General features: G+C 37.7%; 2 protein-coding genes and 2 long non-coding RNA genes across 4 annotated transcripts; 3 read left to right on the forward strand and 1 right to left on the reverse strand.

The window, feature by feature from the left end:
• Positions 1-14,567: 14,567 nt before the first annotated feature.
• Positions 14,568-17,087, reverse strand: LOC141608890 (uncharacterized). Its single transcript, XR_012527042.1, has 3 exons — positions 16,750-17,087; positions 15,441-15,529; positions 14,568-14,888 (listed from the first exon to the last, which is right to left on the reverse strand). It is a non-coding gene; the product is annotated as an uncharacterized LOC141608890 (long non-coding RNA).
• A 21,330-nt stretch (positions 17,088-38,417) lies between these two features.
• On the forward strand, positions 38,418-39,310 carry LOC141608891 (uncharacterized). The gene is made up of 2 exons (XR_012527043.1): positions 38,418-38,720; positions 38,805-39,310. It is a non-coding gene; the product is annotated as an uncharacterized LOC141608891 (long non-coding RNA).
• Positions 39,311-45,712: 6,402 nt separating this feature from the next.
• On the forward strand, positions 45,713-46,387 carry LOC141607307 (uncharacterized). The gene has a single exon (XM_074426661.1). The coding sequence runs from the start codon at positions 45,713-45,715 to the stop codon at positions 46,385-46,387; it is 675 nt and encodes a 224-aa protein (XP_074282762.1).
• A 3,114-nt stretch (positions 46,388-49,501) lies between these two features.
• Positions 49,502-53,725, forward strand: LOC141605380 (gibberellin 20 oxidase 2-like). Its single transcript, XM_074424105.1, has 3 exons — positions 49,502-50,095; positions 52,132-52,453; positions 53,301-53,725. The coding sequence occupies exons 1-3, from the start codon at positions 49,569-49,571 to the stop codon at positions 53,589-53,591; spliced, it is 1,140 nt and encodes a 379-aa protein (XP_074280206.1). The 5' UTR covers positions 49,502-49,568; the 3' UTR covers positions 53,592-53,725.
• The last annotated feature ends 18,364 nt before the right edge of the window (positions 53,726-72,089 follow it).

The following is a 72,089-nucleotide window of genomic DNA, read 5'->3' on the forward strand; positions in this document are numbered from 1 at the left end:
AGATGAGGAACTCATTGAGGAGGAACTTGAGGCTAAAATGTGTCTTGCAAATCATGGTAAAGAAAAAGTCTCAAAAACCTCAAAACTTGAACACTTAAGATGCCTCATGGCTAACCCCGACGATTCCGACTCCGATTCCGACAACGAGGTAAACAATCTAAAGGCCAAGGCTAGAACTTACTCCAAAGAGAAAGTATGTAAGCTTCTTGATCAACTTCTTGATAAGTGTCGGTCTCAAACTAATAAGCTTGATATAATGCAAAATGAGATTGAGGAAATTGCTCAAGAGAATTTTAATCTGAAAAATGAACTAAAAGCAACAGACTGCGTTACTGTCACTTCTGAGGCATATAATGAAGTCAAAAGAGTCAACAAGTTAAACAAGCATTTGACTAAAGAACTAGAGCGTCTTAGGTCGACACCCACGGACGTCTCTGACCTTGAAAATGTCAACACTACCTTGGTGATGCAAGTTTCCTCACTAACCAAGGAACGTGATGATCTTTTGAAGGACAAAGACGATCTTGAAAATGAGATCTATGACCTTGTTGTTGAAGTTGTAGACTTAAGAGAAACAGTCTCTAAGACTGTTGCTTCTGACCACGATTTAGACAAGTTTAAAAGAAAAGGTGAATGGTTGGAAAATGAAAATGAGTGTCTTAAGAGTGAGGTTGTTTGTCTCAAAAATGAAATAGAAGATCTCCATGATAGGCTTACCTTCTTTCAAAAAGGTATGCCCGAATGTAGCACTTCTAGCTCTTCTCCTCACCTTAGATCCGATGAAATCGTTGATCTAAACAAAAGACTTGACAAGATGACATGTAAATATGAAGAGTCCAAAGAAAAAATCATATATCTTGTGTCTAAGCTCAACAACCACACCCATGACTTCATTGTTGAGAAAAGATTGTCCATAGAAAGTGACAACGATGATGAACTTAAAAGAGAAAAAGAAAAGAATTTGCATCTTCTCTCACGTGTCCATGACTTGACCAATGAACTTGTTAATGCTAAGAACATCACTGAAAAATGGAAAGGAAGTCAAACCGTGTTAAACTTCCTCACGAATCAAACCGAGAAATGTGACAAAGTTGCGGGTTTGGGCTTCAAATGGAACAGTCAGACTGACTGTTGCATCCAGAAGCCTAAAAACGATTTTAGAGGAAGGAAGTATGTAGGTCTTCCCGAATACATCATTTGCAATTATTGTGGTGACAATGGTCATGTTTTTAATGGATGTTCAAAACGATTTGATGACATTGACAAGAACACCAAAGCATTAAATGAAATAAACATTAAGAAAGACACCACAAGTTATGTTGATCACAAAAAGGGACCCAAATTCATTTGGGTTCCTAAACTCAAAAACTAATCTTGTGTAGGGCTTGGTGAGAGGCGGCCGCAATTGGTACTTGGATAGTGGATGCTCTCGTCACATGACGGGTGATAGAAGCCAATTCCTCTCACTTAAAGCGTATGATGGTGGCACGGTAAGGTTTGGTGACAACAAGAAAGGTGAAGTAATTGGTATTGGAAAAGTTGGTAAGTCATCCTTACTTTGTGTCGACAATGTGCGGCTTGTCAAAGGTTTGAAACATAATCTCCTTAGTATATCTCAACTTTGTGATAAGGGTAATGTTGTTGAATTTCATGCTAATATGTGTCGAATTTTTGATGCCACTACTAATGAACTAATACTCGAAGGAAGACGTGTCAAAGATGTTTACTTAACTAATTTGAACTCTCTATCCGGTCACACCATGTCTTGCATGAGTGTAATGAACAATGATCCTTGGTTATGGCATAAAAGGTTTGGTCATGTTAGTACAAAAACTCTTAATACCCTTAAAAGACTTGATTTGGTTGAAGGCATTCCTAATATAAAATTTGAAATTGATAAAGTATGTGATGAATGTGCTAGAGGTAAACATGTTAAAAGTTCCTTCAAATCCAAAAGAATTATGAGTACATCTCAACCTTTGCAACTTTTACATATCGACTTGTGTGGACCAATGAGAACTAGAAGTAGAGGTGGTAGTCGTTATGTGTGTGTCATTGTTGATGATTACTCTAGGTTTGTTTGGGCACTCTTCCTAAGCTCTAAGGATGAGACATTTGATGAGTTTCTAATTTGGTTAAAGAAGATTCAAAATAAACTTGGTTTAAAACTTGTTTCAATGAGAACCGATCATGGAACCGAATTCGAAAACTCATCATTTGGTGCTTATTGTGATGACAATGGTGTAGACCATAACTTCTCGGCTCCTAGAACCCCACAACAAAATGGTGTGGTTGAAAGGATGAATAGAACCCTTGAAGGAATGGCTAGAACAATGTTATTAACTAGTAAGTTGCCTAAGAACTTTTGGGCCGAAGCGGTAAATACCGCTTGCTACATTTATAATCGTGTCATGATAAGGAGTACTTTAAATAAAACCCCTTATGAATCATTGCGTGGAAGAAAACCCAACATTTCATATTTTAGATGTTTTGGAAGCAAATGTTTTGTTCACAACAATGGTAAAAACAATTTGGGTAAGTTCGATCCACGTAGTGATGAAGGAGTATTTATTGGGTACTCCGATCATAGCAAGGCCTATAAAGTTTACAATAAACGAACCTTGTTAATTGAAGAAAGCATCCATGTCATTTTTGATGAATCTAGTGTGCTTGGACAGGTACAAAACATGGATAATGATGATGAGGACGATGACGATGAGTTTGAGATTGGTCTTGTTCGAAAAGACTTCGTGTTCACGGATGAAGAAGCTCCCAGCACTGAATTGCAACAGACACAGAGACTGTCACCTTCAAAGGAGAGCAAAGAACTCAGGGGGAACACGGAATACTTCGATTCCTCTCTGGAAGCAACAGACCCAACGATCGTTGCTTCTACCTCCTCAATCAAGAAAACCAAAACAAGTGAGGATGAAGAACCTTCCGGCCAATAGCAACAATCCATTTGATCGATGATGTTGAGGGGGAACAAGAAACTATTGTTCCAAAGAAGTGGAAACATCAAAGCTCTCATCCACTCACTAATCTCACAAGTGATCTCAACTCGGGAATTCGAACAAGATCATCCGTCAACCATCTCGCTCACCTCAATGAGTATTGTGCCCACAATGCGTTCCTTTCTCAAATTGAACCTTCAAATGTAACAAACGCCTTGATGGATGCGGATTGGGTGCTTGCCATGCAAGATGAGCTCAATCAATTCAAAAGAAATGAGGTATGGCACTTAGTCCCTAGACCGCCTAATCGTACCGTCATTGGTACTAGGTGGGTCTTTCGCAACAAGCTTGATGACTCGGGTGAAATCGTAAGGAACAAGGCTAGACTAGTGGTGCAAGGTTATAACCAACAAGAGGGTATTGATTACGATGAAACCTATGCACCGGTAGCTAGACTTGAGGCCATACGATTGCTATAGCTTTTGCGGCTCACAAAGGCATTAAACTCTTCCAAATGGATGTCAAAACCGCTTTCTTAAATGGATATTTGGAAGAAGATGTCTTTGTAGAGCAACCACCGGGTTTTGAGAACAATGATTTGCCTAACCATGTTTTCAAATTAGACAAAGCTCTTTATGGTTTAAAACAAGCACCAAGATGTTGGTATGATAGATTGTCTAAATTCCTTATTGAAAATGGTTTTAAAAGAGGCTCCGTTGACAAAACATTGTTCTTGAAGCAACATCAGATTTAACTGTTGGTTGTACAAGTATATGTTGATGACATTATATTTGGTGCAACAAATGAACTCCTTTACTTATATTTTTCGTAACTAATGAAATCGGAGTTTGAAATGAGCATGATGGGTGAGCTAGGATTTTTCCTTGGGCTCCAAATTAAGCAATCAAAGGATGGAATCATGATCCATCAACAAAAGTACATCAAAGAAATGCTTAAGAAATTTGGGATGACTAATGGTAAGCCTCATGATACACCTATGGTAGCCGGGTCCAAATTGGACAAGGATGAACTCGGTAAGAATGTTAGTGATAAGGTGTATAGAGGTATGATAGGCTCACTTCTCTACTTGACCGCAAGTCGTCCCGACATTCTATTTAGTGTATGCTTATGTGCTAGATTCCAAGCAAATCCGAAAGAATCACATTTCAAAGCCGTTAAACGAATTCTTCGGTATTTGATTGGAACCCAAAATCTTTACCTATGGTACCCCTTATATTGTCCTTTTGATCTTATAGGCTTTTCGGATGCGGACTATGCGGGGTGCACGGTGGATAGAAAGAGTACCTCCGGAATTGCAACGTTCTTGGGTCCTTGCTTGACCTCTTGGGCCTCAAAGAAACAAAACACGGTAGCTCTTTCTACGGCCGAAAGTGAGTACGTTAGCGCGGCACATTGTTGTTCTCAACTCCTTTGGGTAAAACAACAACTCTTGGATTTTGGTATTATTTTTGACTCCATTCCTTTAATGTGTGATAATACGAGTGCAATAAATATTTCCAAAAATCCTATTCAACACTCTAAAACCAAGCATATTGATATTCGTCACCATTTTATTCGTGATCATGTGGAAAAAGGACATATTAAACTAATCTTTTGCAAGACCGAAAATCAAATTGCCGATATTTTTACTAAACCACTTGCAAGAGAACATTTTGAGAAATTTAGACTAGAAATTGGGTTAATTAATAGCTTGTGATTTTTAGTATGAGTTTTACACAATTTCCTAATTGATTAAGTTAAATTTGGATATATGCTATTAAGTGTTCTAAGTGCATTGACATCATGTTTGGACCAAAAATTGACACCGTATTTGTGAGTCGGTAATCACTCAACCTCATATCTAAATTTACCTTTATTATATGCTACCTTGCGTTTTTATTTCGAGTAATTGAATTTGTTTAAGTCGGGCCAACCACCTCTCCTACATCATTTAATGGGCCATTAAACATCATTTAACAACCCATCACCTACAACTACCCGTCCAAACTACCTAAACCCACTAACCCTCCATCTCCCAAATCCAACTCCCTCATATCTCACCTATCCTAACCCACCATGGTAAAAACATCATTTAACACTCCTATCAAACCCACAAAAATTACCTCCCCTGTCACATCCAACCCACCGACATCACCAACTCCAACCATGCCTCCTGTCAAAACTTCTTACGCCTTTCCTCCACAAACCTCAAACCCGACTTCAACAAACCCAGATCCACCTAGCCCTCAACCATCACCAAAACCCACTGATCCACCATCATCCGACAACACTCCCATCGCTTCAATGGTAGGAAGACGCACTCGTGGTGGTCGGAAGAAAAGCTCCACTACTCCGAGCTCCTCCTCTGAACCGTTCTTCGTTATGGTTGAAGATGTTGAAGATGAAACCGAATTTGACTTGAATGATAATCCATCGAAATCCGGCGAGCCTGATTCGACTCCGGCGAAAAAGAACAACAAGAGAAAAGAAAAAGCCTCCTCCTCTCAATTACCCCCAATCTCAGAAAATGTTGAACAAAGTAACATTGACAATCCCATTGATGATATCCCAATTGAAAATCCGAATGAACCTACCCAGAAAAAATCGAAACCTTCAAAGAAAAAGCTTGTTTACCTTGCTCCTTCGGATCCGGTCTCCCTAACCTCGAAGTGGGATCTAGCCATGGTTTGGGCTCACCTTGAGAGTCTCGACCTCCCTACTTCTATTTACAAAAATTGTGAAAGGTTGATGAATATTAAAGCAATTCACTCTCCTCGGGTGTATAATCAAAACTGGTTCGAGCCACCGGCTTTCCACTCTGTCCGTGACATGGTTTTAGCTCAAGGTTGGGAGAAGTTGTTGGAAATGCGTGAGCCGGTATTTGTGAGCGAAGTGATTCAATTCTTTGCAACGGTGCGGGTTGATAAATCGGTGAATTTGTTACACTAAGGTGAACGGTAAGCCTCTAAGACCGACTCAACTCTGATTTTGCCAATGCTCTTAATATTCCAAATCGGAGGTTATGACCAACTCCCCTCTGAAACCTGGGTAGCCTTACCATATGCCTCCCCTCTTAGCATTGCTCAAACCGTTTGTCCCAAAATTGTCTCCCCCGGACCCGTGAGCAACACCCAAATCCCACCTCCTCTTCGAATTATCTTCAATATGCTTTGTAGGTCAATTTACCCGTCGGGTGATAGAGGAAAACTAACCATTGCTTTACAATATTTAATCTATCACATTGCTACTCATAAGAAGGTGAACCTAGTCGGGTTAATGTTCAAACGTTTTCATCTTATTTCGACCAAGCTTCGTCGACCTTCTACTCATGTGATTTACCTACCCTATAGCATGTGGTTGTCGGTTGTGCTCAAAGCACAAGGGGTGTTGGTAAACACTAGCTTGGGTTCGTTGGATATGTGTGATACTATGAGTGATGGGCAAATGGGGAAGATGTTGATCAAAATTGAGAATGATGAGTTAATTTACTCGTGAAAATTAAGAAGGACCCTAAGTTGGGTCATCTAGTCAAGGGAATACAGGTAATATGCGGGATGTACTCAATGCCGTGGCTGAGTTGGGTGCGTGGATTAGGGAAGATGCTCGTCAAAAGGACTTAGCAATCTCGGCCCTTGCTTCCTCTTTGGACCTCATCCGTGGTGAGGTGGATATTATTTCCACCCTTGTGTCAACTAAAGAGGTTGGTGAAGATGCTATTGTGGATGATGATCCGTTGGGTAGTGGCTCGGATGGTGAACAAGCCTCCTCTCCTTAGCCTTTCCATATCCTCTCGGCCTATTTATCCTTACCCGTACCCCCTTATTTTGTTCCATCTTGGTTGTGCCTCTCTAAGACTTATTTTCTTGCTTGTTATTTTGAACATTTGGTGGTGTATGTTAAACTTTGTTTAGCTATGTTGAACTTTGGTTAGCTTATGCTTAATCCTTGTTTGTGTTGACTTTGTTACCTTGTCACACTTCCATGTGTCTTTTTGTGTTTTCTTATGACTATTTGTACTCTAATGCTTGTGACATCTCTATCCTTTTGATGATGTCAAGAGGGGGAAAAGGTAAACTCATGCTTTGAATCTCTTTGCTTATTGATTAAACTAATGTCTTGTCTAACCTTCTTAGCTTGATTCTTGTTTTGGGGCAATGTAAAATTGTCATAGTAGTTTGATTCTAGCTTTTGCCTTAGGTAAGGTAATATTGTCCCTTCTCTATCATTTGATCTTGCTTGCTTAAAATCTTGAATTAAGGTGTTTACATTGCTTATACATTCGTTTGGGGCTTGTCATCATCAAAGGGGGAATTTGTTGGGTTCCTTATGTTGATGATATCATGCCCATTTGATTTGTATTATCTTAGTTTACCTTTTCAGGATTAATGATGTAATCAAGCTTGGATTAAGAAGTGTTGAAGTTGTTAATCATTCCATTGTAATTAGTCGTGTGTCATCTAATGTACAAGTGAGAAAGTTAAGTATAGTAGAGTAATAGAAACAGTCCAGATGACTGTTGCTTTAACAAGCAAACAGCTGAGTGGACTTTGCCATGACTCGTAAAAACTTGAAGATCTTTTTTATCTTTCAAATGCTTTCTCGTGACTCTTATTTTCAAAGATAAAAATCTGATTTTATTAAGGAGGTAGTATCCAATGAAGAGTGGTTTGAATTATTCAAAATGTTTCCTCTTTGTGCAAATTCAATCCCTTGGTTTTTAAGAAAACAAAAGTTGCTTTTTGCCATTTTGGTGATAACTTGTCTCTTGTGACTTGTCTTTCATTCTTTGTTTTCTGATTTTGCATGAGCATTTAAGGTTATTCTTCAATCCTTCTTTCTCTATTCTTACCTATGCAAAAGACTCCCTTTTGGTGCAAGCTTTTGAATGGTTACTATTGCTCCTCACATGCAAAACCTTTGACCCTTCAAAACCCTAGCAACCCCCTTCACTACCTCCTCTATAAATACCGTGTCCTATCTTCATAAATCCCCAAGACTTTTCTGATTTAATTTTTCCAAACTTTGCAAATTGTTTTAAGAGTTTAAAACCGTGTCTTTGCAAAACCGTTCAAAAGTCTTCAAGTGTCTTTCAGTTTCTACAGTCGTGGCTACTGTTGCTTTTATATACTAAACTCTCTTGCTTAAAAGTGTTGATCTTGTAAAAGTTTTCCACCTCTATTCTTTGTTAAGAATGTGTTAGTGGAAACTTGATCCTTTACATTTTAAGTGTGTTAGAAGAGTTTAGGACGGAGTAGTCTTTTACTCTTGGCAACCGGAGTAGGTTGTGAGTTGGCAATCGGAGTAGATTGCGAGTTAGCTTGTCATAGAACGGAGTAGTTCTTGTACTAGCTTTGCAACCGGAGTAGGTTGGCGTCTTTTATTACAAGGGTCTTTTAGTTGTCGGAGTAGATCACTAAAGGAAAGTAATAAAAAGGTAGATTGGACGTAGGCACTTTAGTATTTGCCGAACCAATTCAAAACTCGTGTTCATTGTTTATCTCTTTAATTCCGCTGCTTTCTTACTTTGTTTGTTTGTTTTGTTTCGCTTAAACTTAGAAGTAACAGTTCATCATACTGTCGTATTTGGTCTGCAGTAATACTCCACAAACTGAGACAAATAGATACAGTCAGAACGATTGTTGCTTTCATACTTCAGCAAACATTCATCGTGATACTTGTTCAATCTTTCAATATTGCTCAAAGTATCCTTTAAATCTCTTTTGTTCACTTAACTTACTTTAATCCAATAAAGTTGAAGTTAAAATTTTTAAAAGAGTACCTAATTCACCCCCTCCCCCTCTTAGGTACTTGAATCCATAAACTCAACAAAGGTCTAGGTTACGACTAGGGCTGGGACAAGGGTTAGGTTGATGGGCTAGGTGTTGGATGTGGTCTAGGCTATGTGGGAGCTGGGTTGGCTGGTGTTTGGGTTCGGGTTGGAGCTGCAAAACAGGGGTACACGGGTTGAGGGGAGGGGCAGTTTTGAATGCTTGTTTGGGTAGGATAAAGGAAGGGAAGTGGTGTGGGCGTGGGCGTTCGACCCCTGGCCATGGGAGATGATATGTGCTAGTGGAGCTCCTTGAAATTCGTGTCCAATTTGCTCCAAAAATGAGTTTAAAATCATCTCACAAATTGAATTTTAAATCGCTTTAAAATCTACGTTTTTCAAATTAAAATAAAGTGATAAATCGTAGACACATTTCATTTTCAAATAAATTAAATATAAAAACTTTGAAATAATTTATTTTTTAAATAAATTATAAAAGTCTTAAATTTAAAATAAACTTGAAAATACGAAAACTGATAAAATAAATTTCATTTATTTCAAATAAAAACAAATAATTTAATTTCATTTAAATTATGAAAACAATGCCCATCTCGCATTACAAAACGAAATCCATTAATGAGTTGTGTAAGGAAACATGTGTCCTATCATCGTCGAGTATTTTGTCGGGATTTATGTAAATTCCAATATTGAAAGATACTGGTATCTACAAGTAGGCCTGTGGCAGCCAGTATAAAAACTTAGTCATATTTTATGGACATGAATCGTAATTTGAAAATCATTGGGGCGTCTCCTCATAAGCGACACACTGCACTTATTAGACCCGTGTGTAGTGAAAAGTATGTGAGGGTTGCTAAGTCGTCAGCCATAAGCGACACGTCATCTTTGCACCTAGGGGTGTTATCAAATAGGCAAGGGTGCGCTACATCTTCTAGGCCCGGGTGTAGTGAACAATATGCAAGGGTTGTTAGGTTGTCGCCCGAAAGAGGCGCGCCACCTCGAAGTATGGGTGTGGTGTCAAATGAGTTTGGAACCAGAAAGCATGGTCAAAAGCGGGTAAAGAATTCGAGGCATGTATTTAAGAAGGGTAGTAGGTTACTTTTTGGTACTTGGAATATTGGCTCTTTGACAGGGAGACTAGCTGAGGTATGGGAGGCCATGAAAAAGAGGAGGGTGCATATAATATGTCTACAAGAGGCAAAGGCCCTGTTCTTTCTGGCTTATTTTCAGCCCATTTCAGTTCAGCTCATCTCTATTCGATTCGATTCATCGATTCGATTCGATTCAGCTCCATTCGATTCGATTGATTCACTCCATTCGATTCGATTCAAATTTCAACTCGGCTCCATTCGATTCGATTCGATTCAATTTCCATTAAGTTCAAATTTCATTTCAGCTTTACTCATCTTAAATTTAATAGTTATTCTTAATTTTGTTATCTATAATACTATTTTTTTAATATTATTATTATTATTATTATTACTATTATTATTATTATTATTATTATTATTATTATTATTATTATTACTATTATTATATTTAATAATATTGTTAATAATAATGTTATTAATAATTTATTTATTATAATTACTATTATTATTATGAATATTATTATTAAAATGAATAATAATGTTATTAATGTTAATGTTGTTGTTGTTGTTGTTGTTGTTGTGGTTGTTGTTGTTGTGAATAATAATGTTATTAATGATAATATTATTATTATTATTATTATTGTTGTTGTTGTTGTTGTTGTTGTTGTTGTTGTTGTTGTTGTTGTTGTTGTTGTTGTTGTTGTTGTTGTTGTTGTTGTTGTTGTTGTTGTTGTTGTTGTTATAATTATTATTGGTATTATTATTAAAATTAATAACATTTATTATTAATATTATTGATGGGGCACGCTCAACCGACTTGGCCCACTAGCCAATACGGGGTCATACAAGTCAACACGCTTGCAAACATGGTTACGGATTCGCTTGATACCCTACGAATCACGAATCGTTAAAAGCGAATTCTATCAAATTGATTACTAAAAATACATATAACACATTTTTTATAAGCGAATCGCGAATCGGTAAGGCGTATTCATAGCGAATATGGTAACCATGCTTTCCAAGCCATCATTTGAGGTACACATAGAAACCTATAAATACCTCATTATTGACCAATCAATGGTAAAATACTTCTCACCAACAACTTCCTCTCTCTAGAAGTAAGACTACTCGAGCTACTATGAGAGGGCACGGAAACATTAGCTTCAAGCAAGGTCTCAACTATCCACCAGTACCGTAAGACATCAGAGAAGGACCTATTGTGAACCCTTCGAGGCCCTATTTGTTACGCGTAAAAGATCCATCCGGAGAGAGCAAGCATAGGTTCGAGGTGCCATCGTCTGAGAGGAGCACGTTGACCCGACCCGGATTCGAGCAACTCTTACTTGAGTGTTTTTATTCGAAACAACTATTTTTACTATTATCATTATTAATATTGACATTATTATTTATTATTGTTATTAAGAATATTATTAGTAAAAAATTACTTTTTTTTCATTATTATAATTTATGATTATTCATATACTCCCTCCCATTCACAATAAACCTCCCATTTCATTTTGGCACAAAAATTAAGGAAACACACTACCCCACCATATAATTAAATTTGGACCACACAAATACACTACCCCACCATACAGTTAAATTTGGACCACACAAACACTTACCAAAAAAGGAAATAGGGAGGTTATTGTGAATAACCGAAAAATAAAATAGGGAGGTTTATTATGAATGGAAGGGAGTATAATATTATAATTTTTTTCTTAAAAATTTTATTATTAGTATAAATAGTATTATACTATGAATATTAGTATTATTATAGTTGATAATAACAATAATATTAAATATTATTATTATTAATAATATTATTAATATTAATATGATTATTTCGATTGATTCATTTCAATTGACTTTATTGATTCGATTCGATTTAGCTCACTCTATTCGATTCGATTCGATTCATCCAAATCGGCTCCATTCGATTCGATTCGATTCACTCAATTCGATTCGATTCAGTTCAGCTCAGCTCCATTCAGTTCAGTTCAGCTCTAAAAAGCCAGAAAGTACAGGGCCAAAGTGGGTCAGAGATAAAGCAAGGGTGGTAGCGCCTTGGGGTTATAATCTTTGGTACACGGGTAAGGACAAAAGCCGTAATGGAGTGAGTATTGTCATTGATAAATATTATATCGATGATGTGGTAGAATTATCGAGAAAGAGTGATAGGATTATGAGCATTAAGCTTGTAGTCGGGGATGAAATGATGACTGTCATAAGTGCTTACGCACCTCAAGTTGGATTGGATGCTTATTTTCGACGAGCCTTTTGGGAAGACCTGGAAGAGGTTGTAGAACGAGTCCCAATTGGACAGAAATTGATCATTGGTGGTGACCTCAATGGGCATGTGGGTACTAGTCGAGTTGACTTCGAGAGCATTCATGGAGGTTTTGGTTTCTGGGAGAAAAATGAAGCACGAAGTGACATATTAGATTTTGCTTTGGCATATGCCTTGGGTATAATGAACACTTGGTTTGAGAAAAGGCATTCTCATTTGGTGACTTATAGGAGTGGAGGAAATGCTAGCCAAATAGACTTCCTATTTGTAGGGAATGTGTGGAGCACAGAGTACACCGATTGCATGGTCATACCCGATGGAAGTAGCACAACACAGCATGGGCTAGTGGTGCTTGATTTTCGTGGGTATGAGAGACTTGAAGAAGAAAAAGGTAATCGGTGAGGCACGAATCAAGTGGTGGAAGCTACAATGGGAAAACCAACAAGCGCTTTTGGATAAGATCGGAAGTAGCGATATTTGGTCGGATTTTAAGGAGAAAGATATCGATGCAACATGGAATAAATTGAAGCTTGTGGTAAACTGTTTAGTGGGGGAGGTGTTAGGGGAATCTAAAAGAAATAGACCATCAAGTAAGGACACATCTTGGTGAAATGATGAGGTGAGACAAGCGCTAAAGACAAAGCGTGAATGTTATACAGTTTTGTGGAAATGCATAAGTGATGGGAACTTTGAGAAGTACAAGGAGGCTAGACGAGCCGTCAAAAAGGTTGTACGTGATGCGAGGGCCAAAGTTAACTAAGAAGTGTATATCAGGTTGGACACAAGAGAAGGAGAGAAGGATATCTATAAACTAGTCCGCATAAGAGACCGGAAGACGATGGATATCGGGAGAGTTAGGTGTGTGAAAGATATGGACGACAAGGTTCTGGCTCAGGATAACGAAATAAAGGCTAGATGGAATTCTTACTTTTATACTTTATTCAATAGACATCAGGACCAAGGTTTTGGGGATGTACAAGTAACACCAAGTATGGTTAATTGAGAATTTGTACGTAAATACAAAAGAGTGAAGTTAGAAAGACGCTAAGGAATATGGGATCAAAGAAAGCAGAGGGACGGGATGGTATACACATAGAAGTTTGGAGGGGCTTGGAGGAGAGAGGAATCGAATGGGTAACCATGCTCTTCAACAAGATTTGGAAGAGCAACAAGATGTCATCAGCTTGGACAAAAGACACTCTTGTCCCTTTGTATAAGAATAAAGATGATGTTCAAGAGTGCACCAATTATCGGGGAATTAAACTTATGAGTCATACGATGAAGTTATGGGAGCGGATGCCTAGAAAATGTGTACACATCTCGGATAACCAATTTGGATTTATGCATGGGAGATCGACTATGGATGCGATTTTTATCATGAGACAGTTGATGCAACACCATCGGGATAAGAAGAAAGACTTGCATATGATTTTTATTATTGACTTGGAAAAGGCATATGATTAGGTACCAAGAGAAGTACTTTGGTGGGCTTTGGCGAGAAATGATGTTTCTCGAAAATATATTGACTTCATAAAGGACATGTAAGAGGGGGCTAGTGCAAATGTTCGCACTAATGTTGTGAGACGGAAGAATTTTCCATTACCATTGGGGTGCATCAAAGTTCCGCACTTAGCCCTTTTCTCTTTGCTATAGTTGTGGATGTGTTGACAAAGGATATTCAGGACGACATCCCTTGGTGTATGATGTTTGCGGATGATATTGTGCTGATTGATGAGATGAAAGAGGGGGTTCAGAGAAAGTTGAAACTGTGAAGGCATACTTTGGAGACTCGTGGGTTTAAGCTAAGCAGAAGTAAGACCGAATACTTGAGTTGTCAGTTCAGTAACGTGGCGGGGTCGAGATCGACAGATGGGGAGAGTATTATTTTATGGAAATGTTGTTGAGGGGTCAGATTTCTTTAATTAGATATTTAGGATCTATTAATCAAAAAGATGTGGAGTTAGACGGAGACGAGGCTCACAGAATTATAGCGGGATGATTGAAGTGGAAAAGTGTTACAGATGTTTTATGCGATAAAGATATGCCTCAAGGATTAAAGGGAAAATTTTATCGCACGGCGATTAGGCCTGCCTTACTTTACGGCTCCGAGTGTTGGGCAATGAAACATTGCCACATTCAAAAGATGAGTGTGGTGGAGATGCGTATGTTGAGGTGGATTTGCGGTCATACAAGAAAAGATCGATAAAGGAATGAGGTGATTAAGGAAAAGGTGAAAGTGGCGCCAATAGAGGACAAGATGATGGAAAACCGACTAAGATGGTTTGGCTTATTCAAAGGTAAACAAATGATTGAGACGACGAAATACTTAATAAAAAAGTAACTAAACTAAATAACGGTCGAAACTAAACTTATTGGGAAAATACTGAAATAATGAGATAAAGTAACTAAACCTTCGTTTGGCACGACACTTCAGGTAACTTATCTGACCAAAGTAACTTATTGGAAAAATACTTTTCAACTGTTTTTGTAACACCCCGGTTTATAAAAGAAGTCCTCGTCAAGACATTCTCTAATAAAACGGACTGTTACCATCTCGGTTCCCCGAGGTAGTGAATAACAAATTAAACTCCAAGGCAATTTATATAATATTTTAACTTAATTATTACAAATCCTCTTTTCAACTCAAATTACAAGAACTGATATAAATAAAAGTTAAAGTCTTCTAGATGGTGATCTAGCTACTAAGTCGTCTGATCCAATGTCTCACGCCCATCCAGCTCCCGTCCTATCTCTTAAACCTGTCAAGTCTGCTCGCCAATATTTGGGTCGTCACAGGTGTTCACGAATACACAGGGTCAACCGCGAGGTTGAGTAGGGAAAACAATAAAACAATAAATATGATATGCATGATACTCCGCCACCTCCATCGCCATCTCAACTCATCACACACATCTCATAACCCGAAACGCCCAGCCATACCGATCCCCGGTAGACTATATATATCGACCGAAGTCGATCCGCCACCAACAAACCGAGGACACCAGGGCAAGTCCTGCAGAACCCGCCTGGGCCTTATCACAACATCACATCGTATCTCAACACCGTCACCACCACATCATCCTCCAACTCCAATGCATATGAAATGCTCAACAGTAATTAATGTAATGCAATATGTATATAATTCACTGAACTGATAAATCATAAAGTCATGCCAGTTACCCGATGTTGTGATATCATACTCAATACGATCAAATCAGTCAATCACCCTTCCGAATATAAATGATAACGTAAATCAACAACCAGGAATCAAGTCAACACAATTCAACTATGACGATAATAGGACAAGTGTATTTCCCTACCTCAAGGTGTCAGCAAATCCAATTAAGCAGTTAAGAAGTCCAGAAATAAAGCAACGAATCTGATTATCGATCCTTCACGAATCCGTCACCTAAAACAATTATAATATTTATAATTACTAACTACTAAGTATAGCAATTTCCCAAAATAGAAACTTTCCCGATATAGTAACTTTCCACTTTAACCAGTCCCGACTCAAAGTCCATCTCTAATTATTGAAACGATTCGGGGATTAAATTAAATAAATTATTTAATTGACTCGGGAGTAATTTATTTAGATGACTCGGGAAATTAAATTAATTAACTATTATGATAATTAAAAGATTAAACGAATTCAACGATTTAAGAAACCCCGAGTCAAACATAGAACAATTCGAATAATCCCGACTCTTAAATAATTAAATAACTCGGGCATTAACTTAACTCAATTATTTAATGACACGGGGATTATATTAATTAATTAAGAATGCGACCCATTAACAATTATGACGATTAAACTAATAAAAACTCGTCCTTAATTAATTAAATAACTCGGAATATTAATTAATTAAGCATACGACCGTTTAACGAATTATAATGATTAAACTAATAAAAACCCGTTTCACAACCAACACAACCCGTTATCAAATATAAAAACAACTCGAAAAACCCGACTTTAATTATTTTAATCAACTCGGCATTAATTAAATAAATTAAGAATACGATAATTTAAATAATAACGGAACGAATCCAACCCGACTAACACGCACGACTTCACACTCACCCTCACCCTTCAAACACCACCGGAGCCACCCCAACGACCACCAGCCCTGTTCCCCAACTCAACCCCACCACCAACAACCAACCCCACGACGGTCGACTCTCGCCGGCGAGTCAGACCGTGGCCTCCTTTTGGCCTGGTTCCCACCGTGCCTCACCCAAACACCCTATTTTCACGACTCACCACCACCGCCACTGTTACTTAATCCATGCCAAACCACCACCTACCTGCTCACCGTCAGCCCACCAACACAGACACCGTGGCACCACCATTCCGACCTCCCCCGAGTCCACGGTGGTGCCACCCCAACACTACTCGTCTAACTCGCCTGAAAACTGCACATTTTAACCCGTTAGCCACCCCCATCGACAACCCCTATTGACGCCATTGCAACCACCCAAAACCACCTCAGAAACCCCCACTACACTCGACCCTTACCACACTACTCCCTCACCTTACTAACAGCCACCATCAACACCTCCTTAAGCCTCGAAACAACACCTAAAAACTGACAGAAAAGTGAAAACAGAGGAGTTAAGGTTGAGTCTTACCTTTTTCAGCCGCCATAACCACCACCAGGGCCACCTATGGCCGTCGACCACCGACCCTATTTCTTCCCTGCTGCACCGACAACTACCCAAGCTCACTCTCCCTCTCTTTTATGCGTGAAAGCAGATGGTGTTGGTGAAGAAAGGAGGCGTGAATGAGTTGTTAAAGTAACGGTGTAATGATTGTCTAGTTTGATTATGATTGTAATAAACAAATTAAAAGATGCTTAGCTTTGTTGGCAATGGTAGTGTATGAGTTGGATTAGGTATAAAGAGAGAACGCATGATGGTAGTGTATAATTAAAGTGGTTTTAATAATTAATTAACTAAAGAGTGTTAGGAGCGCATGATGGGATTAGACTCGAGTGTTGTAATTATCGACTAACAATTAACCCGACTTCAATAGTAATATAAAATGTATAATAACTAATTTATAATAATATCCATTTAATAATATCCGTTTAATTTAATAATATCCGATTAATTTATTATATAAAAATACGGGGTATTACAGTCTTCCCCCCTTAAAATGAACTTCGTCCCGAAGTTCGCTCCCATACTCAACAACAAAAAGGTATTGTATGTTGTACTTACGGACGTCACGAAATTCTAACACGGTTAACACACTTTTGACTCTTCAATTAAACCTAACAAATACGAAATGTTACAGTTTTACAAACAAAGTTGGGCGCAGATGGTAGTTTTGTTGATTACTTGCCATGATGATGGGGGATCGATTCCCCTAAACGCCAGTTTTAGGTTATTGCTTCAACTTTTATCTAGGGGATCTATCTCGCTACTTCAAACTGTTACTTATTTTACCAAAAAATTATTTGACCAAAATAGCTTATTTGACCAAAATTACGGTTACCTGATTTTTTTGCAAGTATTTGGTGCTTATTTAGTCAAATAAGCTATCTGAAATGAAATGATACCAAGGGTTGAATATGGGATTTCAGGTACCTGGAATAAATTATCTTCCATTTATTACCTATTCACTACTATAATATTAAATAATTTTCATATTGTTTTACGCCATTTTACCGAAAAATCAGCTACCTTTTGAGCTAGAGTGTCAATTTTTTTTAGAATCAGTTATCTTATCAGCTCCTACTTTTCAGTTATCTCTTCAGGTTTCAGTTAAATTTCAAATTACAGATAATTTTTTAGGTTTCAGCTAGTTAAACGAGCCTAAGCCTAACGCTCCAAAATGACCCAACTCAACTAGACAAATTAAACAATTAATAGTGCTAGACTACTAGAACATGTGCATCGTGTCATCATAGATCATGGTCATCTTTTTCCAAAATCAAAGACACGTTCATTGTTACAATAAAAAATGGGTGCTGATTTCGCAGTACATATTTTATTCATTACAGTAAACTGTTGACAATTATACCCTTCACAAATCCCCTCCCATTTTCCCTCTCTAATTTCTCTCTAATTTATTTCTCTAATTTCACATCACCCTATTTCTCTCTAATTTTACATCACCCTATTTCTAATTTTACGTCACCCTATTTCCAATTATGGTTGTCGTCGTTGGCGGTTACGGTGGTGGCGTGTGGTAGGAAAACGGATGGGTTAGGCCATTACGGTGGTGCTTCTGTGTGTACTACTTTGTTAATTTTCATCGAATCGTCGTGGTCGCCAGTGTACTACAAAGTTGTGATTGAGTATTTTTTTTTTCTTTTTTCTTTTTTTTAATTTAAGTTTAATACAAATTGATGATTGACAAATGATGAAGTAACCCACCAACATATATACAATATCACAGATTCATAGGCGCTATATGCCTATGTTTCCGGCGACGTAATTAACAACGCACATAATTGGTAATTGACTAATGAATTAACTCTTTTTAACATAAGCCCTAATTAAAAAAAACTATAACAAAGAGCCAATTTAATTATTAATAATTGACTAATTAATTAATATATGCTCTATACTCGAATTATTGTTCATAATTGAAGAACGGAGGTTATAAAGTTAAAAATAGAGAGAAAGTAGAGAGAAAAAATTTGAAGTTTTTTTGGTAAGGGTAGACAAATGGAAAATTTGAGGTAAAATCGTACTGCGAAAATAAATTGCGTAAAATATTTAATGAATAGAAAAAAAAAGGGTGGTGCTCATTCATGGACGAGTTTTACTCTTTCATGTACAAAAATGACCATTTTACACCTCTTATTTCAACTCCCCAATTTCCAATTTCAATTTTCTCTCTATGTTCAATTCCACCGTCTCCCTCTCCCACTCCTGCCACCACCTTGCCACTGCCCTTCCCGGCCTCAGCTAGCCGCCAACCACCGCCTTCTTCCCTCGCTTCCCTTGACCGACAACGCCCACCACACTAATGCTTGACCCGTCATTCACCATCCACAACCGTAAATGCCGCCCCCTGCTACACCGGCTTGTCTTGACGACCTCCTCAGACCGGGAACCGTCTAGTCATCTCGACACTAATGCCTGACCCGTCATGTATGCTTGAGAGCAATAAATATGGAGCATAATCCGACAAGTTGTTCAGCGGTTCTCTTTCTGAGCTCGACATTCTGTTAATCCAACAAACACCAATCAGAGTATTCCTTATAAAATCATCATCGTTACGACGAGAAACACCAATCATAAAATCTCATGTTGGGGTACAGAGTACAAAAGCGAATAAATTCAACCAAAGATTTAAGAGAAATAATAAAAAGACAATAAAATAACACCAAGATTTTTAGGTGGAAAAACTTTCTTTAAATAGAGGTAAAAAAACCACCGACGAGAGAGCCAAATATTTCACTATAATGATTTATGGGAGTACAAGTATTTCCTCGATGGCCTATAGAAGATGTCAAATAAATTACTCTCGGAGGGTTAAATGATATTAAACACCCACAATGATATAATATAGAGATAGGATTAAAGAGGAATAATAATGAGAAGTATTATGTTGTAGTTTTGTTGTGATGAATATTTTGTGGAGGAATACGCAAGTATTTATAGTATTCTTTGGAGTAAATGTTGAAGTGCGTTAGCATAGCATTTTCATCAGGTTGCATGCATTATCTTAACTCCATCATCAGTTGCATGTGCATATGCATTAATCTATCAGAAGTTTCTCACATTTCCATTACTACTCGTATGTTTCATGATGAATTGAGAAACATACTCTCATTAATTGAAAGTAGTAAAGGTGAGGCACACATAACTCCAACAATCTCCACCTTGACTCGCCTTTCCCATTGAAATAATCTCTCTCTCGCCATGAAGCCTTATTAAGTGTGAATAATACCAGCTAAGTTTAAGCAATGATCAAACTTAGCTGCTGTGAGTGGTTTGGTTAACATATCTGCAGGATTCTCAATTGTATGAACCTTTTCAACGGTTAAATTTCCTGCATCAACAATATCTCGGATAAAATGGTGCTTGATATCAATGTGCTTGGTTTTTGAGTGATGCTTGCTATTTCTGGTCAAGTGGACTGCACTTTGACTATCACAAAATACTATAAGAATATCTTGTTTTAAACCAAGCTCGCTCACCAAGCCCCGAAGCCATATCGCCTCTTTCATACCTTCAACAATTGCAAAATATATTCTCGCTTCGTTGTTGATAAAGCCGCAATGGCTTGTAATGAAGAATACCAACCGATAGCGAACCGCAAAGTGTAAATATATAGGTTGAGAGTGACCTTCTTCGATCTAAATCACCACCGTAGTCGCATCAACATAACCAACTACACCTCCGGGATCGCTCTTTGCTTATCAAATACCAAACCAATATCGAAGAACCCTTCGATAACGAAGAATCCATTTAACGGCTTCCCAATGTTCTTTGCCTGGATTGTGCATAAATCGCTAACCACACTAACAAAGATAAGCCGGATCAGGCCGAGTGCACATCATGGCATACATAAGACTCCCAACGGCATTTGAATATGGGACATGTGACATTCGTCTTTTGTCATGATCCGTCTGTGGACACTGTTCAGATGACAATTTAAAATGAGCGGCAAGAGGAGTATTGACAGGTTTACTGTTTTGCATATTGAACCTGTCAAGCATTTTTAGAATATATCTCTTCTGTGATAGTATTAGTTTCCCTGCTCGACGATCCCTGTTAATCTCCATACACTACTACAAATACAGGCGACCACAACGGCCCTTTAACAACGCTTATTCACGAAAATCATCAAAACACGTTGTAGAATTGATTCCGCGAATTTTACCAAACTTAATTACAACGGTTCTGTGTTGTTAACCGTTGTTATTGGTTTTAACAACGGGTCATACTTTAAAAACCGTTGTTAATGAAAAAACTAATAACAACGGTTAGATTTTAACCGTTTTTAATGGTTTGGCGCCAAATTAGTGAAAAGTAATCACAACGGTTATATTTTAACCCGTTTTTAATACTTTTTAACAACGGTTGTAGACTCAATAACCGTTGTTATTAATATTATGAAAATCTTAAGAACAACATATTGCTTTATTCTGCTATACGCTACAAACACAAACACAAGCTAATACTGCTACTATATCATCCTACATTCCTCCCTGATCGTCTCTCTGTCTTCATCTCCGTCACTGTTGTCACGTACGTCTTCTCTCCCTCATCGTGTTTATCAATCAGGTATATATATGTTTCTTAGCAACGCTTATAGATATAAGATTTTTTGGGTTATTATCTAATTTGTTGATAATTTAGCTTAATTGCTTTCCTGAATTTCGTTTATTTGTTTGCCTATTATTGTATTTTCTGAATTAGTTGCCTATTATTACGAATGTAGAATAATGACTCGAACTTGGATGATTGATGCAAATATGAGTGACCGCACCTACAAGGATGGTTTAGCTGAATTTTATAAATTAGTTTCGAACAATTTGAAAGGTTCTTCTAGTATTGCATGTCCTTGTGAAAGATGTGGTAATATTAGCTATATGGCTTTTCCGAACGTTAAAATACACCTAGAAAAGTGGAGATTTAGTCGATCCTATACACTTTGGATTTTTCATGGGGAATCATTAGAGGAAGAGAATAACTCTGAAGAAGATGATGTTGAAGTACACGAAAGGCTAACTGATGATCCTGAGTTTGCCGAGTTTTTTGAGTTGGAAGAGTTGGAAGTAGAGAAGTTGAATGTTGGGTCTATAGATAATGAAGAGAATGATGATGAGTCGATTGCTTTTGAAGATGTAGGTGATGACACTAGTAATTGGGATGACTTTAACAACATGTATGAGAAGTTGTGTGAATCTGAAGCACCTCTGTATCCTGGTTGTAAGTTCACAAAAATGTCGGCTGTGGTGAAGTTGTATAATATCAAGGGGGCAAATGGGGTGAGTGACACGTGTTTCACTAATTTTTTAGCCTTGATAAAGGAGTTGCTTCCTGATGGTAATGTTCTACCTGTTAAGACATATGAGGCGAAAAAACTAATAAGAGGAGTGGGTATGAAATATGAGAAAATACATGCATGTCTAAATGATTGCATATTGTATCGGAAATTATATCAAAACTTAACCAATTGCCCTAAATGTTTGGAGTGGCGTTATAAGGATAAGGAAGGGATCCCGGCTAAGGTGTTGTGATATTTTCCATTGATACCAAGAGTCATAAGGATTTATGCGAATCCCGATGATGCAAAAATGTTAACTTGGCATGAAACAGGAAGAATCAATTATGGAAAGCTAAGACACCCGACAGATGGTAAGCAATGGAAATCGTTCGACGCTAAGTATCCCGAGTTCGGCAATGAACCTAGAAACTTACGTCTAGCGCTGTCCACTGATGGAATGAACCCACACGGAAACATGAGTAGCCAACATAATACTTGGCCAGTAGTGTTGGCTATTTATAACTTACCTCCATATGTGTGCATGAAAAGAAAGTATTTGATGTTGTCGTTGTTAATTTCCGGCCCTAAACAACCTGGAAATGATATAGATGTATATTTGGAACCTCTTCTAGATGATTTGCGATTGTTGTGGGATAGTGGGATAGAAGTATTTGATGCATATAAGAACGAAACTTTCAATTTGAGAGCGATGTTATTGTGCACAATAACTGACTATCCGGCTTATGGCGACCTTTCTGGGCACACAGTTCATGGGAAAGAGGCTTGTCCATTGTGTGGGGAGGATATCGAGTCTGAATACTTGAAGTCTTCTCGTAAGTATGTGTATATGGGAAATAGGAGGTTCTTGTATCATGAGCATTGTTATCGCATGATGCAGAAAACATTCAATGGAAGACAAGAACTTCGTCAACCTCCTAGAATTTTGAGTGGGCATGAAGTTTATCAGAAAGTAAAGCATATTGAGATAGATTATGGGAAGAAGAGCGGCTCTAAATTGTCTACTCGTGGGTATAAGAAAAGATCCATATTTTTTGATAAACTTCCATATTGGCCGACACTGGAGGTCGAGGCATTGCCTCGATTTCATGCACATTGAGAAAAATGTCTGTGATAATATTATCAATACCTTTCCGAATGTTCCTGGTAAAACAAAGGATAACGCCGCAGCTAGGGAAGATATGAAAATGATGGGTATTAGGCTAGAGTTGGCACCACAGAAGAGAGGTAATCGTACATTTTTACCGCCAGCAGCTTTTACCCTTTCACGGAATGAGAGAAAAGAGTTCTGTGCATGCTTGAATGGAATTAAAGTGCCACATGGTTATTCGTCGAACATCAAAAGCCTAGTGTCGATGCAAGACCTAAAACTCACCGGGTTAAAGTCACATGATTGTCATACTTTGATGCAACAATTACTACCTGTGGCTATTCGTTCCATTTTACCTGAAAAGGTAAGATATGCTATAACTAGATTATGTCTCTTCTTCCAGTCCATATGCGAGAACGCCATCGATCCCGATGACGCGGATTCATTGCAGGACCTCGTTGTAACCTCTCTTTGTCAGTTGGAAATGTATTTTCCACCCTCTTTCTTCACTATCATGATTCATCTGACCATTCACTTGGTTAGGGATATTTTGTACCTTGGGCCCGTGTACTTGAGATACCAGTATCCTTTCGAAAGATTGATAAAAGTCTACAAGGACTATACATCTAATCGGTATCGTCCGGAAGGTTGTATTCTTTGAACGCTATTTTAGACGAAGCTCTTTCATATTGTTACGCTCATCTCTCCCCTGAGGCGTTGATTGGCGTTCCTAAGAATCGTCATGGTGACTGGATGACCGGAAAAGGTATTAGGGGCCGGGTTGAAAAAATTGTGACACGTGAAATGTTGCATTTAGCACACATGTATGTGCTAAACAACGAAGATGAGGTGCAACCTTATATTCAACAACACAAAGATGAGCTCAAATACGATCACCAAAACAAGACCGAGAAGTGGATTGCGAACGAGCATACGAAGACGTTTCCGAGTGGTTTAGGAATATTGTCTTACGATGTACTTGATCAAACTGGTGATGACATCTCTCCTAGGTTACTACGTCTTGGTTTAGGTCCAAATGCCAGGGTCACCTTTACAACAGTTTTGCCATTAATGGATATACTTTTTACACCCGCGAGCAAGATGAGTTGAGCACAATGCAAAATAGTGGTGTGAGTTCTGAATTTGAGGCAATGCACTTTGCTACTTCAAAAGATAAAAAGCCTATTTGGGGAAAATGCCTTTATTATTGTGTTATTCAAGAAATATTGGTACTAGATTACATTGATTTCACAATGCCTTTGTTTCGATGTAACTGGGTTGATAACAACATCCATTGTGTCCGAAAGGATAAGATGGGATTTACGTTGGTCAATCTGGGTAAGGTTGGCAATAATAAGGATGATCCTTTCATAATGGCATCCCAAGCTAAACAAGTGTTCTATGTCACCGATCCTATGGATAAGAAGTGGTCTGTTGTACTGTCTATAAGGAGTAGAAGGAGTAGTCCGTCCGATAATGGTGATGATGATCAGGATGTCGTTTTTGAGGGAATGGGTCAGTCTACCACTGTATCTTATTTCGACGATGTTGACATTGATCATGAGGACACTGAAAGCATCTATATGCGTGATGACCATGGTGAAGGTATTTGGGTTAACGAAGAAACTATGACATCCAAGAAACGTCCCCGATCCTGAGATAGTTCATCAGGACACAGTGATATGGACGACCAACATTTTGAGTCATTTTCAGACCAATAAGTTGATGGTTTAATTTATTGGTAAATCAATAATGGTCATTATATTGTTAAATAAAAATTCCCAAATTTGCATGGCATGGTAAATCCTGTAGCTTAGATATGCGATATGCATGCATCTTTGGTGTTGTCTTATTTTCTTGATCTTATTATTAGATGTGGATCTTTGGTGTTGAAATTCTTTGAATAATGTTGCAAAGTATATGGTGCTTCTGCTTTACATTACGTGTATTATTACAGGTTTGGACAAGAATGGAATTACAGATAATTTAAAAAAAAAAAAAAAAAAAAAAAGGTTCAACAATAACAACGGTTATATTTAAATTACCCGTTGTTAATACTTTCAACAACGGGTGTAGTACCTCTATCCGTTGTCAATGATTTTTTTTGACATATTTCATTTTGGCGTAAATTTGGTGAAAATATATTACAACGGGTATATTTTAACCGTTGTAATAAACTTTTGACAACGGTTGACTTTTATTGACCCGTTGTTATTAACATATAACAACGATTCTTCTTTGAGCACCCGTTGTCAATAGTTTGTCTTAATAAAAAACTAATTTAGAAACCCATACAGCATGCACACAAACACACACAACATTATTAGTTCAACCGTTGGTATCCTGAGTTAATTCTTCTCTCTTCCTCGCTTTCTACATTCTCGTTGCCGGCCGTCGCCCAATTTCCAACGCCCAGATTCCGTTGCCTTCCCTTATCATCCTGCTCGTTCTCTTTATCGTCATCATCATCAGGTATGTTCACTTTAATTTTGTGTTTCGTCATTAGGGTTTTAAGATCAACTTGTTTCTTTTTCATGCATCTGTTTGTTTTTCGTCTTCTTTGTTATCTTTATCATCCTGCATCATCTACTTCACTCCTCTTATTAGGGTTTAGGATTTTAGAAGCTCAATCTGTTGTTTTAAATTTTCATTCCTATTAGGGTTTAGGGTTTTAGATAATACTCTGCATGTACGTTGTTAAGTTGTTCATTTCCTATATCATTCATATTTGGGTTTTAGGATTATCATGGGTGAAAAACGTAAAAGAAGTCAAAAGAATAATAAGCCTGGTGATAATAAGCCTGGTGAGAGGGGTGCTACGAAGTGCCGAAAAGTCCTTGCGGCTATAGCCGCTAAACAGTAGTTCAAAATAACATGGAGTGAGATGGGTTTCCCTCTTTGGTCCAAATGCGGGTCTTTTCTCCAGTTGGATTGGTACTTGCACAAGACAGTTTGTGCCTATCCATTTAGATGATTTTAGAAATTTGAATCCAAAATTGGCGGAGTTATACTTGGCTCGTGTAAAGGAAGGCTTTATTATACCCGATGAAAGCCATGATCCGTATTTAATGCATAAGGCAGCGGATGTCCACAGGTAGTGGAGGTGTGACGTTGCTAGGGATTGGTTGTATGTGGACAAGGCAACGGGGGAGATGCGTAAGAGCCCACCGGAAAACAAGTGTCCCACCATCAACCAGGAACAATGGGATCTTTTCAAAAAGATGAGAACTACTGAGAAGTTTCATGTTAAATATCCTCGCCTTTTAACGATTTACCTATCATTTTTTTAATTAATGAGTCCTTTATATAATCTTGTTATTATCTCATCTACTTGCGCTTTTATATAATTATTTGAAGGCCGTTAGCAGAAGAAATTGTGCTAACATTTCATGCAAGAAGGGGAAATGGTATGGTTCTCGAGGCGATTCTGAAAAGATAGAAGAGAACCTCGTAAGTAGCATGCATTATTCCCCTGTGAGACTTTATTTTTTTAATCACACTTGGACTTGCATTGATACACATTTACGTGTATAAATGTTACCATGTTAATGTGTAGGTGGCAAAGGGAGTGAAAGAGGTGGATCGGCATGTAACTTATAAAGAAGGGCACACGCCTAAAGGATCCCGATCGCGTGACAAATATGATGAGGAAGTGTTGGCCAACATAGTAAGCATTATTTTATTAAGACGAGTTCATTACTAACTTTATTATTTTAGTCACAAATATAATTTGAAGTTTATTTAATATATTATAGGACAACGTATTGAAAGAGGTAGAAGAAGGGAAATTCACTCCCGGTGGTCGTAATGACGTTCTTGCTAGAGCGATCGGCCGAACATCCAGGTCGTTTGAGGGGCATCCCGTTACAGGTTGGAGTAACGAAATATTATGGGAAAACTGCCCAGATAAAGAAGAAAAGGAAGACTAAGTCCGAGAAAGGCCGACATGGTAACATTTATTCTATTATTTTCATTTAAGTTCAATTCACATGTTATTGTTGGGATAAAAATTGCTGACACATTACATTCTTGGCAAGCGACTTGATTAATGGCATCCGTACTACTAAAGGTGAATGCTGGAGGTAAGCTTTCCGAAGAAGAAGTGAAGATGATGGAGGATGTCATTTCTAAAAGGGGTAATAATAAGGTACAACAGATTGGTCAAGAGGCCGCTACTACCTTGGCAATACATGAGAAGGAAGTATCGGTCAACGAGATTCAGAAAGATCAGGTACCTAATAATGCTTCTGAAGTTGTAACAACTAAAGCCGATCAGGTACCTAATACTTCCTTATTTTTCTTTTATTTTTTTCTGGGGTAAGATCAGGGGGTGTGTTCCCTGCCAACTCTAATTCTATAACTTCTGACATGGTGTCATTGGTTAATTTTATTAGGTAAATAATGGGTCTGAAAAGGAGATGCAACTTGAGAAGACGGCTGATGGAAAACAAAGATACATCCCCTTCAAGTCGGTTCCTGTTTTCATAAGGTATGCATGAAGTGTTTAATTAGTTAAATTTATATGAATGCTGAAGTTTGTGCAAAAATCGGCCTGAGACAGAAAGCGTTTTTGCAAAATCTTTTGAATGCTGAAGCGTTTTTGCAAAGATATAATAATGTATGTGTATATTCTTCAGGCCGTAAACAAGAGGCCAGTTATTCTTGTTGACCCTAAAACCGAAAAGCCACATGTGCGTGTTGGCCGGGGTCTCGTAGAAATGCACACCAAATCTGCAGCGAGCGAAACGTAGTTCATGGCGAAAAACTTTTGCCGAATCATACCAATGTAGAGATAACTACAGTCTTACCAGGCCATGAAAACTTGCAAATCGCTGTCCCGATTCGTGACGACATTACCATTATGGGAGATGCGCTTGGAAGTTTCATCCAATGGCCTGAAACTCACATCTACTTGGCTCGGACGTCTCCGCCTCAGAAGCGGAAAGCAGTTGGGGTTAGAAGAAATACCTTTATATATATGTTAAATTTTTAATTGTTGAATGTTTTTATATGTTTAATTTATATGTTATTTTTTTTGTAGGGGACAAAAAAGCCGGCTTTGGCGGATAAGCCTAAGTCCACAGACATGCCAACGACCTCGTCGAGACAACAACTTGATGAGGTATTTAATTAACTTCTCCATTTTTTTAAAAACCTCGCTCCCTTTATTTATATTTTTTCTGTATTTATAAAAAGCATGGTAATTTTGTGTAGGGGACAAAAAGACCGATAAGCCTAAGTCCCCGGTCTTACCTCTTGCTACTACCTCATCATTGAAAGTTAGGAGTTTAAACGACACACAATATAAAGGGAAGGATTACATGGGATATGTAAGAACGGTGACGATGAGGAAACTGCATGAGGAGGCTGCTCATCGCATAGCCACCGAGCAATCGATAGTTATTCCGCTCGAGGAGGATATTCTAGGGGTTGAGCGCCAAGCACTTCTATCATGGGATATGCTAGCCGTATGGGCTGGCCTAGACCAGATTGATATCCAACACGTATTTGTTTGGATGAAGTAAGTTTCTTAATAAATAATTTCATATTCTAATATTCTGACTACTAGATAGTGTTTTAAATACCGGAATTAATACCGTAATAATGTAGGATATTGAAATTGAGAGTGATCCCCGAGAAGAATATTCCATCCGATCAATACAGATTCTGTGCCCCTTTATTTTATCTTTATTTATTGTGGATTTCTCGTTCCAAGAACGGGTAGATTATATTGCTCAAAGAATTGGCGACAACCAAGAAGCTGATTTTTGGCGCTTATAATGAAAAAGGGTAATAAACAAATTAATATTACGTTTCCCCTACAATTGCATTTTCATAACTAATATATGTACTTGTTAATAATGATGATGTCTCTTGATGTAGGACTCATTGGGTGCTAGCAGCTATCATGCCGACAAGGAATAAAGTTTTCTGGTTGGACTCTTTACATCATCAACCAAGCGAGACTTTTAAGCGCTTGATTAATATGTAAGTTTATAATACTGATTTATTTATAATAACATTTTCAATTTTTATTTATAGAAAAGCTCTTTCATATTTTTGCCCCTAAAAAAATTAGTTTCTGCCTCCTTTTTTATTTTTTAAAAAAAGGGCCTTTGAGAAGAAAAGAGCAAACGAGCAGGATCCACCCACGAAAGATTCTGATGTTGGCCCTGATTTTATTACGATAACAGGGGTACATGCTCAAATACAATAACATTAAGTGCAAAATCTGTGTTTAATACTAATACAATACCTAAAGTTCAAGATTCTGATGTGAGCCTTCTCTCGTCTGTTTTTTTTTATGTAATAATAGGCCCCTCGCCAGCCAGATAGCATACAATGTGGATACTACGCTTGTCGGTTCATGTTGGAGATTATTAGTTGAAGATATCTCATTATTCCAGAAAAGGTTAGTAATAATTTAAACATGTGTTTATTACTTTTTTTTAAATTAGAGCTAATGTTGTCTTGCTTGCTGCTATATATACCATGATGTTGCTAATGTTGTCTTGCTTGCTTTGCTATATATACCATAATGTCTTCTCTTTGTTTTTCCGATATGCAATCAACCCGTCACAACATTGAGCAAGACTCAAGTATAGATATAGACGAGGTAAGAGACATGTGGGGCAACTACGTCTTAGAATATAGAAATGCATGATACTCATAGTTTAGATCAACTTATTAGTAAATTTTTTGTTGAAGTTAGGGAATGATTAGTTCATGTAAATTCAACTCCTTGTAATTATATATATATATATATATATATATATATATATATATATATATATATATATATATATATATATATATATATGATGTTTGTTGTGGTTGAATTGAATCTATTGAGTTCGATGAACCCGATTGTGATTTATCTTTGGTCTTTGGTATATGGTCTTTCTTGATATATGCGAGGTTTTGAATGGCATGAAACAAATTTAATTTTTCAAAACATTAGGAGTTCGTAATAAAAACGGTTACTAAAAAAAACCGTTGTGAAGCCTTTCACAACGGTTAATAAAAATAACACCGTTGTGAATGACTTTCACAAATACCCGCGCATAATATTCAACAACAGGTTTTAATCGAAGAACCGTTGTTAAAAGTCTTCACAATTTTGGAGGTAAAATTACAACAACGGGTATTAAACTAAGAACCGTTGTTATTAAAAATTTCAACAACGGGTATGTAGCATAAACCCGTTGTCAAAAAATTTCACAATTTTGGAGGGAAAGTTACAACAACGGTTATACATACGACAACCGTTGTTATATTATTCCCTCCAAATTTTTGAAACACTTTCCACAACGGTGAACACCCAACAACAACGGCTTTTAACCGTGGTGAATACTTTAGACAACGGTTTCTTTAAATAACCAAACCGTTGTATATACCTTCTACAACGGCCGCTTTAACAACGTCCGCTTTTTGTTTTTACAACGGTTTTTACCCGTTGTTATAGGTTGTATCTGTAGTAGTGATACCAAGAATTTTCTTTGCCGGACCTAAGTCCTTCATATCAAATTCATTGCTCAACTGGGCCTTTAGCTTGCTAACAAGTGACTTATCTTTTGCAGCAATTAACATGTCGTCGACATAAAGCAATAAGTATATAAACGACCCGTCAGATGTCTTCTGAAAATAAACACAATTATCATAACTACTCATTGAGTAGCCATGTCCAACCATAAAAGAATCAAACCTTTTATACCATTGTCTTAGAGACTGCTTCAAACCATAAAGAGATCTTTTTAGACGACATACATAGTCCTCTTTTCCTGGAACTATGAAACCCTCTGGTTGATGGATATAAATTTCTTCTTCGAGATTACCGTGAAGAAATGCAGTTTTCACATTTAACTGCTCTAACTCCAAATCATGCAAAGCAACTAGAGCAAGTAATACAAGAATTGAGGTGTGATGAACAACAGGAGAAAATACCTCATTGAAATCAATGCCTTCTTGTTGATTAAATCCTCGCACAACAAATCTTGCTTTATATCTTGCACTTTCAACACCAGGGTTGCCTTCTTTTCTCTTAAATATCCACTTACAACTAATAGCTCTCTTGCCCTCGGGTAACTTCACCAGATCCCAAGTTTCATTCTTGTGAAGACTCTCAATTTCTTCTTGCATCGCTACAACCCATTTTGAAGAATCAGACGAAAATAGCCTCGAGAATAATTTCTAGGCTCATTGCGATCATTCATCTCTTTTGCGGACCAAAAGCATAAGCAATATTAGCGCTTTGGTTTGTATATTTTGGATTCAATTTTCTTGGTCTCTGTTCAGGAAGATTTTGAGCCATGGACCATGGATCTGGTAAACCTCGTCTTTGTGGTTGACGTGGTTGTTGTGGATTTCTTTGGTCAATGATCTCGGTTTGCTCATTGGAATTTGGCGGAGTAGAGGAAGTATGGACATCCTCCTCTGACTTTAAGACTTTGACATCAAACTCCACCTTCTCTCTAGTATCCTCTTGATCATCTGTACCAGGATAAAAAGAAACAACTTCTTTTCCAGAAGTTAACATAGCATTTTCATTAAAAGTTACATTTCTGCTATGAAAGGTTTTCCGAGACTCGGGGTCATATAAACGATAACCTTTAACCCCTAAGCCATAACCCAAGAAAATGCACTTTTTAGCACGAGGCTCTAATTTTCCCTCGTTCACATGAGAATATGCAAGGCAACCAAATATTCTAAGATTAGAATAATCAACAGGGTTACCTGACCAAATTTCTTTTGGAATGTTGCATTCAAGAGATCAGATCTATGTGGGGAGCGGTTTATCAAGTAACATGCTGTAGACGCCGCTTCAGCCCAAAAGTCTTTTCCAAAGCCAGAATGAGAGAGCATACAACGAACTCTCTCCATAATAGTTCTGTGCATACGTTATGCTACTCCATTTTGTTGTGGAGTCCCTGGAATGGTACGATGTCTGGCAACACCTTCCTTCTTGCATAAAACGTTGAATTCATTTGAACAAAACTCAAGACCATTGTCAGTTCTTAATCTTTTTACTTTCTTTCCAGTCTGGTTTTCGATCAAAGTTTTCCACTCTTTAAAGGTGGGAAACGCCTCATTCTTGTATTTGAGAAAATAAACCCAGAGTTTTCTGGAAAAATCATCAATAATGGTCATCATATAATGACAACCTCCTTTTGAAGGAACTTTTGAAGGACCCCAAAGATCATAATGGATATAATCCAAAGTACCCTTGGTTCTATGAATACCCTTTGAAAAGCTAACTTTTTTCTGCTTACCAAAAATACAATGTTCGCAGAAATCAACCTTACCCTTACAATGCTTTCCGAGTAGTCCTTTCTTGTTAAGGACATGCATTCCCTTTTCACTCATGTGGCTCAATCTCATATGCCACAATTTGGTGTCATCGCTACATGAGACAACTGCTGCAGAACCTGTAATAGTAGAACCCTGCAGCACATACACGCTACCAGATCGATTTGCCTTCAATAATACAAGAGCGCATTTGGACACTTTTAAAACTCCACCTTCAGCTGAATACTTGCACCCAAGTGATTCTAGGGTGCTTAAGGAAATGAGATTCCGCTTCCAGTCAGGGACATGTCTGACATTAGTCAAGGTTCTAGCAACACCATCATGTGTTTTAATTTTTACTGTACCTTCACCAACAACTTTGCATTGTGCATCGTTGCCCATCAAAACAAGACCACCATAACCAATCTTTATTAGGTGTCATGTGGAAAGTACAACCGGAGTCAAGTATCCACTCATTTCTAGACCTTTGTTCTATATCAGCAGCAACTAAAACATCTCCATCAGACTCAAACTCAACAACACTAGCTTCAGCATGGTGTTCGCGTTGTTTACCTTTACTCTTATCATCTCTTTCTTGCTTCTTTTTCAGATTAGTACACTCAGAGATTTCGTGTCCTTTCTTCTTGCAATATCGACAAAATTTAGAGTTTTTACCTCTTGATTTTGACCTGGCCTTACTCTTACTACTACTATCTCTTTCAAATGTTCTCCCTCTAACAACCAAACCTTCACCCGATTGTTCAGAATTAATTTCAGTATCAAATTTTTCTTTTGATAGGAGGTGAGACTTGACATCTTCAAAGGATAATGTAATATTATTACCGTATAACATGATTTCTTTAAAGTGTTTAAATGAGGGTGGTAATGAGACAATGAGTAGGACAGCTTTATCTTCATCATCGATTTTAACATCAAGGTTCTCCAAATCTATTATGATAGAATTAAACTCATCTAAGTGTGTTTTTACGGGAGTACCTTCTGACATACGGAGAGTGAATAAACGTTCCTTGAGTCGAAGCTTATTTGCTAGACTCTTGGTCATGTATAGAGATTCCAATTTAGTCCACATCTTTGGCGGTGACGTCTCTTTAATGACCTCACGTAAAACTTCACGTGATAAACAAAGTTGAATCACGGACAACGCCTTCTCATCCATTTCATCCCATTGTTCATCTGTCATAGTGGATGGTTTCTTCGACTTACCATCTAAAGCCTTCTTTAAACCATTTTGTATAAGAACAGCTCGCATTTGAACTCTCCAAATGGCGAAACTAATTTTACCATCAAATTTCTCTATGTCAAATTTTGTCGACATTATGGAAAAATCTCAGTTGAAAATAAAATGGCTCTGATGCCAATTTGTTGGGATACAGAGTACGGAAGCGAATAAATTCAATCAAAGATTTAAGAGAAATAATAAAAAGACAATAAAATAACACCAAGATTTTTAGGTGGAAAAACCCTCTTTAAATAGAGGTAAAAAACCACCGGCGAGAGAGCCAAATATTTCACTATAATGATTTATGGGAGTACAAGTATTTTCTCGATGGCCTATAGAAGATGCCAAATAAATTACTCTCGGAGGGTTAAATGATATTGAACACCCACAATGATATAATATAGAGAGTAGGAATAAAGAGGAATAATAATGAGAAGTATTATGTTGTAGTTTTGTTGTGATGAATATTTTGTGGAGGAATACGCAAGTATTTATAGTATTCTTTGGAGTAAATGTTGAAGTGCGTTAGCATAGCATTTCATCAGGTTGCATGCATTATCTTAACTCCATCATCAGTTGCATGTGCATATGCATTAATCTATCACAAGTTTCTCACATTTCCATTACTACTCGTATGTTTCATGATGAATTGAGAAACATACTCTCATTAATTAAAGTAGTAAAGGTGAGGCACACATAACTCCAACATCTCAAATAAGGAAGAAGTTGGAAATAGGAAGTCTGCAATTCATGATGAATTTGAACCCGTAATGCAATTGGGAATGTTAATGTAGCAGAAGGTTATAAAGTTTCAGGAAATGAGATCAAGTGCAAGACAAGGTAGACTGAAGATTCAAAAAGGTTGTTCACCAATCTTTTGAAGGCTCCCCCGGCTATATGGTAGGGTGGAGGTAGATACTAGACCGGTTTCAGAAATTTGCACCGGGATTCAGGATTTTGATGAATGTCGACTGACATTAGTTCGATATAAGAAACAGTCCGTTACTGAGTTATTTTGCATTATTCATCTACGATAATGCCGATGAATATTGTGAATTTCTGTAAATTTTTCTACTTGAGGCAACACTGATCTTTGTGAAGATAGAGACGAGAGGGTCATAAATCATAACTTATTTGTATACTAAGTTTGTTGCTGCAGTACTCATTCAGCAACAAGCTGTACAGATTTAGGAGGCTCAGATTTTTCCCATAGGCGTAAAGATAAGACAATGATTAATACAATGGTCAGAATTAAAATGATAGCAAAGACAATCCATTTCCGAGTATTCCACTGGTGCTTCCTTGCAGTGTGTAATTGTTCAGTTTCGCCCCTAGTAAAGAAACTGGCTTTACTGACATGAGCTTAGCTGTTATCCCTGGGCTTGAACCAAAACTGTCATGTCAAGAAATGTTTGATGTAGTTCCTTCAAGTTCCTTTCGATGTCTTTTACAGCATCATGCCTTTCATGAATCTCAGCAATTGTGTCTAGTACCTTTCCTCTGCCCAGGAATAGTGAAATTGCATTCAAATGAGATCTCCCTGATCATAATCAAATTCCAAAGTCGAAACATTTTGTCCGAGAATGTGATACAATAACGTGACCCTACACTTTCTATCCCTCTAGTCATGAATAAACTTCCTCGTTTTCATTTTGGAACCACCCCAATGCTACCACCTACAACGAGGTCAGGGGTTGGTTTACGACAGGGTAAGGGATCAGATATGCAGTTTTTCCTCTATTGAAAATTACGGAAACCCTAATTTAATTAGTCTAAATCAATTCCTTAATTTGATATAATATAATTAATAAAATTACGAATTAGAATTATTACTCGATCGATACGAGAATTAGCATTCATAATTGTATAATTTGACACATTTGATTAATTTTTTTTTTTCCTGTTTTTAGGCAAAGGGCATACAATGGAAATATAATGAAAAAAAGTTCACGAATGAGTAAACTCGTACATGAATGAGCAACTACGAAAAAAAAGTCAAACTACTTTAACTCACACAGGACATAACAAAATTATAAAATTTCCAAACTTTGTTGTCGATTTTCTTGTATTTGATTCTAATTCACGTTCAATTCTATTTCACAATCAATTTGCAGTTGTTTTTTTTAATTTGAATTCACAATCTGTATATGTTATTATGATATTTAGTTAACTGTTATCGATTATTTAATACTCATTCGGGTCGGGTATTTTTCTTGTCGAGTTTTAGTGGGTTCGGGTGTTATCGGGTTCGGATTATACCGATTATCGGATATAATTGGGTATCGGGTTATGTTGGGTCAATGTGGGTCGATTTCGGGTACCATGAATTATTTTCGGGTAACAGAGGGATCCAATATCGGGCTTGTTGGGTTTTGCGAGGTCTAGCTAACAGGACTGGTATAATCTTCTCTAAACAAACCCTATTTATAGGAATACAATATTAACCAACCATCTAAATTAATGGGAATATATACCAACCACTTGCTTGACTGCAAACTATAACTAACAGCAAAAATAATCCAGCAGAAAAGGGAAAACAAACAAACAAACGAAGAAAAAAGCAATAATAATTAAAAAAAAAAAAAAAAAAAAAAAAAAAAAAAAAAGGAAAATGCAAAAAAAAGTAGTTTTGGGTGGACCCATGCTTGTGAGTGCTTCTTTTGGGAATTATGCATGGTTCTTCACAATGGTTTTCGAGTACGCGAATCGCAAAAACTCAGATATAGACACCAAAGAGTCATGGGCAGCAGATATCGTTTATGTTTCAGTTTTGTTGAAGCTTCTGTTGTTAATGTTGATTACATTGCTCGACTCATTATTATCTAACACTACCATTTCATTATTACATTACATAAAGCCTCTATTTGTGTCAATTGTAGTCGGCATTTGCACATTTTTTTACGCATGGCTATATATCGCTCCGGTGACCAAAAATAGTTTTTTGTGTTTTTTGGGGCTTATCTGGTTTCTTATTGAAGGGTTTTGCTTTGGCGAGCTACTAAAGACGTGTACCATGCCGCCCGTGGTTGTTAAAGGTTGTAGTGGTCGGGCTGTTGATTTCGGTTTCTTCAAGTTTGTGGCGGCCATCGCGGTGTGCGTCACTCAGAATGTGTTTGGGTTTTGGTCTATTTATTCCGGCTTCATCTTTGTCATTTGTTTGGTTATGATTTGTTTACATAATGTTATTCCAAGTACAACTTATTGCATGGATTGATTGTATTTCATCTTTGTCATTTGTTTGGTTATTATTGCAATAAGTTGTTCAACTTATTGCTTGGATAAGGACTTGTATTCCAACTGAAGAAAGCATATTATTTTGAAATGAAAATTAGCCTTGAGACTTCTCTCATTTCCTTCAAACTTGTGTTTAAACTGTAGTCTGGAACCCTGGCCTGGTGATTAACCTGTGATCTCTTCTGATTAATTGATCAAACTCAGTTTTGCATCATTAAGTTGAACGTGTGTCTATCTGTGGTTCAGTTTAATTGTGTTGAGCAAGTTCAAGCTTTAATCATGTGTTCAACTGTGGATTTGAGTCTCATTTTTTTATATACATTTCATTTTGCCACAAGAGCTAAGTGAGATCGAGGAGGGATCATTTGTGGTTGTAGGTAAGTATATGACAATCGGGCAATATATATGGTCATTGGACAGCCAAATTACCTATAGAAAATCTTACTTTTAAGTATAGAAAGGTAAACAAATGAATTAAACACCTTAAAATGTAATTAATAAATAAATTACGGGACGAAAGGAGCAACTAACTAATAAAATTAGCGAGTTGATCATGTCGAAAGCCAATGTCGACTAATATGTTAACTAATGTCAATACTCGTTTTTGGGTTAGCTACATTATTTGCAATACTTTTCGCATCTTAATTACTGCGAAGTAATTGTTCTAAATTTCATATTTGAAAAAAATATATCAATTTCACCTGTTGATAATATTTTGATATTTCTTGTCCATTCTCTTAGACTTTTTTCAAAAAAAAACAAATACAAAGTCAATTGATGATATTTTGATATTATTTTCCTATCTTTTAAAAGAGTATGAACTTATGCTTTCTTCTGTTTCTTGAAAAGAAAAACCTACACTCTCTACAGGGATTACGGAAGTAATAAAATTAAAATAAATACTTATATTTGTCCCAATAATTTTTCTTGTGTAAAATGGGTTTACAACTCTACATCAAATTAGTGCAACACCATCCAATGTAAGAAACTGTATATGCGACTCACTAAAGCAATCTAAGGAAGCCCGATCTTTCTAGTTTCGGGTTCTTTTGTGACAGACTTAAAGTCGTATACCTATCAAATATAAATTCGTAATCACTCACTTAAATACCCTACACGTACAGATAGTAATATAGTAACAGTAAGGTTTGAATTCACAAGTAATAACTAAATAAATGCTTCATAGTAAATTTATTAAGTTGATCTTCAAGATAACACTTAAGTTAACTAAGTAGTCGGGAAAATCGTACTTCATATATTTTGGGTATGATTTAAAGATTTGCATTTATCCATTATAATAAAATCATGGATGGTAAAAATAGGAACGCAAGAATAGGTCTAAGTTTTAAATCTCAACGACTTACATATTTCAAAAAAATAAAATAGAAAAATAGGGAGTTAATCATAGATCCACTTTAGTAGCTAGTTTGGTAGTTATCAATCTATATTTATCATACTCGTTTTCTAATTTTGGAAGTAGATTAGAATAAATAATGGGTCGTCTAACCACATTTGCTATAACCTTAAACATTCTTTCAATCTTATGCTTTTCTCTTTGGTTTTGGTCTATTTTTGTAACCTTACGTGATGATAAACAATGGAAACTTCAAATAGCATTCTCTGTTTCTTCACTATGTTTAGTCTTAGTTCCCTTAGTAACCCTCTCTTCCCTTTTGCGATCGACCGCGTACGCCAATTTTTGGGGAATCCCAAAAGATGAACCAATCGAAAAAACATGGGATTACGATCTCGTCGCTGATTATGATTACGATTTCATTCAGGTAAACATATATATAATCCAATCATTTTAGTTTTATTTTTGTCGAAAAAAGTCAACGTTGACTTACATTTTAGTATTCATCCAGGTCAGCAAATACATGGTCATTGGAATTGCCATTTTTCTATACGCATGGGCCATTTTTGCAATAATCAACATTCATAAGACGTCGATTGGTCTTGTGGCCGTACTAAGTTCGACGCTAGGAGGATTTTGTGTTGGCGAGCTTTTTAAGGTGGGGCCGGCGCCTAGACCTGCACTCAAATGGGTCGGGGGCGGGGCTGTTGATTTCGGGTTTTTCAAGTATATTGTTGCAAATTCGGTGTGTGCTGCCCAAAGATTGTTCGGGTTTAGTTCCAAGTATATGTGGATCGTGTTTTCCGTTAATATTTTTTTATTAAGCATTCATAATAGTAGCTCTAGGCATATTTATGTTATAGATGAAAATCAAAAGGAACAAGTTGGAGAATTGGGGGATGAGGCTAAGAAAAACGCCGGTAGTGATAATGCGGTTGATGATTTTGATGTTATAGCTTTATAATTATTTTTGACGTAGCAATCATATGTTTGAGCAATCCAAGTTAACATGCATTATACTTTGTACAATAATTATTGTGTGACACGGTTAAAAAGGAATTGAGGTACTAGTTTAAAAAGGAAGAATAGTTTCAAAGCAATGAAGACCATCAAGTTCGACACCAAAACGAGGCTTCCTAACAATCTTGTTTTCATCACCACTCTTTGTCTTCACATCTTCATCCTGACGCGCTGCTATTGTTGCCACCGTCTTTGTCGCTGTTGACGTGGTTGAGGCAGGGGAGAAGTAGGACAACTTCCAGCCAGTGGATTCAGTGGACAAGGCATCAAACGACCTAAACATAGACATCATCTTCGTGTGTTTGAGTTAAATTATAGAGAGAGTTATTACATAGAATAGAGGAAATTATGAATGGTTATGAAATTATAAGGTGAGTTATGGAGTATTTATAAGGCAAGAGAATGATGTGATAAGGAAAGACCGGGAAATATTAGAATTAGGAAAGGAGGGAATTAGGAAAGTGGTTCCAGACTTCGAGTATAGTTTTCTAATTCTATTAGTTTTAACTTCAAGGAACATAACAAAATGAAAGATAATGGTAATAACAACCTATACTTAAAATATTGCTAACAATAACTTTAGTATCCATGTTAACGAGAGTAAAATCAAAGAGTTGGACGACCACCTGCAGACAATTCAAATAGACACACACGGAGATATTGATTCCTTCTAGTCCATTTAAGAGTTTTGAGGATATCTAAGGCTTCAGTTTGAGCGCAATCTGCTCTCAAATTAGTGAAAATGGTAGCTCCAATATCGTTGTTATTTTTAACAACCCATCCCAAGCCAGTAAAAAAGTCCGATCTTCAAGCGGCATCCGTATAGATAGGAAAGTGATATTCAAACTATACAGGGCCAATCAGAGAAAAAAGCATTACATGTCCATAATGAAGAGCCCGCAAATTAAATTCACTGTCATCCAAAAAACAGATGTTATACAAATCCTAGATACCCCACTCTGATGGTCGAACAAAGACTCGGATGTACGTATGAGAATGTGAATGAAGGAATGAATTAGAGTTGGAGGTAAGTATGAGCATGTGAAGTAACCAAGAAGTATTACTCACCGGTGGATCACGTCTAAACAGACTAGGTTAGTCCCTCCGTTTCGTCTTACCGACTTAATTCTACGATCTTACGATATTTGCATATTGGGCTTCATAATATAATTAGTGGACACTTATTATTTTATTTCAGCAACTCTCCTATAGGACCGTCCTATAGCATAGGACTGGCCCAAAAGGAGAGAAGCCCAAAGATAACACTTAATTTAATTTATATTCTAACAAGACGATATTTTATGATAAAAACTAACATATTTAAATATACAAGTTATTAATATAAAACTTTAGGTAAACACTATCATAGTTCCACAAAAAAACTCTCAGCTCCGCCGCCGTCTAGGGTTTCCTAGAGTCGGTCCTAAAATCTTCGTCTTTCATCCTCTTTCTCGAGGCTTATCTCACGTTTTTCGTGAGATAGGACTTGCGTTTGTTTTCTTTTCTTGTTTCTTTGTTTCGTTTTTGTGCAGGTGTCAAGGATGAGCGTCACAATTGGCCAACATCGGGATGGGAAAGAGCCTATGGGGGAGGAGGAAGATTCGTTTGAATGGGAAGAGGGGGCTGAGTCTACTATTGAGAATTCGTCCTCGCTCTTGGTAGGGAAACTGTATGGGCATCGCGATCAATTAATGTCAAAGCAGCCATTGAGACTATGATTAATTTGTGGAACCCATCGAAGCCAATTATGGGAAACGTAGTTGATGCGAAAGAGAAGACATTCATTTTCCGGTTCGACTCTGAAAGGGATAAGGCTAGGGTTTTCGAGGGACAACCTTGGCATTTTGACAAATTCTTGTGGTGTTTTGCGGAGCCAAATCGAACTGGTAAGCTTACTGATGTCTCGCTCTTTCATTTTCCGATTTGGGCAAGGATCTATGACTTGCCTATTACTGGGAGAGCGTGTGAAGCGAATGCTAGGAGACTGGGTGACTCGTTAGGCTCGTTTATCGGTGTGGAATATGGGCCAAATGTCGAACTTGATAGGGCTATCAGGGTTCGTGTGCTATATGATGTTCGAAAACCCCTGAAACCGTCTATACCAATCCGTATGAAGGGAGGACGTACAGTAAGCTTCAATGTGAAATATGAGCGCCTTCCAACGTACTGTTATGGGTGCGGAATTATAGGGCATGGGGAGAAAGATTGTGAAGATGGTCCTTACGAGGATGAAGACCTAAAGTTCGGGGATTGGTTGCGAGCTTCACCATGGAGGGTTATAAAGACAGTGAAAGAAGGGCCGGGAAAGGCTGCTCGGAGCCTCAATTCGACGTTTGATGCTGTCAGTGCCAAAGATTCTGAGGAGGTTATCTCAAATATGATCGAGAAGCTACAGGCCATAGCCCTTAATCTGCGAACAAAGAAGACTGGGTGTGGAGTAGAGGAAGGGCGAGCACGAGGGGAAGGCAATAATGGTGATGAGGAGAGGGGCATTCCAGCTTCTCGGAATACGGGGAATGGGGAGCAAGGGTTGGTGGGAGCTGCTAATGGGGAGGATTACCAGGTAGGGGTTGCGGGGTCGGGGTTTCACCATAACCAGGTGAATTCTTCTCAGGAGCAGGGAGTGTTGACGGGGAGTCCAGAAACGCCTGTGCTGTTTGACATGGACGTGGATCAAGGGGCAGGGAGGTTGGGCCAGGGAGCACAATAAAGTACCGTGGTGGGTGATAAGCAGGGGTCGCAGCCGGGGGGACAGGGTGGGAAGTGGACACGGCTAACAAAAACTATTATTGAGCATGCGGGGATGAAACACACCTTTGACCCGAAGATGATTGTAAATGATTCGGGTAAAAGGGGAAGGGAGGAGGAGGGCAATGTGAGTGGACAGAAGAAGTTGAAACGAATTGCAGACGGGGGCGTCTTAATACCTGAGGCGGAGGTTGACGGAGTTCAACCCCGCCAGGCCCAATGAATATCCTAAGTATTAACTGTCGGGGCTTGGGCAACCCTGACACGGTGAGTGCCCTTCGTGCTTTGGTACAAAGGGAAGCCCCGGCCATAGTGTTTCTTTGCGAGACCAAACTCTGTGGTCGTGAGATGAGGAGGGCGAGGGAGAGATTGGAGGGATATTTTGGGATGGAGGTGGATAGTATGGGGAAGTCTGGTGGTCTTGCTATGTTGTGGAAGCGAGATATTGACTGTGTCTTTATGTCTTCTTCAGTCCATCACATGGATTTTACGGTTCGTCATGATGGGAAGGAGTGGAGGCTTACTGGTTTTTATGGGTGGCCGGCGGTCTCTGATCGCCATCTTTCATGGGAGCTGCTTCGTCTTCTTAAGGAGCAGTCGAATTTACCGTGGGTATGTATGGGTGATTACAATGAAATTCTTTTTTCAACCGAGATGAAAGGAGGCAGTCGGCCTTAGAGGCAGATGAATAACTTTAGAGCAGCTGTTGATGATTGTCAACTTCGAGATGTTCCTTGGGTAGGGTACAATTTTTCGTTTGATAATGGGCAAGCAGGCGAAGCTAACAGACAGTGTATGCTTGATAGGGCTCTTTGTTCGTCTTCTTGGCTGGATTTATTTCCTTATGCTCGACTCCATTATCTTGATCGTGAATGGTCGGATCATGCTCCGATTAAGCTCGTGCTGAATTCGAAGGAGGTGGGGGAGACTAGGGTAAGACCGTTCCGCTTCGAACAGATATGGGTTGGGGAAGAGGGGAGTAAGGAAGCTGTGGAGAGGGGTGTGGCGAGATGGAGAGGAGATCTAGTTGCGGTTCTTGATGAATGTGCTCGAGAATTGAGGGGGTGGCAGAAACTGAATATTAATAAAATTGGCAAGGAGCTTGAGAAGAAGAGAAAACAGCTGGCACGGTTTAATGAAGGGGACCGCTCGGAGACTAATGTGCAACGAAGAAGACAGCTGGTTGCGCAAATTTCTAATCTTCGCCGTCAAGAGGAGCAATATTGGAGACAAAGGTCAAGGGCACTGTGGCTTAAGGATGGGGACCGTAATACCAAATTCTTTCATACTCGAGCTGGGGAGCGGAAAAGGAAAAATTTTATCGCTAAATTAATTGATGATGATGGAGTGGAAAGAGTGGGAACCGAGGAAGTGACAAAGGTGGCGCTGGATTATTTCGAAGGCTTATTTACATCTTCAAATCCTTCTAATTTCGAAGATGTTGTGGCGGGAATTAGAGGCCGAGTCACTACTGCTATGAATACCGAATTGCGGAGGGATTACGGGGAGGAGGAGGTTCTTGACGCGTTGAACCAAATGCATCCTTTAAAGGCTCCGGGTCCGGATGGCATGAATGGTCTTTTTTATCAGACCTATTGGAGCACGGTTGGGCCGGAAGTGATTCGAGCTGTGCTTGCCATACTTCGAGGTGAGCGATCTCCGAGGGACATTAATAAAACTAACATCGTTCTTATCCCTAAGAAGAAAGCTCCGGATAAAATTCGGGACTTTCGCCCGATTAGTCTCTGCAATGTGGTATATAAGCTGGTCTCGAAAGTGCTCGCGAATCGCTTGAAGCTGTTCTTGGGGGATATTGTTTCAGAAAATCAAGGAGCTTTTACCCCGGGCCGCTCTATTTCGGATAATGTTCTGATAGCCTTTGAAGTGTTCCATGCGATGAAGAATTCTAGACAGGTAGAGGGCAATATGGCGATCAAATTAGATATGGCTAAAGCATATGACAGAGTTGAATGGCGCTTCCTCCATCGGGTTTTGTGCGGTATGGGGTTCGAAATAGCATGGACTGACCGTGTGATGGCCTGTGTGACTTCGGTTTCCTTTTCAGTGCTGGTTAATGGGAATCCGTCCCGAGGTTTTAGGCCTACTAGGGGGCTGCGTCAGGGGGACCCTCTCTCCCCTTATTTGTTTATTCTGTGTGCGGAAGTTTTATCTGATTTAATGCGCAGAGCTGTGGCGGATGGGGTTATTCATGGGGTTCGGGTCTCGGCTGGGGCACCTGAAATTTCTCATTTACTCTTCGCAGATGATAGCATCTTTTTTACTAAAGCCACGGAGGAGGAAGCTGCGGCTGTTAGTAATATCTTGCGACGATATGAATATGCTTCTGGGCAGCTGGTAAACTTAGATAAGACTACTGTCTCTTTTAGCAAGGGGGTGCCAAGGACGAAGAGGAGTAACCTGGCGACACGGTTGGGCATTATTGAGGTCGAGGAACAGGAGCGTTATTTGGGGCTGCCTACGGTGGTGGGGCGGTCAAAAAAGGTGCTAACTAATATTCTTCGGGACAAGCTGAGTAAGCGGTTGGAAGGTTGGCGTGGGAAAATCTTGTCTAGGGCTGGTAAGGAGGTTCTTTTAAAGGCTGTTGCCAATTCACTCCCTACCTATGTTATGAGCATTTTCAAAATTCCCGTCAATTTTTGTGAGGAGCTGCGAAAGATGATGTCGAGATTTTGGTGGGGGCACGAGGAGAGGAAGAGAGGTATTTCTTGGGTCTCGTGGAGTAAGCTTTGTCAACCGAAGGGCATGGGAGGCATGGGGTTCCGAGATTTCAAGCTGTTTAACTTGGCCTTGTTGAGAAAACAAGTGTGGAGACTCACCACGGAGACGGGGAGTTTATGGGCTCGAGTTATGAAGGCTAGATATTACCCGAATGGGGATTTTTTGTCGTCAAATATTGGTAATAATCCTAGCTATACTTGGAGGGGCATTCACGAGGCGAAAGGAACTCTCAGCTTGGGTCTCAGACGGCGTATAGGGAACGGTCTATCGACCCGTGTTTGGGGGGATGCTTGGGTGGACTCGAATCAGCTGGGACGGGTTATTTCACCCCAGCCTCCGGGTCTGGAAGGAATGATGGTGGCGGGTCTGTTGAGTGATGGGGGGCGTTCATGGAATGAGCAGCTGGTGGACAGCCTTTTCTTGGGTTTCGAAGGGGAGAGGATTAAGAATATTCGGCTTGGTGAGACTGCCACTAGTGACGATTGGTTTTGGAGCGTGGAAAGAGACGGAGTGTTCACAGTCAGGTCGGCTTACCGCCTGTTGGTGGGAGGATGTGACTTTCTGGAGATCGGGGGTGCCTCTAATTGGGAGAGGGAGAAATGGCTCTGGACTAGGCTCTGGAAAATCCCGGTTTGGCCTCGCGTGAAGCTCTTCTTTTGGCAGCTGTGCAGCGAAGCTTTAGCAACAAGGGCAAACATCGCTACTTGAGTTCGAGGTGAGTCTTCTTTTTGTTCCTTTTGCAATTCTTGTTTTGAATCGAGTATACATTTGTTCCGGGATTGTGGGGTGGCACAAAGGGTCTGGGAGGAGCTTGGGTTGGCGGGCGAGGAGGAGGGTGTGGAAGGTGTGAGCGTGAGAGATTGGATCGAGTCTCGGTGGAAGGTGTTTGGGCCACGGGAATGTGGTTGGTTCATGGTGGGTTGCTGGGCTTTGTGGGAACATCGAAACAAGGTTATTTTTGAGCTGCGGGAAGTGGATCCGTGTGGTGTGGTGAAGCGGGTAAGGGATGTTATGGAGGAAATTGAGGGAGGGGGCTATGTGAAGAAGGGCAGCCAGGATGAAGTAGGAGCACGGGGAAGGGAGAGCGCGAGGAAAGGTTGGGTGGCTCCTCCGGAGGGGTATGTGAAAATCAATGTCGATGCGGGAGTCCAAGAAGGAATGGGCGTGAACTTGGGAATGGTGTGCAGGGATGGCCGAGGTGGGGTGATTTGGGGGGCGACTCTGGTGTTGGAGCAATTGTGGGACAGTCGTATTGCCGAGGCTGTCGCGGTTTTGGAGGGAGTCAAGGAAGCTCGTCGAAGAGGTCATGCGAATATTGTCGTGGAAAGTGATTGTCTTCAAGTGGTGGAAGCTTTGCAGAAATCTCGCCCTGGCAGAAGTGTTTTTGATTTAGTTTTAGCGGACATTTTTTCTTTACGTTCTTCTTTTAACTCTATTGTTTGGTCTTTTACTAGTCGCTTGAACAATGGGGTGGCTCATGCGTTAGCCCATCCTGTTCCTAGAGTAGTTGGTAAGTTTGTGTGGTCGGAGGGGCTACCTTTGATCGCGAACGATGCTGTTAACTTTGATTTATTATTAATGCAGTAGAACCTACGGGTTTCTCTTCAAAAAAAAAAATATAAAACTTTAGGTTATCAAAATAAAATATTTTTTTTACAAGTTTATTAACTAATTTTTTTGGGCTTTTGGTTATTTAATTAAAAAGGTGAGTTATGAGTTAATTGTTTGGGCTTTTGGATTATGGGTTTGTCTTATACTATAAGACAGTCTTATAGAACAATTTGTGATTTTATTTATTTATTCACAGTTTTTCCTTTTATTAGGTAGATAACTAATTATATGGAATTGCGGAGTATTACTTAATCCGAAAACCCGAATTTTACGGTCCTGATCTTGCTGCCTCACGGACTGGGAAACAACCAGTCTCCTTCCTACATTTACTTTCAAGTCCCAAATCTCATAAGACTAGTAAATTGTAAGATGGCCTTAGATGGGCCTAAGTATAAAATTGATGATGGTCCAGTCCAAGTTCAATAATGATTTAGTTAGAAAGCTTGTTGGATATGAAGGCCTAGTTAAATGGCTTGTTGGGCAGCGTGGACCAGATCTGGCAAAAGTTGACTCGATACATAGAACCGGCCCAACTTATTCGAAAACCTACCCGATAAAACCAAAAATATGCTGAATTGAAACCAACCTGAACCGACCTGAAGGCTAACCGATAAATCGAAAGAACCCAAAATGATATGACCTGAACCGACCCAAAACACGATTCAAGACAAACCACACCTGATCCGAACCAAACTGAACCAACGTGTAACTCGATCCTGAACTCATTTCATGAGAAATGATAGTTTAAAAATTAAGTACACTTTTTTGGTGATGAACTTATAAACTTAACCAGACAATACAAATGACACAATCCATGAATGACCCGAAATCGAACCAGACTCGATTTGATCAAGCATATTGACCCCATATATCCCGACTCATTAGCCAACCAACCGAAACCCGAACTAATCTATTTTACTTATTGATCCGATTTTCTCGATCCGTTCGTGACCCAATAACCCAAATCCGACTCAAACCTAACAAGCAGCCTGACTCGATCAAGCCCTAACTCGACATGACCCAAACCATCTTAACTCAACTCGTAACCGAATCGAGTGACCTAATTAGATGTGCCATTTTAATCCCAGTAAATTAATACGGGGTGTTACAATTCTATTTACTAAGATAAACATCTATTGATAAACGGAAAATATTGTGTCAATATCTAAGATAAACAAATGATCAAATTAGTAATGTCCTATATACTCTCTACATCTTAATATTTTAATTTGTTTAACTTTAATTTAAATAACCCTTATCAAAAATATAAAAGATAGACAAATGAGTGATATAAAGCTGAAGGAGTAATTAAGCAAAATGCATTACCAATTTCTAATGCACTTTCACTGCCTTGTTACAATTGCTTAAAATTCGTTGTATTTTGTGCAAGAGACAGTTTTCTTGCTAACAAATACCGCCTCGATGAATTGTAATCATTTATCTTTTGCACATTTTTTAATGCTTATTTTACTTCATTAGTATCTTTACTTACATATTTATAAAAATTATAAAATCTTGTTATTTTTAATCTACTCCCTTTGTTTTGGTTATTTGTTGTCCTTTTCCATATTGAGGTGTTTTAGTGACTTGTTGTCATTTCTATTTTAAGAATGAACTTGATAAACAATTTGATTTTTATACTCAATTTGTTTCACTTGTCATTTAGTGATTGGCTATTTATTCATTCATTGGTCGTTGTGCCAAAAACAAAGGATAACAATTGACCGGGATGGAGTGACTACTTATTAAGAAGTTATTTTAAAGATATTCTAATGCCTGAAAAGCAAATGATAACAATTGACTAAGACAAAGGAAGTAACAAATATTGAAGTTACAAGTTACATCGTTTTAGGGTGGATCCGTGCGAGAGACTAATTAAGCAAAATACATTACGGGGTATTTGGTTCAAGCATCGAGGTATGAGTTTGGAATGAGCTAAACCCATATCTTGTGTTTGGTTCACTGTTTTTGTAATTTGATACTCATACCTCAAACCCATGAGGTATGGGTTCCTCGTACCCAAGGGGGGAGGTGGGTATGAGAATGATACCTTTGGTATCATATAAAAGAAGTGTTGGGGAAAAAATTAGCATTAAAAAAGTATTTTTTTCTCACAAAACTAAATATATCCATATAATTATTTTTTTCTCGAATTCTTTTTTTTTTTCCGTGAAAAATACAAACGGTGATTTTTCTTGAACATTTTTAATAATATTTAAGAATAGAAGTATTAAGTTATCAAAAAAGATTAAAATATGTAGAAAAAACTATATTCAAGTTTTTAACTAATTAATATATGAAAATGTATAGAAAAAAAATTAATACATAAGTAATTGGTACAATGAATAATAAAAGACATACAAAAAAAAGTCTATTCCTCATTACGGAGTTGGGCCAAATACAAGATATCAGAAATGGAGTTCCAAACCCATATCACCCTAATTTGATTTCTGATTCCATACTGATACCTTTATGCGAACCAAACGCCCTCTACAAGATTTCTACTACATAAACTTTCACTCGGATGTCTTGTTACATTTGCTTAACAATTCATTGTATTTTGTTCAACATATTGTTTTCTTCCTATTAAATAACAATAATCCAAGTTAAATCGTTTTAGGGTAGATATGCAATATAATTAGAAGGGTATCCGGTGGATCACAGATTCACATATTTTAGACAAAAAAAAAGTTTACCCATCAAAATATCTTGCAAAATTTTATTTGGGTGCAATGTTTATAAAAAGAAAAACATCACTAAATACATACTCTACCTGTTATCTCGATCACCTTTGATCTTGACAGAAAGACCAAAAAAAAAAGGAATACAACAATTATTTGACCGTAAGTGAACTAAATTGAGTGGAGATGATTAAATTTTTATCAAAAGCATTTCAAAATGAGAAATAAATAATTAATCGAAACAAATGACCAAAACGGAGAGAGTACAATCGAGGCCAGATAAGATCATTTAAAATAGTAACATTGCAAAGGGTCGATTGCCTGTTTATACAACTTTTCCTCTACTGTCACTGACTATATATAGTACAATATTTTCTATATTACGTCTTCACTATTCTTATATATATCCAAGAGGTATTTCATCTCTTAACATAAAATCCTATAAAACACATCTATTTTCTTCAACATCAACATAAATGGATACTCAAACCTCCGTCCTCACAAATTTGGTCACCCCATGGGAATACAAAGCAAAAAAAGAACAAAAATCGGACCCGAACCTACCAAATGTGCCTAAAAGTTTCATTTGGTCCGGTGACGACAACATCGGCCAAGAAAAACCAAAATTGGATGCTCCCGTGATTGACCTAGCCGGGTTCATTAACGGGGATGAATCAGCCACCAAAAATGCGGCCGATCTTTTTAAGGCCGCATGCTCGAACCACGGTTTTTTCCAAGTTGTTAACCATGGAATTGACCCAAAACTCCTCGACGAGGCGTACAAAAAGGCTGGTCACTTTTTTAGGCGCCCTACGAGCGAAAAGGCGTGTTGCTTGAAAAAACGTGGTTCGATGTGGGGGCTCGCTTTAGCCCATTCGGATCGGTTTACGTCAAATTTACCATGGAAGGAGACATTGTCTTTCCCTTACCATGCAAATGATTCAAACAACATGGTGCTTAATTATTTCACGTCCACCATGGGCACTGAATTTGAACAGACAGGGTAAGTATATAATCCATTTTAATTTGTGAACTTTTTTGGATACAAATTTTCATGATTTTTTTCCGTCATGCAAGTAAATAACAAAAAATTTACGCAAAAAGTCGACGACATTTGATGATTTTACGCATGGGTCGACTTGTACCTCACAATATCCACATTTGTTTTTCCAGATTGTTTAAAGTTCTTTGTAATCTTAAATCGAGTCTCCTTAAACAACCTTGCACTCGTGCATGCATGCATGGCGTTTCCTCAACTAAGGCCGTTTCATTTAATTGATCAGTAATTAAAGTTATGAACAAGTGCTCGGAAAACTTTAACAACCATGCACGATTAATTTTTGACGTGGTAATCGATAATCGCTAATCCGTTCTAACAATAACGATTCTATTCTATACCACCTAAATCTAATACGGAGTAACTAATTACAAATTTTTAGAAAATTAAACTAGTTTAGATTACTTGTCGATTCCTTGAATTTGGTTGCGGAATTGAAGCGGTGGTGACGGAAATGTCGTACTTGAAAAAAAGATATTAATATATGGAAGGTTTAGAGTGAGGGGTAGATTAAGAAAGTCATTACAAATTGTTGACGATATTTATTAGTAATTTGTCGACGACGTTTAGCAAGTTGGTAAGAAAACATCAGGACTTTCTTAGGATGGATATCCGTCTTACGAATAAAACAGGTCAAATAACACCCTATTTGTATTGTCTCTCAAAGCTGTATCGCCCTAGGCTGCCAGTGAGAGATGTTCCTCGTTAAAAAAAAAAAAAAAAAAAAAAAAAAAAAAAAAAAAAAGGAAACTATTTGTATATATTGGACAAAACTTTTGCTAATCTGATCAACGCATTTTGTCTTTGACTTGTGTGTGATATTTGACCGTCTTAAGTTTAAGACGAATATATCCGTCTTAAATGAGAATTTGTGATACGCAATAAGGTACCTTTTTGCAACTAATGTGTGCTCAGTTTCATAAGCTCGTTCAATATATTATATACGGAGTATATTTATTTTAATTAAATATTTAAACGTCGAGGGAGTATAAGCGAAGTCTTGGTTCAATTTATTTTCCCAACAAAAATGGTTTACTATCAGGATTATATCACTCTTGATATTATCAAAATTTAATAACTTATATGTTCGTTGAAATATAGAAATATATCGTCCGTTACCATTATCCTAGCAGGGTTGTCTAATGAATTCGGGAGGCCTTATTCTAAATACAAACTAGGACCCTGAAAATATAAGAAACCGTATTGTATTTATATATTTCATTCAAAGAAATAAAAAAAATAATTCATTTTTTATAAGATAATAGTAAATTTAATGAAAATTTGTATTTAAGGTATATAAAATGAAAAAAATGACAAAATAATCTAAACTAAGCGAATATTTCAGGTAAAGAATTACAAGTAATAAAAATTTAATATTATTGACTATGATCTATTCCTCAAAATAAACCGTATGTAATATGTATTGACTTTCAAAATTTTGAAAGAAAAATAGGCTTATATTTGTTTTAAAATATAGATTTACCACATGACGACTCAAAATGATTAATGTGTAATAAACCTAGTCAGTGCTTGTCATGTACGTGTAAGAGTTATTCAATATTTAGTATAATGTTGATATTAATTTTTTGAGAAGTAATGTTGATATTAATTGAACAATGTTTATTCTTACTAATATATCGTGAGAAATTGAAATCTCGATCAACTCATGATTACCATACTTAAGAAAAATATTGATGTAAATCCTTCCTTTCTTATTAGTATCATAACATGTACACATTGGGCACATGTTAGAAAAATTGTTATTATAATTAAGATTTTAAGAATAATTATATACTGTATATGTTTATGATTAAAAGTAAAGAAAATAAATAGTTGTTAAAACTTAAAAGATGTTAATCCGACATGTATAAATTGAACCCTTACAATCCCCCTTATTTACAAACTTGAAATACTCTGAACTCGTAGAACTAGTAATCTAACTAATGTCTACATATAACTTATGAAGCTTGGTATCAATGCAGGGTTGTGTATCAAAAATACTGCGAGGAAATGCACAAATTATCCTTAGTGATAATGGAATTGATGGCAATAAGTTTAGGGGTGGATCGAACATACTACACAGATTTCTTTGAAGATGCAAGATCAATAATGAGGATGAACTATTATCCACCATGTGAAGAACCACACCTAGTACTTGGAACCGGCCCGCATTGTGACCCGACTTCACTAACCGTGTTATTTCAAGATGATGTTGGTGGTCTTGAAGTCTTTGTTGATGACAAATGGCAATCCGTTGAACCTCGTGCCGATGCTCTTGTCATTAATATTGGTGACACTTTGATGGTACGTTTTTTTTTTATATTGTTAGAATTTAGAGGCGTTGCTTCATTCTACACGTGAAATATCCCATGCATGCATGCAACTAACTTGATTATAGAACGGTTAGGTTGAAGCGCCACATTTTAAGTTACATCATTGGTGGAATCATAATTTAAAAGTTACGGAACAAAAAATCACACACATTGAGTATAGGATCATTTAGGATCGGGTGGAATTGCATAGGATCGTATAGGATCGATAGTAGAATCGTTCAGATTGTAAAAGGTTTATTTGTGTTACAAATTTGTGAGTTGGTTGTTCTTCTATACTTACAACTCTAAGTTAAAAGTATATGTACTATATTGATATGATTTTTAAGGCATTCATTTCACTAAATAACTTTTTAACACTATATATCACAAATTATACCAAATTATTTATATAAACTTGTTTATCCAAACTATTTGTAGGATCTTACGATCCTACGATTTGATCCTATCACCATTTTCGATCCAAAGTAGGATCCCGATCCTGACAACATTAATTGTGATTTTAATTTTTCAATATTTTAATAGGGTGGTACCTGTGCCCTATCACTTCTCTTTTATAATAATAATAAAAATTGGTCACTTTTCAACTTAAAATAATTAGTTTTTACTATAAAATGATCACTTTTTAAGTGATCGCAACATAAGACGATCTTACCATACGATGTGTCACCAAGTAATTAGCTAATTTGGTCTTGTTACTGAAATCCAAAAGTGACGTTTCCCATAGTAAAACAGAAAAACATGGAACAACCAGGTTGCATTGTCCATTCCATTAAAGTGTAAACAATTGTAATTTGAAAAGAGTTGAATGGAAAATGCAGGCAATGACAAATGGAATATACAAGAGCTGTTTACACAGAGCAGTAGTGAATGACAACGTGGAGAGGGTATCAATGGCATTCTTCTTGTGCCCACGTGAAGACAAATTGATTCAACCACCTAATCAAATAAGTGAACCAAGGAAGTACCCTAACTTTTCATGGTCCGATGTTATTCAGTTCACTCAGAATCATTACCGTGCCGATACCAATACTCTTCAATGCTTTACCAAGTGGAAGTTGGACACTTTGGCTTCTAATAATCCTACTACTAACCATATTGCTGCTGCCTAATTTATATGGATTTGTAATTACATATGTGCGTGCTAAGTGCACACCATGAACTATAGTATGATTAATAAAAATGCTTGTATTATTATGTATGAGTACAATCGCTTTTAATTATGCTTTAAAACTATTTATCAAAATAATTGGATTTATATATTACTCGTTTTTTATTTATTTGTGATTCGATGATTGGGTTTAGAGGCTTGACAATATAAACTCGATTTCAAAGCTCATAATATTTGAAAAAAGAGGAGGGTTGGGCTGGAACTTAGGACGTGGAGTATTACGTTGGTTAATAAATGGAGGTGAGGGTTAAGGAATGGGGAGAATATCCAATATTTACCCGAAATTAAATAAGGAGTGTTGGGTTCCTTATGTTGATGATAACATGCCCATTTGATTTGTGTTATCTTAGTTTACCTTTTCAGGATTAATGACGTAATCAAGCTTGGATTAAGAAGTGTTGAAGTTGTTACTAATCTCATTGTATTTAGTCAAGTGTCATCTAATGTACAAGCAAGAAAGTAGAGTATACTAGAGTAATAGAAACAGTCCAGACGACTGTTGCTTTCACACGCAAACAGCTGTTTGGATTATGCCACAACTCGTGAAAACTTGAAGTCCCTTTTATCTTTCAAAAGCTCTCACGTGACTTTTATTTTCAAAGATAAAAAATCAGATTTTTATTAAGGAGATGGTATTCTTTAAAGAGTGGTTTGAATTATTCAAAATATTTCCTCTTTGTGCAAATTCAATCCTTTGGTCTTTAAGAAAACAAGAAATGCTTTTTGCCATATTTGTGTTAACTTGTCATCATGTGACTTGTCTCACATCCTTTGTTTTCTGATTTTGCATGAGCATTTAAGGTTATCTTTCAAACCTTCTTTCTCTATTCTTACCATTGCAAAAGACTCATTTTTGGTGCAAGTTTTGGGTGGTTGCTATTGCCCTTCACATGTGAGGTCTTTGACCCTTCAAAACCCTAGCAACCCCTTCACTCACCTCCTCTATATAAACCGTGTCCCTCTTCATTAAATCCTTAAGACTTTCTGAAATAATTCTTTCATATTTGCAAATTGTTTTTAAAGCTTAAAATCGTGTTTATTTGCAAAATCTTTTAAAAGTCTTCAAGTGTCTTCAAGTTGTTACAGTCGTGGCTACTGTTGCTTTTCTATACTAAACTCTCTTGCTTAAGAATTGTTGATCTTGTAAAAGTTGTCCACCTCTATTCTTTGTTAAGAATGTGTTAGTGGAAACTTGATCCTATAACATTCTAAGTGTGTTAGTAGAGTTTAGGACGGAGTAGTCTTTAACTCTTGACAACCGGAGTAGGTTGTGAGTTGGCAACCGGAGTAGGTTGCGAGTTAGCTTGTCATAAGAACGGAGTAGTTCTTGTACTAGCTTTACAACCGGAGTAGGTTGGTGTCTTTTATTACAAGGGTCTTTTAGTTTTCGGAGTAGATCACTAAAGGAAAGTAATAAAAAGGTAGATTGGACGTAGGCACTTGAGTTTCTTGCCGAACCAATTCAAAAATCTCGTGTTCAAGTGCTTTCTTTATTTCCGCTGCTTTATACTTTGTTTGTTTGTTTTGTTTCGCTTAAACTTAGAAGCAACAGTTCATCATACTGTCGCATTTGGTCTGCAGTCATATTTCACAAACTGAGACAAATAGATACAGTCAGAACGATTGTTGCTTTCATACTTCAGCAAACATTCTTAGTGATACTTGTTCAATCTTTCAATATTATTCAAAGTATCCTCTCATCTCTTTTGTTCTTGTAACTCACTTTAATTCAATAAAGTTGAAGTTATAAATTTTTAAATAGTACCTAATTCACCCCCTCCCCTCTTAGGTACTTGAATCCATAAACTCAACAATTGGTATCAGAGCCTCGTGCTCTTGATCGAGGCTAACCGCCTTAGAGTTTGATTCGTGGGTAATGGATTCCGAGAAACACTCCAAGATCCCGGTCTTTACCGGTTCGAATTTTGGATGGTGGAAACTCAAAATGGAACATTACATCAAAAGTATCGATTATCAATGTTGGAACATCATCCAAAATGGACCTCTTGTCATTGAGGAAACCGATATTCTTAACGGTTTCACTAAGACAAAAGAGGAAAGAAATTACAATGAGAACGACTTCAAGCTTGCCGAAAAGAATTCCAAAGCAATGTCGATTCTTCAACGTTGTGTTGGTGAGGGGGAAGTTAGTCGAATCTCCGGGTGTCCTACGGCAAAATCTATTTGGGATTCCCTTGTACTTGCATATGAAGGGACGTCCCAAGTAAGAAAACACCGTATTGACCTTCTCATGCAACAATATGAAATGTTTAGAATGTCAAAGGACGAGTCTTTAAATAGTTTCTCTTCTCGTTTTTCTTGTATTATTAATGAGCTTCAAAGTCTAGGAAGGAATTTCGAGTCCGAGGACATCATTCGAAAAATCCTTCGTAGTCTAACCCCTAAATGGCAACCTAAAGTCACCGCCATAGAGGAAGCTAAAGACTTGTCAACCCTATCTCTTCATGAACTAATGGGATCACTAATGGCTCACGAGTTTAATCTCGATAAGCATTCTAGTGAGTCATCAAAGGGAAAGAGTCTCGCCCTCACATCTTCTCCAAGTGATGAAGAAGATGAGGAGGAAGACGAGTTTGCTATGTTCACAAGGAACTTAGCCGGGTTGGTCAATGGACAAGGTAACAAAAAGTTCACTAATAATTACTCGAAAAAACGCTTTCCGAAGAGACGACCTACTTCCACCATGGGATGCTTTAAATGTGGTGATAAAACTCATCAAATTAAAGAATGTCCCAAGTGGGAAGAAATCAAATCTAAGGAAAGAAGAGAAAAGGTTAAAAAGGACTATAAACATAGAGTCATGAGTGCTATATGGGGAATGTCCGACTCCGAGGAAGATGAGGAACTCATCGAGGAGGAACTTGAGGCTAAAATGTGTCTTGCAAATCATGGTAAAGAAAAAGTCTCAAAAACCTCAAAACTTGAACACTTAAGATGCCTCATGGCTAATCCCGACGATTCCGACTCCGATTCCGACAACGAGGGCTTGGTGAGAGGCGGCCGCAATTGGTACTTGGATAGTGGATGCTCTCGTCACATGACGGGTGATAGAAGCCAATTCCTCTCACTTAAAGCGTATGATGGTGGCACGGTAAGGTTTGGTGACAACAAGAAAGGTGAAGTAATTGGTATTGGAAAAGTTGGTAAGTCATCCTTACTTTGTGTCGACAATGTGCGGCTTGTCAAAAGTTTGAAACATAATCTCCTTAGTATTTCTCAACTTTGTGATAAGGGTAATGTTGTTGAATTTCGTGCCAATATGTGTCGAATTTTTGATGCCACTACTAATGAACTAATACTCGAAGGAAGACGTGTCAAAGATGTTTACTTAACTAATTTGAACTCTCTATCCGGTCACACCATGTCTTGCATGAGTGTAATGAACAATGATCCTTGGTTATGGCATAAAAGGTTTGGTCATGTTAGTACAAAAACTCTTAATACCCTTAAAAGACTTGATTTAGTTGAAGGCATTCCTAATATAAAATTTGACATTGATAAAGTATGTGATGAATGTGCTAGAGGTAAACATGTTAAAAGTTCCTTCAAATCCAAAAGAATTATGAGTACATCTCAACCTTTGCAACTTTTACATATCGACTTGTGTGGACCAATGAGAACTAGAAGTAGAGGTGGTAGTCGTTATGTGTGTGTCATTGTTGATGATTACTCTAGGTTTGTTTGGGCACTCTTCCTAAGTTCTAAGGATGAGACATTTGATGAGTTTCTAATTTGGTTAAAGAAGATTCAAAATAAACTTGGTTTAAAACTTGTTTCAATGAGAACCGATCATGGAACCGAATTCTAAAACTCATCATTTGGTGCTTATTGTGATGACAATGGTGTAGACCATAACTTCTCGGCTCCTAGAACCCCACAACAAAATGGTGTGGTTGAAAGGATGAATAGAACCCTTGAAGGAATGGCTAGAACAATGTTATTAACTAGTAAGTTGCCTAAGAACTTTTGGGCCTAAGCGGTAAATACCGCTTGCTACATTTATAATCGTGTCATGATAAGGAGTATTTTAAATAAAACTCCCTATGAATCATTGCGTGGAAGAAAACCCAACATTTCATATTTTAGATGTTTTGGAAGCAAATGCTTTGTTCACAACAATGGTAAAAACAACTTGGGTAAGTTCGATCCACGTAGTGATGAAGGAGTATTTATTGGGTACTCCGATCATAGCAAGGCCTATAAAGTTTACAATAAACGAACCTTGTTAATTGAAGAAAGCATCCATGTCATTTTTGATGAATCTAGTGTGCTTGGGCAGGTACAAAACATGGATGATGATGATGAGGATGAGGATGATGAGTTTGAGATTGGTCTTGTTCGAAAAGACTTCGTGTTCACGGATGAAAAAGCTCCCAAAGACCAATTGCAAATGACACGTAGACTGTCACCTTCAAAGGAGAGCATCAACTCAGGGGGAACACGTAGTACTTCTGATCCCTCTCTGGAAGCAACGGACCCAACGATCGTTGCATCCACTTCCCGAATCAAGTAACCCAAAACAGTGAGGATGAAGAACCTTCCAGGCCAATAGAAACAATCACACGGATCGATGATTTGTTGAGGGGGAACAAGAAACCATTGTTCCAAAGAAGTGGAAACATCAAAGCTCTCATCCACTCACTAATCTCACAAGCGATCTCAACTCGGGAATTCGAACAAGATCATCCGTCAACAATCTCGCTCACCTCAATGAGTATTGTGCCCATAATGCCTTCCTATCTCAAATTGAGCCTTCAAATGTAACATCGCCTTGACGATGCAGATTGGGTGCTTGCCATGCAAGATGAGCTCAATCAATTCAAAAGAAATGAGATATGGCACTTAGTCCCTAGACCGCCTAATCGTACCGTCATTGGTACTAGGTGGGTCTTTCGCAACAAGCTTGATGACTCGGGAGAAATTGTAAGGAACAAGGCTAGACTAGTGGTGCAAGGTTATAACCAACAAGAGGGTATTGATTACGATGAAACCTATGCACCGGTAGCTAGACTTGAGGCCATACGATTGCTTATAGCTTTTGCGGCTCACAAAGGCATTAAACTCTTCCAAATGGATGTCAAAACCGCTTTCTTAAATGGATATTTGGAAGAAGATGTCTTTGTAGAGCAACCACCTGGTTTTGAGAACAATGATTTGCCTAACCATGTTTTCAAATTAGACAAAGCTCTTTATGGTTTAAAACAAGCACCAAGATGTTGGTATGATAGATTGTCTAAATTTCTTATTGAAAATGGTTTTAAAAGAGGCTCCGTTAACAAAACATTGTTCTTGAAGCAACATCCAGAACTGTTGGTTGTACAAGTATATGTTGATGACATTATATTTGGTGCAACAAATGAACTCCTTTACTTATATTTTTCGGAACTAATGAAATCGGAGTTTGAAATGAGCATGATGGGTGAGCTAGGATTCTTCCTTGGGCTCCAAATTAAGCAATCAAAGGATGGAATCATGATCCATCAACAAAAGTATATCAAAGAAATGCTTAAGAAATTTGGGATGACTAATGGTAAGCCTCATGATACACCTATGGTAGCCGGGTCCAAATTGGACAAGGATGAACTCGGTAAGAATGTTAGTGATAAGGTGTATAGAGGTATGATAGGCTCACTTCTTTACTTGACCACAAGTCGTCCCGACATTCTCTTTAGCGTGTGTTTATGTGCTAGGTTCCAAGCAAATCCGAAAGAATCACATTTCAAAGCCGTTAAACGAATTCTTCGGTATTTAATTGGAACACAAAATCTTTACCTATGGTACCCTTTACATTGTCCTTTTGATCTTATAGGCTTTTCGGACGCGGACTATGCGGGGTGCACGGTAGATAGAAAGAGTAACTCCGGAATTGCAACGTTCTTGGGTCCTTGCTTGACTTCTTGGGCCTCAAAGAAACAAAACACGGTAGCTCTTTCTACGGCCGAAAGTGAGTACGTTAGTGCGGCACATTGTTGTTCTCAACTCCTTTGGGTAAAACAACAACTCTTGGATTTTGGTATTATTTTTGACTCCATTCCTTTAATGTGTGATAATACGAGTGCAATAAATATCTCCAAAAATCCTATTCAACACTCTAAAACCAAACATATTGATATTCGTCACCATTTTATTCGTGATCATGTGGAAAAAGGACATATTAAACTTATCTTTTGCAAGACCGAAAATCAAATTGCCGATATTTTTACTAAGCCACTTGCAAGAGAACATTTTGAGAAATTTAGACTAGAAATTGGGTTAATTAATAGCTTGTGATTTTTAGTGTGAGTTTTACAAAATTCCTTAATTGATTAAATTAAATTTGGATATATGTTATTAAGTGTTCTAAGTGCATTGACATCATGTTTGGACCAAAATTGACACCGTATTTGTGAGTCGGTAATCACTCAACCTCATATCTAAATTTACGTTTATTATATGCTACCTTGCGTTTTTATTTCGAGTGATTAAATTTGTTTAGTCGGGCCAACCACCTCTCCTACCTCATTAAATGGGCCATTAAACTCCCTCAACCCATCACCTACAACTACCCGTCCAAATATCCCAATCCACTAACCCTTCATCTCCCAAATCCACAACTCCCTCATATCACCTACCCTAACCCACCATGGTAAAAACATCATTTAACACACCCATACCCATCAAACCCACAAAAGTTACCTCACCACCTGTCACATCCAACCCACCGACATCAACTACTCCAACCATGACTCCAGTCAAAACATCCTATGCATTCCCACCTCGAACCTCAAACTCGACCCCTTCATCAAACCCAGATACACTAAACCCTCAACCTTCACCGAACCCCACTGATCCACCATCATCCGACGACATTCCCATCTCCACAATGGTAGGACGACGCACACGTGGTGGTCGGAAGAAGAGCTCCACTGTTCCGAGCTCCTCCTCTGAACCGGTTACAGTATTGGTTGAAGATGTTGAAGATGAAACCGAATTTGATTTAAATGAAAATCCATCTAAGTCCAAGAGTCCGACCCGACTCCGTGAAAAAAACAACAAAAAAGAAAGGAAAAAGCCTCCTCATCCCAATTACCCCCAATTTCAGAAACTATCGAGCAGAGTAATGTTGACAACCCCACTGTTGATGCTCCAATTGTAAATCCAAGTGAACCTCCTCAGAAAAAATCGAAACCATTGAAGAAAAAGCTTGTATACCTTTCTCCCTCGGATCCGGTCTCCCTAACCTCGAAATGGGACTTGGCAATCGTTTGGGATCACCTTGAGAGTATTGACCTCCCTACTTCAATTTACAAAAACTGTGAAAGGTTGATGAACATCAAAGCAATTCACTCTCCTCGGGTTTATAATCAAACTTGGTTCGAGCCGCCTGCTTTTCACTCAGTCCGTGATATGGTTCTAGCTCAAGGTTGGGAGAAGCTATTGGAGATGCGTGAGCCGGTGTTTGTGAGCGAGGTGATACAGTTCTTTGCAACTGTTAGGGTTGACAAGTCGGGTGAAACTCTTACGGCTAAGGTGAACGGTAAGCCCCTTAAATTGTCTCAATCTGATTTCGCTACTGCTCTTAATATTCCAGTCGGAGGCTATGACAAACTTCCCTCCGAAACTTGGGTTGCCTTACCTTATGCCTCACCTCTTAGTATTGCTCAAACCATTTGTCCCAAAACTGTTTCTCCTAGACCCGTGAGCAACAACCAAATCCCACCTCCTCTTCGAATTATTTTCAACATGCTGTGTAGGTCTATTTATCCCTCGGGTGATAGGGGAAAACTCACCATAGCCCAACAATACTTAATCTATCATATTGCTACCCATAAGAAGGTGAACCTAGTCGGGTTAATGTTCAAACGTTTTCACCTTATTTCGACCAAGCTTCGTCGACCTTCTTCTAGTATGATTTACCTACCCTATAGCATGTGGTTATCGGTTGTGCTCAAGGCACAAGGGGTGTTGGTGAACACTAGCTTGGGTTCGTTGGATATGTGTGATGTTATGAGTGATGGGCAAATGGGGAAGATGTTGATCAAAATTGAAAATGACGAATTGATCTCTGTGAAAATTAAGAAGGACCCGGAAGTTGGGTCAACAAGTCAAGTGAATACGGGTGGTATGCGGGAAGTGCTTAATGCCGTGGCTGAGTTGGGTGCGTGGATTAGGGAAGATGCTCGTCAAAAGGACTTGGCAATCTCGGCTCTTGCTTCTACTTTGGACCTCATCCGTGGAGAGGTGGATATTATTTCCACCCTTGTGTCAACGAAAGAAGTTGGTGAAGATGCTAATGTGGATGATGACCCGTTGGGTAGTGGCTCGGATGGTGAACAAGCCTCCTCTCCTTAGCCTTTCCCTTTCCTCTCGGCCTATTAACCTTTACCCGTACCCCTTTATTTTGTTCCACCTTGGTTGTGCCTTTCTAAGACCTATTTTCTTTGCTTGTTATTTTGAACAATTGGTGGTGTACTTTAAACTCTCTTTAGCTATGTTGAACCTTGATTAACTTATGCTTAATCTTGGTTTATGTTGACCTTGTTACCTTGTTACAACTACATGTGTCTTTTTGTGTTTTCTTATGAAATATCTGCACTCTAATGCTTGTGACATCCCTATCCTTTTGATGATGTCAAGAGGAGGAAAAGGTAAACTCATGCTTTGAATCTCTTTGCTTATTGATTAAACTAATGTCTTGCCTAACCTTCTTAGCTTGATTCTTGTTTGGGGCAATGTAAAACTGTCATGATACTTTGATTCTAGCTTTTGCCCTTGGTAAGGTAATATTGTCCCTTCTCTATCATTTGATCTTGCTTGCTTAAAAATCTTGAATCAAGGTGTTTACATTGCTTATACATTCATTTGGGGCTTGTCATCATCAAAGGGGGAATTTGTTGGGTTCCTTATGTTGATGATAACATGCCCATTTGATTTGTGTTATCTTAGTTTACCTTTTCAGGATTAATGACGTAATCAAGCTTGGATTAAGAAGTGTTGAAGTTGTTACTAATCTCATTGTATTTAGTCAAGTGTCATCTAATGTACAAGCAAGAAAGTAGAGTATACTAGAGTAATAGAAACAGTCCAGACGACTGTTGCTTTCACACGCAAACAGCTGTTTGGATTATGCCACAACTCGTGAAAACTTGAAGTCCCTTTTATCTTTCAAAAGCTCTCACGTGACTTTTATTTTCAAAGATAAAAAATCAGATTTTTATTAAGGAGATGGTATTCTTTAAAGAGTGGTTTGAATTATTCAAAATATTTCCTCTTTGTGCAAATTCAATCCTTTGGTCTTTAAGAAAACAAGAAATGCTTTTTGCCATATTTGTGTTAACTTGTCATCATGTGACTTGTCTCACATCCTTTGTTTTCTGATTTTGCATGAGCATTTAAGGTTATCTTTCAAACCTTCTTTCTCTATTCTTACCATTGCAAAAGACTCATTTTTGGTGCAAGTTTTGGGTGGTTGCTATTGCCCTTCACATGTGAGGTCTTTGACCCTTCAAAACCCTAGCAACCCCTTCACTCACCTCCTCTATATAAACCGTGTCCCTCTTCATTAAATCCTTAAGACTTTCTGAAATAATTCTTTCATATTTGCAAATTGTTTTTAAAGCTTAAAATCGTGTTTATTTGCAAAATCTTTTAAAAGTCTTCAAGTGTCTTCAAGTTGTTACTGATCGTGGCTCTTTGTTGCTTTTCTATACTAAACTCTCTTGCTTAAGAATTGTTGATCTTGTAAAAGTTGTCCACCTCTATTCTTTGTTAAGAATGTGTTAGTGGAAACTTGATCCTATAACATTCTAAGTGTGTTAGTAGAGTTTAGGACGGAGTAGTCTTTAACTCTTGACAACCGGAGTAGGTTGTGAGTTGGCAACCGGAGTAGGTTGCGAGTTAGCTTGTCATAAGAACGGAGTAGTTCTTGTACTAGCTTTACAACCGGAGTAGGTTGGTGTCTTTTATTACAAGGGTCTTTTAGTTTTCGGAGTAGATCACTAAAGGAAAGTAATAAAAAGGTAGATTGGACGTAGGCACTTGAGTTTCTTGCCGAACCAATTCAAAAATCTCGTGTTCAAGTGCTTTCTTTATTTCCGCTGCTTTATACTTTGTTTGTTTGTTTTGTTTCGCTTAAACTTAGAAGCAACAGTTCATCATACTGTCGCATTTGGTCTGCAGTCATATTTCACAAACTGAGACAAATAGATACAGTCAGAACGATTGTTGCTTTCATACTTCAGCAAACATTCTTAGTGATACTTGTTCAATCTTTCAATATTATTCAAAGTATCCTCTCATCTCTTTTGTTCTTGTAACTCACTTTAATTCAATAAAGTTGAAGTTATAAATTTTTTAAATAGTACCTAATTCACCCCCTCCCCCTCTTAGGTACTTGAATCCATAAACTCAACAAGGAGAATATGGGTGACGATTTTTTTAGAATTTAGGTTGGGACTAGTATTAGTGCCCGGTTTCGTCCGGGCTACCTCTACTTACCATTAATTTTTTTTTTCATTAAATAAAATTACTTAAAATTTTAAATTTATCAATAATACATTTTGCTATGACATATCCTAAAATTACGATGAAATAAATTTTGAGACAAATTAACTACTTCCGCTATTAATATTTTACTCTTATTAATGAAACAATAGTAAATTAGTAATAACATTTCACTACTTTCCCGTAATCATTGTTACATTCACTACTCCTGCCGTAATTATTGTTACTGTCACTAATGCCGCATTAATATTGATAATTTCACTACTCCCGCCGTAATTATTGTTACTTTCACTATTGCCGTATTAATATTGATTATTTCACTACTCTCGTTGTTGTTTCTACCACTTTCACTAATCTCGCTGATAATATTGTTATTTTTACTATTCAAATGAGTAATTAGTATCATATAACTATACCCAATGTTACTACAATTCTTTTCTTTACTTTTACTACTTAGACATGCAATTTTAAGAAAATTATATGTTTATATAAATATATTACATATATGCGTTAAATCAAATCGAAAGAACTATGCAATATTATATATTATGGAGTCTAACTTGAATTATTTATAACCTATTTATATTATATTTTTGTATGTTAAATAATTAACATCTCTATACATCTAATAAACTATAAAGTTTAATAAATTTGCATAGATTTTAAATTTAATACATAATTTTATGATGATAATTAATACCATAAATGTGCATGTTTATACAAATTAATTATTTTATTTTAAGGAAATTGACCATCTTCTAGTCTTTTATAATTATTTAGGAAAATTACTAAGCATCTTCTTTCTCTTAGTCTCCTTGAAATTGACCATCTTAATTAATTGTATTTTATTTTATGGAAATTGACCATCTTAATTAATTATTTTATTTTAAGAAAATTGACCATGTTTTAATCTCTTACAATTTTTTTGGAAAATTACCAAGCTTCTATCTAATTTAATTTTAACCCAAACTATATAATATTTGCATTTAGATCCCTTAATAGGGTCCATCACACGGTGTTAGTGATTTAAAACTATATAGTATAATGAATTTGTATAACTTTCTTTAATTACATTAAAGTCCATTGTTTTCTGGATTTAATACATAGTATTGATATGGATGTGGGTGAATTTATGGTGGGAACGAATTATCCTGTTTAACCACCCGATGGATACTTGAAATTAATATTTACATTTAATAATTTTTTTTTTTAAAAAAAAAAGAGTTAATAATAGTTTTGATTTAAAAAATCATATATCAAAGTTTAGAACAACATGGTAAACCCCACTTTCGTAAAAGCTACCTTCCGTCGACAACTCACTCGCCGGTGACAATCTTCACTGCTCAGGTTATTGACCGGCCCTATAGCCAAAGTCGACCTTCACTAGCTCAGATTAACGACTGCTTTTAATTTTATCGTCTCAATTTTTTTTTTTGTATATTACCTTGAAATTTAATGAGCATGAAAATATCTAACGAGTGCTCACTCCACCGGCCTCACTCAATGGATATGGATATGAATGGATAAAAAATATTAAATGGATAAAGGTGGAATACGGGTGACCATAAAATAAATGGATATGGATATAGATATGAATATGGCTCCACCTCATCCATATTCAACCCATTACCATCCCTAATCCTGACGTCCTTCCTCGGGCTAAACAAAACCGGATATCTGATCCGGATTTCAAAACCGGATCGGATATCCGAATTTAAAATTTTCATTTTTTCTTGATCCACATCCGATCCGAATAATTCGGATATCTGAAATCTGGAATCCGAAAATTTGAAGATTCAGATTTCGGAATTCGGATTCGATCCGAATTTAAATGTACAGTAAAAATTCCACAGAGGCGAGTGGTATTTGGCTATTGGCAGACTAAAACTAAAGGCAATTTCGGCCCATTTTGCAACCGCCTAAAAAAGGTAACGTCTTCGATCGCATAAATTACAAGTCTTAATCACATAAATTACAAGTATTGATCGCTTAAATTATACTCCCTCCTATTCTAGATAAACCTCCATATTCATGGGGCACTAGAATTAAGGAGGTGGATTAAAATAAGGTAAAATATTGTAGTGAATTTAAGTAATTGGAGAGAGTGAAAGTATTGTGGGGTATTATTGTGGGTGAGGTGATTAAAATAAGTTTTGTTGTGAGGTAAGTTGATTAAAATAAGTATTGTTGTGGGATGATGTGGGGTATTGTTGTGGGGTGAGATGATTAAAATAAGTATAAAATTTTACTAAATAAGGAAATAGAGAAGATATTGTGAATAGATGAAAAAGGAAGTGAGAAGGTTATGTAGAATAGGAGGGACTCAAGGGAATAAGTCTTAATTGCATAAATTACAAGTCTTTATTATAAATTTCAAAATAGTGGAAACAAATTGTGGTTTAATGAGACTGTGTTGTTGTTTGAGTGACCTTATTTGACCTATTTATCCAACCATTTGGGCTACCAAATGGAAGTTGGGCCGATTTTGGGAGGTAATTGGTTGATTAGGGATTACCTCTAGTTAACTTGGGTTATTGACGGTAGTCAAACCCTTGTTTGGAGACTCATTCATTAGTAAATACGGAGTAGTAATATAGGGTACCAAGTGGTGGTAGTTCAGAATTAAAGCGTGGACTAATTGGACCACACCCACAGCCTCACATGGATTACTGAGTTCATAGTTGAAGGTTATGATGATAATCGTTTCGCCATGACATTCCTTTTTTTCTTCCTCGAAAAAATATATATTACGGACTTTATTGGTTGACTCTCATTAATATAGTAAGAGACAGTTCTGAGACGACTTACACATGTATGTGTAGAAGAAAGAGATCTTAGCACTAAACATAACTTTTCCTTGTTTGAATAAGTTGTACGCTCAATTGCTCAAATGAGCAAATAAGCTGTTATAATAGAATCATAAGCTAAAATAATCACTACTTTGTATATATCTATACACCAAAATTACACAATATATACAATTGTATGGGATTTCAATTAGAAATAAATTAGAAATGTTAATAGCTCTCCTAGCAAAAAAAATCTAAAAAAATGTCAATGCTAACCATTTTACCAAAAGTAGCCTACTTTGTAAGTAAAATTTCCATGTAACCAAGTTGATCAAAATCTACAATACCGGGTTTACTTGTAAGTTGTAGTAATCCATCTCCGAAACATGTTGTACAATACCCACGACTTGAATTCAAACTCGTCAGCATCAGAACTACTAACTTAACTCCCTCTCTCTACGCAACAACATCAGAGCCTTAATCCCAAAATGAAATGCTATACCTTTCCATCTTCAGAAGGTAAATCGCCCTGAATTTGTGCTCTTGTAGAAGTAGAAGAATGTTGTATAGAATTAGTTCGCTTTGAAGGAGCAGAAGAATGAGTCGGAACCCTTTTGGGAAGCATTTGTTCCCAAGTAGCCTTTGATAATCTAGCTGATTCTGACATTAGACAAGAAGAAAGAAGTAAACTAAAGATCAAACACCTTTGCCAAAAAAAGCCTGACATTATTTGTTTGAATTCTAATGTATGAAGTTTGTTCTTTTTATTGTGGCTTAAGAAAGAGTTGAAGAAGGAGACATTAGTGAGGAATGTAAGGAACATGACAACTACTTGTTTGCTTAAGGAAATACATGACAGTGGCAGACAATGCCTTATTTGATTAATCATGTTTTTAAGTTGTTAATTACTGTCTTTTTTAATTTGATTAATGCATGAAAAAGTCGAGCAAATTACCGCGATTTTGATAAATTATTATAAATACGTAAAAGTAGTATTGTTAGTTTAAGATGATGTTTGCTGTCTATGCTTAAAAGCAAATGTAATTAGTTATTACCATTGTCACAAAGGATGGTGTAATCATGATTAAACATATATACGGAGTACCAAACTTATAATACACTTCCTTTAACGATATCGTACGGAGTACAATTTGTAGTTCGTAAATTCACTAGCAGCAAGAATTACGAAAGGGAAAGAATGCAGTAGCGAAATAAAACTAGAGATCAGATATACCGAAGAGTAATTGGTAGTGACGCGGTGCGAAACCGCTGCCTTAAAAAACTATTTCTCCGGTGCGACCGTGGTGGCGATCAGCGACGACCGGTAGTCCCCAAGGATTACACTACTGCTGCCTCACAAACTCGCCCACTCGAGTTTGGAAGACCTGGAACGATTTAACTTAACCCAGAAATTGTATAGAGAAAAACGAGAGAGGAAGAGGAGAGTATTGATTTTGTTGTGTTTAGAGAGGCCGAGGAGGCTGCTATTTATAGCTGCTGAAGAGCCAGAAACCGTCTCCCACAAAACAGGAGTCAAGGCTGATAGTGGGGAGAAATAATCTCACCCACTAACAGTCATTGACTGACTGATTCAACAGCACACAACCAAAAACAACTCACCCGGATCCAAAAAGATAGGCCAAGCCCGCCGCAGGCCAAATCCCAAATCCCAAATCCCGAATCACGGATCCGGATCCGGGCCGGGCCGGGCTCGGGCACGGGCACGGGCACGCGCGCGCGCGCGTGTGCGAGCTGAATTAAGCACCTCGCAAAGTCTCTACAAAAGACTCCCCATGACCACTAGTGATAAGGTAAGGGAAGGGGTGTTATATAAACCCATAAAACACCCACTTCCTCACCAATGTGGGACAAAAGGAAACTAAGAGAAAGGCTCTCAAAGCCTCTATTTCCAACAATCCCCCACTAGAGGCGCCAGAGCCAGAGAAAGAAGAATTCCTGGGTAAAGGAAGGGTGGATACTTAGGTATCAATATCTTTCGATTTGAATTGACACTTTAGTGAAATGAGGAAACAACTTACTTACAACTAGAGAATATCTTGCGATTTGAATTCCTAGCTGAACTTCGGTCGATACCCCCCACTACACATATCATACCTTCAAATTAAGATCGTCCCGCGATTTCAGAGTGCAACGCGCTCTTTTAGAGCTTATGCGTTACCTTGGTACTGATAGGTGTGACCACAAGACTTCTCATAGTCTTAGGATCATTACACCTACGTAGGTGGCTCAAGTGCTTCTCATCAGCACTTCTCACACGAGCCATTAAGGACAGAAGTCCAACCTAGAGTATAACTCATCAAGTGCGTCTCAAAAGCACCACCATAAAGGCTATGAATCATACTACGCCATAGGAATGAAAACTTTGGACCTAGTCAATCTCAACTTTGACTCATGGACCTAAGCCCCATTCCCCTCGACGTATTAACGACTAATCTCTTAGTCAACCCCTTAGTAAAGGGATCAGCAAGATTACTTTCGGACTTCACATAGTCCACAGTAATCACTCCATTCTCAAGGAGTTGTTTAACTGCAGCGTGCCTTATTCGCATGTGTCTCTTTTTCGAATTGTAGACACTATTCTTTGCAACGCCAATAGCGACTTTCGAGTCACACAAAGATGGAGACCGGTGTCACCGTCCTCCCCATACTTGGTACATCACCAATAGGTTTTTCAACCAATCAGCTTCTTGTCCTGCCAACTCAAGAGCTATGAACTCCGACTCCATGGTAGAGCGTGCAATACAAGTCTGTTTAGAAGACTTCCACGATATCGCACCTCCACCCATGGTGAAGACATAACCACTAGTAGAACAAATCTCATCGTTACCGCAACCCAATTTGCATCACAATATCCTTCTAACACAAAGCAGAAATTTACCATAATGCAAACACAGATCAACTGTTCCTCTTAGGTATTTTAGCAAACGACGAAGAGCATTCCAATGTTCGTTACCGGGTTATGTGTATAACGACTCGATCTACTAACCGCATATGCAATATCTCGGTCGAGTACGATTCATAAGAAACATCACACTCCCTAGGATTTTAGCATACTCTTCCTGGGAAACACTGTCACCCAAGTTTTTACTCAAATGTATACTAGAATCATAGGGTGTTCTAGCAGCACAACATCGGAGCGATTATACTTTTTCAACACTTTTTCAACATAATGAGATTGACTCAAAGAAATTCCATTGGAGTTTCGGATAACCTTAACTCCTAGGATAACATCAGCTTCTCCTAAGTCCTTCATCTCAAAGTGTGATGACAGAAATTCTTTGGTTTTAATTATCACATCTAAATTATTACCAAAAATAAGCATGTCATCCACATATAGGCATATAATAACACAATCGATTCTATCACTTTGGAATAAACACATGAATCGGAAATTGTTAATCATAAAGCCATTACTCATCAAAGTAGTGTTGAATTTCTCATACCACTTTGTTTAGGTGCTTGTTTCGAGACCATAAAGTGACTTGTTCAGTTTACACACTTTATTCTCTTGACCCTTAATCACAAACCCTTCAGGTTGCGACATATAGATCTCTTCCTTTAGCTCACCATTCAAGAAAGCGGTTTTAACATCCATCGATGTATAATAAGGTTATGAATAGCGACTAAAGCGACAAGAGTTCTTATAGTCGAAATTTTGGTCACAGGAGAATAGGTATCAAAGTAATCAATGCCCTTCTTTTGTGTAAAGCCTCTAACTACAAGTCTAGCTTTGAACCTTTCTATTGTACCGTCAGGTCTCATTTTCTTTTAAAGATCCATTTACTCGTAATGGGTTTATCGCCTTTAGGTAAATCGAACTCCCAAGTCGATTAGAAACAATAGAATCAAGTTCACTTTTAATAGCATCTTTCCAAAAATTAGCATCAATGGATTTCATTGCCTCACTATAGGTTTTTGGGTCATCCTCTATTAAAAACGCTGAAACAAACTCATCACTTGCACAAACAGAGTATCCATATTCAGATAAATGTGTTGTAACATAATCACTATAATCCTTTGGACATCTAGGTCTTTTACTCCTCCTAGGTTCAAGAAGCATGATCAATAGGAGTGCTACTACAACTAGCATGTGAAGACATATCAATAGATGCAACAGGTAATGAAGAAGATGAAACAACATTTTTCCGAAAGGAAAAACATGCTCAAAAAATTCGGCATCTCTAGCCTCAGATATAGAACGGTCACTTAAAGACATAAATCTATAGGCAGAGCTATTTTGAGCATAACCTATAAAAACACAATCATAGGTCTTAGGTCCAACGGTAGGTCTCCTAAAGTCAGGTAAACCCACTTTAGCCAAACACCCCCACACTCTAAGGTAACTTAGGTTAGGAGGATAGCCCTTCCAAATCTCGTAGGGTGTCTTGTCAATTTTCTTATGAGGTACACGGTTAAGAATGTGACAAGCGAGAAAGTATTGCTTCCCCCACATATCGTCAGATAGGCCAGAACTTAAAAGCATAGCATTCATCATTTCTTTTAAAGTTCTATTTTTACGTTCAACTACACCATTGGATTGGGGTAAGTAAGGTGGACTAGTCTCATGTATTAAACCATTTGCGGCCAAGAAGGCCGCTAAATAACTGGATTTATACTCACCACCTCTATCAGACCTTACCCTTTTAATCTTTCTGTCGAGTTGATTTTCGACCTCATTTTTAAAGTTTATAAACGATTGTTCTGCTTCATCTTTAGTCTTAAGCAAATAAACTCGGGTGTACCTCGAACAGTCGTCTATAAAAGTCACATAATAATTCTTGCCACCTCTACTTGCAACATTTTTGAAGTCAGCTAGGTCGGTGTGAATTAACTCAAGAAGACTCGTAGTCCTAGTGGTCACAGGTTTACTAGGTTTCTTTGTGAATTTAGCCTCAACGCAGCTACCACATTTAGAGAATTCTTGACTCGACAAACTTGGAATTAAACTCATGGTTCTAAGTTTTTTAATGTAGTCGATATTCACATGACCTAATCTACCATGCCAAACATCAATAGACTCGGCGATATAAGCGTAAGTAGATGCAATATTATTAAAAGCGAATCAATGTTCGATACAAAAAAGACCCCCAGACAGATAACCCTTGCCCACAAATTCCCCATTGCGC

The sequence above is a fragment of the Silene latifolia genome, chromosome 10 (genome assembly GCF_048544455.1).
Source record: "Silene latifolia isolate original U9 population chromosome 10, ASM4854445v1, whole genome shotgun sequence".
In the NCBI taxonomy this organism is placed as follows: Eukaryota; Viridiplantae; Streptophyta; class Magnoliopsida; order Caryophyllales; family Caryophyllaceae; genus Silene; species Silene latifolia.

What these genes read in the sequence shown, in the direction of transcription:
- LOC141607307 (XM_074426661.1), top strand. Translation starts at nt 45,713, where the DNA reads ATGGTGGGTTGCTGGGCTTTGTGGGAACATCGAAACAAGGTTATTTTT.
- LOC141605380 (XM_074424105.1), top strand. Translation starts at nt 49,569, where the DNA reads ATGGATACTCAAACCTCCGTCCTCACAAATTTGGTCACCCCATGGGAA. An exon ending in ACTGAATTTGAACAGACAGG is followed by an intron (nt 50,096 to 52,131) that starts GTAAGTATATAA and finishes GTATCAATGCAG; the next exon opens with GGTTGTGTATCAAAAATACT. An exon ending in ATATTGGTGACACTTTGATG is followed by an intron (nt 52,454 to 53,300) that starts GTACGTTTTTTT and finishes TGGAAAATGCAG; the next exon opens with GCAATGACAAATGGAATATA.